Below are 71,934 nucleotides of genomic sequence, written 5' to 3' on the forward strand. Positions count from 1 at the left end.
GGTAAGAGGTTTTAGGATGATGGGTTAATGTTTTTAGGATAGGGGTAGCGTTAATATGAGAGGTTCAGATTAGAGTTTTTAGGGTAAGGTTAGGGGCTTACCCTGGTAGTGAAATGGGTGGCTGAGAGATGTGCCTGTGGCGAGGTGTGTGACAGCAAAACACCGGTAGAAACTTGGTCACAGGAAAACGTCCATGACCAAATGTGATAGATCGTTGCCAATAGCCACAGTAGGACAGGAGCCTTCAAATAGCACATTTCCAGTGCTTCAGGTTTCTCACCCTTGTCGCTACAGCTGACATTGGGTCACTTACCAGTCGATGTCGTCCACTGGTTTCCCGTGCCCGCCAATCCCGCAGTAACACCCGTAGGTGGTATAAGAAGGCACCGGTGGTTTGCCATTCACTTTCAGTATCATCTGCCCAAATTCCACAAGGCCGCCATGAGTTACAATCACCGCTGTCAGACACAGGGAGGGAAGCTCAGGTATAGGTTATTAGTGCTAGGGTCATCGACTGTAATTAGATTATAGGGTTTCTTATATTCAGGAAGTCAAGATGAGTCGTTCTAGCTTTCAAGAAACCTTTTATCATAAAAGAGCCGGGTGACACTTACCCCTGCGTGATTGAAATCAAGATTGTAAATCAACCTAAAGACAATGGGGTTTATGGGAAAATAACTGCACCAGATATATTAAAGGGAAAAAAAACCTATTGTTTTCAAAGGGATTTTTTTGCTATTATCGCCCTAGAATTGCAACAGTTTTACAGGAAGAAAACATTGATTTATAAAGTGTTTAAAATTAAAAGAGCAAGTTTTGATCTTAAAGGAGCAAACCAAGTAATATCCTACATGTGTTTTTTTAAAATAAATAAATCAGTTCTGTAGTATTAGATACTTACTAAAAATACAATTTTTAATTAAACTTCATGCAGGGGCGTGGCTGCAGTCCCGGGGTCCACACTCTTGGTGGGGAAATCCCTTCCTCTTCATGTGGGTGGGGCCTGGGTCAGAGGGGGGGGGGGGCTGAGATGCAATAGGAAGGCTTCTAGAGCTAAAGCGGATAACTGAACACACGTCCCAGCAACTCACAGCTATAAAAGAGGACAACCTCAAGCTGCAGAAAGAGCTGGAGAAGCAGAGAGCCTGTTCCATCGCCAAAAATCAGTACACCCAGGAGAAAAAGGCATGGAAAACAGAAGCAGCGGCAACCCTAGCGACAAAAACTACAGAGATCCAAAATCTGAAGGATGCACTGACACAAACCCAAAGCAAGCACTGGGAAGAGATGAAGGCCCTGAGAGGAATTGAATTGGCAGCTGCCTTGAGCCAGAAAAGAAGTATAAAAGGACAGCTTCAAGACCTGAGGAAGGACCTGGAGTCTGAGCGTGCTGGCTGCAAGAAGGCAGAGAAACAACAGCGTGACCCAAGCGAAGAGCTCGAAACTCTGAAGACTGAGTGGGACACTACGCTGGACTCTATTACTGCTCAGCAGGAGGTCTAATACAAAGAAAACCTTTAAGAAGAGGTCGATGTCAGACATGTCTGACAAAGAGGCTGGTGCACGGGAATAGGGCAAGGGCCGCTCACAGGACAATGTTTCGCTGGGGGGGGAGGGATATGTGATGCTGTCAATGCCCTCTAAGGGTTAGAATGGGGCAATTGTGGGACTTTACAGCGCTCATAGAGTTAATCCTCTTGGAAAGGTCTGTTCAGCTGATAGTTAATTAGTTAATTAGCCTAGCCTGTACAGTCAGGAAGTAATACAGAGATTCCCCCCCCCCCATGCTGCAAGACACAAACTGTTGAGAGTTATACAGAGAGGGTGAGAGACGCTGCTGCTAGACTGATCTGAAGACACACAGACAGCCCTGTGAGAGACTGAAAGGAGACCTGCTGCAGGTACACTGGGTACAGTGGGGAAAGAGTTTAGTTCTCCCACAATTAGTTAGGGACTAAGCAGTATTAGTCAGTACTCCTGGAAGGAGTTAGGTCTTTTGTTTCTGTTTTGTGTTATGAGTTGACCCTGAACCTGCTTTGTACCCTGTAAATAAACCCCTGATTAGAAAGTACAGTGTTTCCTGCCTTTGATCTGGACAAAAGATCCGACGCCGATTGTGTGCCTAACTGAATGACTGCCTTTCAGTGTCCATCAATCCTTCAGTCAGTGTAACACTGCAGCTACAATGTATTCTTGCATTACTAAGGTAACATTATCTATCGTTACAGTTTACAGCTCAAACTGCTGGGAACATTGGAAACAAATTATCCCACACAGGAAAGTGTTACACATACCTTGCACTGCTGGGGAAGTGGGCTAAAACTGCTATAGAAATCAAAGGATGCTTTAAAATGCATTAAAAATGGCATTAAGAGTTGAATAAAAACAAAAATCAGTCACTGTTAGCGAATACTACAGATCTGATTTATTAAAAAACAAACAAAAAAACAAAGATTTCACTTGTTTAGCCGCTTTAACTAAATGGTTGAAACAGCCGTGATCCATGCTTCCCCACTAGCCGTCAGGTTTTAGCCCCTATTTGCTGTTTTTTGGGTGTTCAGCAATCTCTAAATGACATGTAGTCCTGTCCATCACAATCTCTCAGATCCAGGACAGGTGCAAAACCCCTTTAGGGGGGTCAGAGATTTCCATCTTAGTAATGTTATGTGCAAGTACTAACAATGCATGTAATACTGCACAGGGTAACTGGAGCTTACCTATAAGGAGGAGAAGAGCCGGGGCCAGCAGTGAAGTCGCCATGCGCGCCCTGTAACAGGGATCAGAGCATTAACACACACATTTCTCTGAGAAGGTTAATAAAACCACCTGAGCATCGTGGGTCACTTCTCTGCTGTGCAAGAATGCAGACAGCCTGAGATACAGAGCCCTGTTACAGCACAGGGATACGCACAGGTAAGTCTTGTTTCACAGATGCATAAGAGTTAGCTGCAAAACTGGGGCAAAACCTCAGCATAGGAACCGCACCAGGTTTACTAAAGAACATTATTCCACAGTTTAGTAAATAACTCGCAGTCTAAGACAGGGGTGGACAACACCAGTCGTCAAGGGCCAGCGACAGGTCAGGTTTTCCAGATATCCGTGCTTCAGCACAGGTGGCTCAATCAGTGTTGCAAATATCTTGCACTGCTGGGGAGGTGGACTAAAGCCCGCTATGGAAATCAAAGGATGCTTTAAAACTCATTCAAAATGGCAAGAAAAGTTGACTTAAAAAAAAAAAAATCAATCGAAGACTGAGCCACCTGTGCTGAAGCTGGAATGTATTGAACTGATGGTGGCCCTTGAGGACTGGAGTTGGCCATCCCTGATACAGACCTTCATAGCACCAGCCTCTTACATTTAGCAGCTGTTTGATTAGACTTGGATGGGGCTCACCTCCTTGAGAACTGTCACTCCCAATTGGTTGAGAGTTATAAGCTGATTAAAGGCAGAAGGTGGCATTGAACCCACAAGCATTGCCCGGTCTATGCCAGAGGCAGCGTTCCTCACCTGAGCAGTGTAGGTGTGATGCCTCCTGTTCCCTCTGTGCTCTTAGATACAGTTACCTGTTCCCTCTGTGCTCTGTGATACACTATTACCTGTGCCTAATGCCAATTTATCTCATTATTCAGTGGGTGGAGTTGCCCTGAACAATTTCTCTGGTCTGTTACCAAATGAGGAACCGCTGCCAAGTCCCTCCCACGGGTACTTCGTGTTATACCGGCATCACCCCTTCCCTGGGCAAAACCCATATTATATCATATTCATTATTGATCTATTATTATCTAATATCCCGTAAACATCCTGTTTGCGTCTCTTACTGGGAAACCTCTGCTGGGATATCCAGAAAACCTGTGTAGCACCTGTTCCTCAACCCTAAGTGAGATCATCTTCCGGCTACCTGGTGTTGCTGGTGAGATGCTTACCTGTAAGGCTGGAACAGAGTGCTCAGCTCAGAGTGCTTCGCGGTGGTGAGGGGAGATATCAGGACAGGTTTTTAGGGTGGTTCATCTCTGGTTACTACGCTTCCAGCCACCGAGGATTAGTTCCTCAGTGCTTATATGGGTGGTAGCACAATCAGGCCCCACTGGCTTGGGCCAGAGATAGGAACCTGGCAGGCCACACATTGGTTCAGCATCCGCAAATCTTGTCCTGGGGAGTTACACGGAGGGGAGACCCCCAGCGGGAATGTATCATCATCGTCCGAGATCACCAGACCCCGCCGATCAGCTCATAGGTGTGAAGATTTGAGATAAGGTGTGTGGCTTAGGCTATATGAAGACAGACTATCATCACCTCCATTTTGGCTCAGCAGACATTTTGAGTGTTTGCTTGTATGTATGTGTATCTGTTTATTTGTGTATGAAAGCTGTGCTGCAGAGCATCACTCCTGGCAAAGACTAACCCTCATATAATTCCTACTAGTCATGAAATTGAGATCATTGCATCTGTCACAGTTTTTCCAACAAACTCATTCTTGCTGAGCTCCCGCTTCTCTTATCTTGCAGCTACACACAAAGGGCTAAGAGGTTTACTCCTTAAGGTCTGGGACATAGTGGTGTGAGCAAGGCTGAGCCGTGCTGAGCCGCGCTCACACTCGGCACTGAGCCCATGCAGCCGCTATGAGAGTGGCTTTAGCAGGGGCTCGCGCACGCGACGTCACTGGCTCGCGCCAAGAGCCGCCCCCGACACACCCACGGACGGCGCGCTGTGTAAGGCCAGGGAAAGCACCGCTTTCCCTGAGCCTCAGCGTGCCTCCGCACTGATTAAACCACTATGTCCCAGGCCTAAGTCAGGAGGTTATGAGGCCCAAATTACAGAGAGATATGTAGAATAAAGGTTAGCATGCGAAGCATATATTTGCATGAATAAGGATTTTGTATAAGTCATTATATTGTTTTTTTATCTCTAAGCCAGCCCCCGTAAGTGGCGTATTTTACTCATTTGAAATGTATAAAAGTGTGATGTCAAGCAATATGTGGTCAGAGGAAAGAGCTCATTTTTTTAATTCTCTCTTCTGCGTACCTTGGTGCAATAAACTCATTATGATATTTTGAACCCTAGACTTATTGATATTATTTCTACGCTTTTACAGATGGCGACCTGAATAGGGATCTCAACATCTCGGAATCAAGCACCCTGATGGAACAGCTGCTCAGTCACTCAAACGTGTGCACTTGGAATAAGGTGATGCTTTATCAACAACAAAAAAAAACCCATTAGATTAAATTGTTTGAGTGATCTGTAGACAGTTTGTTCTTTATGGGGGGCCCTTTCTGAGTGACGAGACCCTACAGTATCAAGTGAGTTTATCAATATTATACTGATCATGTATTGTTATTGTTGTTTTATATTATTGCCATAAAGTCAGGTTATACCGTGTGCCGCCAAACGGCAGGACCAGGTAAGGGTCCGGAAGGTATAATAATAAGGTAGTATCCTCACTTGGGAAGATAACTATTTTTAAGGGACAGCCGGGGGCTGTCACACTCGTGACTATTTTGTTAGTATCACGGGTCCTTAATTATATATTCTACTTATATTAAAACCAAGTGTCGATCATCTTATTGATGCACGATCAACTGATGTTGATCGGGGTAATATAGGAGAATTATGGGGAACCTACATTCTTGTTAGCTGGCAAAAGGGTTCCCCCCCTGGGGATTATGTGTAGATTATGTGTAGACTTTATGGTAATAAAATGGGAAAGAAATGGATATTATAGTGGCACAAAGTATATTGAAAAGACGAGCAAAGGCAAAGTTAAAAATTGCTGCAGAACTAGTAGCCCCCCGTCCCTCACCCTTTTTCACTGAAAGGTCACAGGAGTTGCATGTCTGTGAGACATGGAAGTTCATTATTAACCTAGGAAGAAATGGCTTGAATTAAAAAAACGTAAAAGTCGTTTTTTAAGAAATTCATGCATTAATACTGCCTGGAGTAATAAAAAGGGGACTATCATGGAACAAGATTTATATCTCTGTTCACCCCCCCCCCCCTTTTTTTGCAGCTTCTGCTTGTCAGTTCCTTAAAGTTCAGCTGCATGTGTTTTGCTCTACACACACTGTGCCTGTGTGATATATTACAATGTTGCCTTTCTCCTTCCAGTCTGCCAGTACTCTTGTTGCCCTGGCAACATCTCCAGTCCTCCTAGGTATTGGACTTTACCATTCCCCCCTGTCCCTGCTGGTTTAGCCTGCCCCTATTCCTGTGTCACAAGCAGGACCCTCTTTCTTTTACTTCCTGACCATTGGCTGAGTGAGTACCCCTCTCTGTTACTCACCTCCCGGCAAGGCCTTATCCTTTTCACCTGCCCTTAACGACAAGGCATCCACAGAGATATACTTTCCCAACACAAAATCACATCCACACGTGCCTGTATATACTGCTCCTTTCCTAATAAAGTGAAGAAAATATAACAGGACTTGGTGTGCTTTGGAAAGAGGGCTGAGTCCATTCATACCCTAGACATGACCCTGGGTCCAGAAAAGGGACATCCACTTTAAATGTTTTGTTTGTTTGTTTTTTTCTTAGAAAGATCATAGTAACTAGTTTGAGGGCATAATTATTACATGTCGTGGAGTGAAGTGTTTGTGTGTCACTCTCTGATAGTTAATGATTTAGAATGAAAGAATAATAAGGGTTAAAATAAACCTAGGCAGCATTGTATGTTAAAGTTTGTTAGTATAATGTTTTAAAAGAAAATGTGAAATTTGGCAAAAAGATTTCTTTACACACTGACTCAAGTATAGATTTGTATTTGCATTGTAGTAATTCCATAGCTCATTGACATATTTTTACAGTAGCTCATGTTTTGTTATTCCTGGGCGGGGGAGATAATGTGTTACAATATGTAAATGATCCATTGATATAAATAAAATATGAAGTCGGATATAAGGAAGTTTGAAATAAAAAAACATGATGTGCTGATTTAGAGGAGTCAGGACAGAAGCAAGGTATATATAGAATGCAAAGTTTAAAAAAAAAAGTAAATGTTTATTTTTAGGGTAATAATAATATTAGACAAAAGAAAGCGTCTAATCTAATAGTGGAAGCAAGCTTTATAGATTTTTACCCTGGCCCACAGAATTAAGAACATTTTGGAGTTTTTTTTTTTTTAGTTTTGTTAATTGCCTGTAGAAAGTAGAAAGAATTTTGATGGAAGGTATGAGAATAGTGACAATGGTAGGAAAGAGTTAGAGGCAGAGAAAGGTTGTGTAAAACAGAGACGGTTTTGTTTTTAGTTATCAAGGTTTCTCTGTTCAAACTTATAATAGGAAACTAACTGTTTGTTTTCTTAAATGAACTGGTCCTGTCTGATTTTTGAACAGCAGTAATTTTAAAAGAGTGAAGGTTAAAAGCAGCTTGGTAGTGGTGTGTGAGAAGAGAATGATATTTTTATTTTTTAGACTATGTTTGCAGGATTAAACTGTTCTGTTTTAGGTTTTTTCCTTATTATTTTTGTAAACTTGATTTTGCTCTGTATCAGAGAAGTGTGAAATTATGCTTGTTTATGGTGCTTTCTATTTCTGTATAACCAGTAAACACATTTCAATTCTATTTGTTCTAATTAGAAGATGTTTGGGAATTTTTAAGCTGTTGGTAAAAGCTTACAAGCACATGATATGTCAAGAGACAATCCCTGATTGTTTTATTTTTGAGAGACCATGAAAAATTAATTCTGTATAGGGCTGTATGAGAAGCTCCATTTTTTAGCTCTAAGCTGCCTCAATTTGTATAAAAGTCAGTATGTGCTTGAATCCAGCGATTTTTGACTGCTCCGTTCAATGGTTTTTGGCAGAACGCCAAGAAAATGTAGCTGGCTATACGCCAATATTAAGCAGCTGACGTTTGAAATTGTTTTTATTAATAATACAATAATATTGAATAGGTATTTCTGTATTTGAATAGTGTCAAAACTATACTCAGTTCTTCACAAAGCGTACAATATAAACGAGTAAGCATAAAGTCATATATGAAATAATTTTTCCTATAAAGTTAACTGCATATGTGATGTATTTTATAACTTTTAACCATTACCTCTCCTTTGGACACTGTTTATACCACTTATTCAAATAGTAATGCATCGGGGTCACCTGAACAAGGATACCTGTAGCCTTGATATAGAGATAAACATAGAAGGTATACCTGGTAACTTGGTCAGGTTAGCAGTAGTATAGAGATATACAGATAGTGTACCTGGTAACTTGGTCAGGGTAGCAGTAATATAGAGATATACAGATAGTATACCTGGTAACTTGGTCAGGGTAGCAGTAATATAGAGATATACAGATAGTATACCTGGTAACTTGGTCAGGGTAGCAGTAATATAGAGATATACAGATAGTATACCTGGTAACTTGGTCAGGGTAACAGTAATATAGGGATATACAGATAGTATACCAGGTAGCTCGGTCAGGGTAGCAGTAATATAGAGATATATAGATAGTATACCAGGTAGCTTGGTCAGGGTAGCAGTAATATAGGGATACACAGATAGTATACCTGGTAACTTGGTCAGGGTAGCAGTAATATAGGGATACACAGATAGTATACCTGGTAACTTGGTCAGGGTAGCAGTAATATAGAGATACACAGATAGTATACCAGGTAACTTGGTCAGGGTAGCAGTAATATAGTGATACACAGATAGTATACCTGGTAACTTGGTCAGGGTAGCAGTAATATAGGGATATACAGATAGTATACCTGGTAACTTGGTCAGGGTAGCAGTAATATAGAGATATACAGATAGTATACCTGGTAACTTGGTCAGGGTAGCAGTAATATAGAGATATACAGATAGTATACCAGGTAGCTTGGTCAGGGTAGCAGTAATATAGGGATACACAGATAGTATACCTGGTAACTTGGTCAGGGTAGCAGTAATATAGGGATATACAGATAGTATACCTGGTAACTTGGTCAGGGTAGCAGTAATATAGAGATACACAGATAGTATACCAGGTAACTTGGTCAGGGTTGCATTAATATAGAGATACACAGAAAGTATACCTGGTAACTTGGTCAGGGTAGCAGTAATATAGAGATACACAGATAGTATACCTGGTAACTTGGTCAGGGTAGCAGTAATATAGAGATACACAGATAGTATACCAGGTAACTTGGTCAGGGTAGCAGTAATATAGAGATACACAGATAGTATACCAGGTAACTTGGTCAGGGTAGCAGTAATATAGAGATATACAGATAGTATACCTGGTAACTTGGTCAGGGTAGCAGTAATATAGGGATATACAGATAGTATACCAGGTAACTTGGTCAGGGTAGCAGTAATATAGAGATATACAGATAGTATACCTGGTAACTTGGTCAGGGTAGCAGTAATATAGAGATGCACAGATAGTATACCAGGTAACTTGGTCAGGGTAGCAGTAATATAGAGATACACAGAAAGTATACCTGGTAACTTGGTCAGGGTAGCAGTAATATAGAGATGCACAGATAGTATACCAGGTAACTTGGTCAGGGTAGCAGTAATATAGAGATACACAGATAGTATACCTGGTAACTTGGTCAGGGTAGCAGTAATATAGAGATACACAGATAGTATACCAGGTAACTTGGTCAGGGTAGCAGTAATATAGAGATACACAGATAGTATACCAGGTAACTTGGTCAGGGTAGCAGTAATATAGAGATATACAGATAGTATACCTGGTAACTTGGTCAGGGTAGCAGTAATATAGGGATATACAGATAGTATACCAGGTAACTTGGTCAGGGTAGCAGTAATATAGAGATATACAGATAGTATACCTGGTAACTTGGTCAGGGTAGCAGTAATATAGAGATGCACAGATAGTATACCAGGTAACTTGGTCAGGGTAGCAGTAATATAGAGATACACAGAAAGTATACCTGGTAACTTGGTCAGGGTAGCAGTAATATAGAGATACACAGATAGTATACCAGGTAACTTGGTCAGGGTTGCATTAATATAGAGATACACAGAAAGTATACCTGGTAACTTGGTCAGGGTAGCAGTAATATAGAGATACACAGATAGTATACCTGGTAACTTGGTCAGGGTAGCAGTAATATAGAGATACACAGATAGTATACCAGGTAACTTGGTCAGGGTAGCAGTAATATAGAGATACACAGATAGTATACCAGGTAACTTGGTCAGGGTAGCAGTAATATAGAGATATACAGATAGTATACCTGGTAACTTGGTCAGGGTAGCAGTAATATAGGGATATACAGATAGTATACCAGGTAACTTGGTCAGGGTAGCAGTAATATAGAGATATACAGATAGTATACCTGGTAACTTGGTCAGGGTAGCAGTAATATAGAGATGCACAGATAGTATACCAGGTAACTTGGTCAGGGTAGCAGTAATATAGAGATACACAGAAAGTATACCTGGTAACTTGGTCAGGGTAGCAGTAATATAGAGATACACAGATAGTATACCAGGTAACTTGGTCAGGGTAGCAGTAATATAGAGATACACAGATAGTATACCTGGTAACTTGGTTAGGGTAGCAGTAATATAGATGTAACGGGTATTCCACCCCACCCAATCTCATATGTAGTGTGGGTGAGTAGAACATGTAGTGTTACCGGTGTGGTGCGTATACCTGCAGGCTCACAGGAGGTCTGAGCCTCCGCTAATGAGAGCCTGGGGTGACTCCTCGGGAACGGATCTTCGTTTGCAGCGCCTCCACCTATGTAGGATTCTATGGAAATGTAGAATGACCCTACATAGGAACCCACTCAGAAACCACATACACAGTATTATGTATAACAGGTTTACTGAATGAACAATGACAACACCTTACTTCAAAACACTATATCAATAACAGTGCATCAATACAACTGCGTACCATCCCCCCACCCACATGTCCATCATCACATTCCCCTCAGTCTCTGGAGTGTCCACAGCAATAAAGACCAGTGTGAGTGTGAGGGATAGCGCTTCCCTGTGTTGGGGCCCGGTGGTGCACTTAATATATACAGAGGTACCTTCCGAGCACTCCGATGCTCGGGACTGCAACTGTCTTCTAAAAGGGTCAGACGTCCGTCTGATCCTATCCAGGTACTTCTGCAGTGGACCCCCACGAGGGTCCCACCGCTTCACGGGAACACAACAGTCTCTTGGTACAGCAACCGAACCACAGGAACAGCCACGCCGCTATCCCTGTCTATCCTTAACTAATCCTAGCGTGACAGGAACCCTAACCTAGGGCCTGTCCCTGATGAACCGCAACCTGGGTGGCTTAGGGGAAATCTCCTAGGGCCTGCGGAGTAATACCCTGCCCCACTCCCCTAGCTACCCAGTCCCTAACTGTATCTACTACTACTACTAGATACTCCTAACAGCCTAACGCACCTGCAGCCGACACACAGCTCACACTGTCAGCCTGCAGGGATGCACACACGCTGCACACACTGCGCCCAGCACATGCAGCTCAACACACACAGAACGGTACACACCATTCACTGGAGAGGGAGAGTCTATCTGGGACCTAAGGGGTAATAGTATTCCTACTCCCCTAACGAGGCCCAGTCTTGACTCCCACTAACAACCGACTAACCTGAGTGACCCGCAGCAAACACACTGCACACACTGTGCCTATTTGCCAGTGCGCACAGCACTACCCGCTGTGGCACTGCCAAACCTGCACCTTACACACACCTAAGGGTGACCTCCCTATCTAGGGCCGTCCCTTATCAGTTACCCACTAACCTGGTGGGGAGTTGGGGCCTACCTGGAGGGTGAGGGTACCTATCAGGATGCAGGAGCTGCACTCACTCCCCGCATCCTTCCTTCCCCTTCAGCTCCTCTGCTCCAACTGACGTGACTCATGCAAAGCCCGGGAAAATGTATCTCTTTCCTCCAGGGCAGTCCTGCAGCCCTATTGGCTCCTATCAAGCACCTGGTGCCTGCCTCGCTATGCCTCATGGGAATTGTAGTCCCGAGGCCCCTACAATAACATTGAGGCCGCGTGCGTGCCTTCCCTCTGCCTACACAAACCTGTAATGGCCGCCGCAACCTCTCACTAACTTCCCTTACTCTCGCGCGACTCTCCTGCGCCTTCCCTGCCCTCACGCAACTGTTCCCTGGCTCTAGGGTTCTCCCTGCGCATGCGCGAGCTAACTGGGCCGCCGGGGACTCACTGCGCATGCGCGAGTTGAAGCGCAATGGCGGCGCCCTGTGCAAGAGCCGCCGGAGATCTCCTGCACTCCGGCGAGCTCCCTCCTCGGCCCCCACCCTCCTGAATGGCCGTCGGGTTTGCCGCTTGCCTCGGGCAGTACCCGACAGCGTCCGTGGCCACGGAGGCTCCCTGGGGGGTGAAGGAGGGAAAAAGGTGACCTGGCTACATAGAGATACACAGATAGTATACCTGGTAACTTGGTCAGGGTAGCAGTAATATAGAGATACACAGATTGTATACCTGGTAACTTGGTCAGGGTAACAGTAGTTGGATTTAGTTATATGAAGAAATAGAAGTCTGTTCTGGTAGATTGGGGCATATATAGAATAGGGACACCACTGGCATATAAATGAGTTTTTCTTAAATAAGATGGAACAGGGTATGTCCAGCTGTATCTTTTTCTCCCCACATCGTGTATCTGCTATGTAAGCCCTGTTAAGATCCAGGCATTAGCAGGTTAATCTGTGGGCTCTTGCCCCACCTTCCTGCTTCCCCAGAAAGTGAAGGAAGATAGGTGGTTGTCACTGTAACTTATGACAAGATATAACATACACCAAATAACTGGGTTGAACTGAACGAGGCTTAGATATAATAAAGTATATGTATTCCTTAAATAGGTGAACACAGCAATATAGTACAATTAACAGGCAAGAAGGTAACACTTACTTAGGGTGGGGGATGAAGAAGTATCAGATAGCAATTCTCCAGCAATCAGGTGACATTCAAGATGTAATCAGAAGAACAAAGACTGTAGGGTTGACCACAGTTTATATACTTTTGTAACCCTATTCTTAACATTGAATGCAGACTATTGGAGAACAATTATCTGTATCCAATCTCTAACGTGGGAACACAGTTTAACCCATGCCCCCCAGCTAGTTAGCCCATGCGTACTGGGACTCTGAGGGTCTCATTTCTGTTGCCCCACATTTAAATCAGGGACGCCGGCCAGTCTACCAAATGAAGTATCTGGCAGGATCTTCCTTGTTTGTAAGTGTAAGATATAACACTTATAAACCACTCCAGTTTGATGCTTCTCCACCCTCAGGTAAATAGTTAGAGTGGCAGATTCCTTTGATCAGCACTTGGTTCCTAGACATTGGGTCGCCCCCCTGACCATTTGCATTCCTTTGTGTAAAGGAATCTTCGCGGGTTTTTATCCCCGCTTTGGAATACCATATTAAAGTTAAAACACAAACATATTAAAATATCCGGTTCCGTTAGGTCCAGCGGGTCCAAACTTTCAGGAAAAGCACTCTGTATTAGAGATGTCACAGCCAAACTGCAAGCAGGCAAGTTCCCCTGAGTGGAAGATGCTATGGAGTGAGCCCATAACCATTTAAATGCAGAGTGCTTTTCCTGGTAATGTACAGGTTAATAAAAGCTTCAGTCAGACTCAGAACTTTGCAACTAATATTGACAGATTTACTATAAATCATTCTTCCTGTTATTACACAGGTTATTAAGAATTTATATTAGCGTTAGGGACCCCTGATATGTGGTCTGCCTTGGCGTTGGCTCAGGGGCTTACAACAATTTTGGCCAAAAATGTCAAACCAAAAGACCATTTTACTTATTAGATATTTATACATATATATTTAGGCACTGTACCGTGTATGAGTCTCACTGGATGTGCTAAAAACTGAGCTTTGTCTGTGTTTTATGTTGTGTCTCTGGTTTTAAAATATATATTGCCATGCTCAGTAGCACTCCTCTGTGACACTCATATGCTTATATATATGTTGTGGTCATTTTGGGGGTTCAATAGGAGCTTGTTAGGTGTCCAGTATGTTTTACAATTCTTGTCCAGCTAGTCATGGCTGATTGGAGGGTGGCAACCTCCTTCCTAATTTAAGCTCACCCCCTCCCACATTTAAATGGTTATGGGCTCACTCCATAGCATCTTCCACTCAGGGGAACTTGCCTGCTTGCAGTTTGGCTGTGACATCTCCAATACAGAGTGCTTTTCCTGGTAATGTACAGGTTAATAAAAGCTTCAGTCAGACTCAGAACTTTGCAACTAATATTGACAGATTTACTATAAATCATTCTTCCTGTTATTACACAGGTTATTAAGAATTTATATTAGCGTTAGGGACCCCTTATATGTGGTCTGCCTTTGCGTTGGCTCAGGGGCTTACAACAATTTTGGCCAAAAATGTCAAACTAAAAGACCATTTTACTTATTAGATATTTATACATATATATTTAGGCACTGTACCATGTATGAGTCTCACTGGATGTGCTAAAAACTGAGCTTTGTCTGTGTTTTATGTTGTGTCTCTGGTTTTAAAATATATATTGCCATGCTCAGTAGCACTCCTCTGTGACACTCATATGCTTATATATATGTTGTGGTCATTTTGGGGGTTCAATAGGAGCTTGTTAGGTGTCCAGTATGTTTTACAATTCTTGTCCAGCTAGTCATGGCTGATTGGAGGGTGGCAACCTCCTTCCTAATTTAAGCTCACCCCCTCCCACATTTAAATGGTTATGGGCTCACTCCATAGCATCTTCCACTCAGGGGAACTTGCCTGCTTGCAGTTTGGCTGTGACATCTCTAATACAGAGTGCTTTTCCTGGTAATGTACAGGTTAATAAAAGCTTCAGTCAGACTCAGAACTTTGCAACTAATATTGACAGATTTACTATAAATCATTCTTCCTGTTATTACACAGGTTATTAAGAATTTATATTAGCGTTAGGGACCCCTGATATGTGGTCTGCCTTGGCGGTGGCTCAGGGGCTTACAACAATTTTGGCCAAAAATGTCAAACCAAAAGACCATTTTACTTATTAGATATTTATACATATATATTTAGGCACTGTACCGTGTATGAGTCTCACTGGATGTGCTAAAAACTGAGCTTTGTCTGTGTTTTATGTTGTGTCTCTGGTTTTAAAATATATATTGCCATGCTCAGTAGCACTCCTCTGTGACACTCATATGCTTATATATATGTTGTGGTCATTTTGGGGGTTCAATAGGAGCTTGTTAGGTGTCCAGTATGTTTTACAATTCTTGTCCAGCTAGTCATGGCTGATTGGAGGGTGGCAACCTCCTTCCTAATTTAAGCTCACCCCCTCCCACATTTAAATGGTTATGGGCTCACTCCATAGCATCTTCCACTCAGGGGAACTTGCCTGCTTGCAGTTTGGCTGTGACATCTCTAATACAGAGTGCTTTTCCTGGTAATGTACAGGTTAATAAAAGCTTCAGTCAGACTCAGAACTTTGCAACTAATATTGACAGATTTACTATAAATCATTCTTCCTGTTATTACACAGGTTATTAAGAATTTATATTAGCGTTAGGGACCCCTGATATGTGGTCTGCCTTGGCGTTGGCTCAGGGGCTTACAACAATTTTGGCCAAAAATGTCAAACTAAAAGACCATTTTACTTATTAGATATTTATACATATATATTTAGGCACTGTACCGTGTATGAGTCTCACTGGATGTGCTAAAAACTGAGCTTTGTCTGTATTTTATGTTGTGTCTCTGGTTTTAAAATATATATTGCCATGCTCAGTAGCACTCCTCTGTGACACTCATATGCTTATATATATGTTGTGGTCATTTTGGGGGTTCAATAGGAGCTTGTTAGGTGTCCAGTATGTTTTACAATTCTTGTCCAGCTAGTCATGGCTGATTGGAGGGTGGCAACCTCCTTCCTAATTTAAGCTCACCCCCTCCCACATTTAAATGGTTATGGGCTCACTCCATAGCATCTTCCACTCAGGGGAACTTGCCTGCTTGCAGTTTGGCTGTGACATCTCTAATACAGAGTGCTTTTCCTGGTAATGTACAGGTTAATAAAAGCTTCAGTCAGACTCAGAACTTTGCAACTAATATTGACAGATTTACTATAAATCATTCTTCCTGTTATTACACAGGTTATTAAGAATTTATATTAGCGTTAGGGACCCCTGATATGTGGTCTGCCTTGGCGTTGGCTCAGGGGCTTACAACAATTTTGGCCAAAAATGTCAAACTAAAAGACCATTTTACTTATTAGATATTTATACATATATATTTAGGCACTGTACCGTGTATGAGTCTCACTGGATGTGCTAAAAACTGAGCTTTGTCTGTGTTTTATGTTGTGTCTCTGGTTTTAAAACACCAAATGGTACAGTACATGTGTCTTTACTAGCTCAACATTTTGAAATCCCAATGGAACCTTTCCCAAGTGCACTTGAATAATAGCTCCAAAGTCGAAATGTTGAGCTAGTAAAGACACATTTATTGTAGTATTTGATGTGCCTGCTTTTTTCACCTATCCAACTACAGTATGCCATTAATTCAGCAGCCACTGAGCGAATGTTTCTGGAATGCAAGGAAGAGGGGAGGAAAAGGGAGTGATGTCGATATCATGACCCAATTATAGGTGTGGTTAGTTTCATTAAGACACATTTGCATCCCATCCTTTAAATACTGAGCATAGTATAACAACCTCAAAAACAACATTTCATGGAAAGTCATTGGAAAAGCATGGAGACATTATCTGAACCCGAAGCCCACCCCCTTATTCTTCATTATTAAATATAATTCTATTTACATTTCATGGTTATATCAGAGAGCCATTTATGCCGTTACCTCTTGGTCGCATCTGTGATAAACCAAATATACAGTATGTATTGAAGTCACAATGTAAAATATGCTGGAATACTAAACACAAATGAATTTCAACTACAATAATGATCCCACCATGAAATGGGAAATTGTTGCAGAAACAACACATAAGGGTCTATTTACTAAATAAGAACAATCACTGTATGGTGTTTTTGTTCAACTCTAAACTCTGTTCTTGTAAACTCTCTCCCAAAAATAGCACTGTTCTACCAGCGCTTGCTAGAAAGTACAGAGACCCCAGGAAACATCTCTGCCATACAAACTATCCTTCCCATGCATTTCATTAGAGCAAATGTATCAATGCAAATTAAATGTCATTGGGATACACCACCATTTTCTGCTTGGCGCTGCTGCAAATGTAGTTATCCAGAGTGGGACTGGAGTGCTTTGGAACCAAGGAAATCCCCAGTGGGTCCAAGAGATCCAGTGTGCCAATATTCTGACAAGCAGACTGTCCCGGGGCCACCAGTTCATACTATTTTAATGTGACTATAGACATCGATCCTCTCCCAGGGCCGGCCTTTATGCAGCTGCTGCCAGCCTGGATGCAGCTGCAGCATTTCGGAGGAAAGCATCTACTTATCACATGATGCCGTCCGAGGAGAAACGGGCAACTATTACTAAATTCACTTTGCGGAATTTGTTTTAAAATGTCAAATTTATTTACCTTTCCAGAGAGAGGAGACGCACAGGTTATGGGGGACTTTATTAAAAATGAGAATATCATGTGACGTCATCTACTGTACACACTAAGAGTTACATTTCTGTAATCGTGGCACAGAGTGACATGGAATGAGACCACATTCAGCATGGTTAAGATGTGCCAAGGACAAACATCCATTTGTCACTCAAATTTAGGATCAAGATGGTCGTGATTAGTCTCGTTGTGTCCGTCATTACCACCTGATCTATTGATGTGGGGTGTTTTTCTCTGTAGTAAACCCATCAATCTCACAGCTGATTTACGACAGGGGTGGGCTTATGTTGTTTCAATGGGGAAAAACATAAGATTTAGCAAGGTATTATGAAAAAAATATTTCAACAGAGGTGTGTTTTGGACCAAACACGTGAAGTCTCATTTCTGTGCCAGTGACCTGTTTGGGAGAAAATCCTGACATATGGTAACGTAATGTATAGGGATTTGTGTTTAATGGTTTATCTTGTTATTTAAAAAACTGTCCTGCATTTACTGTAATTGTATGTTCTTGTAATCCTTTTCTGTAATCTAAGAACTATATAACTATATATATATATATATATATATATATATATATATATATATATATATATATATATATATATATATATATACAGTGTTCGACAAATCTATACATTTGCTCGCCCCGGGCGAGTGGATTTAACCCCCGGGCGAGTAAATATTGGCCCAAGCAGCACACGTTTGGTACTAGGTGGCGAGTAGATTTTTTTGTGTGGCGAGTAGATTTTTTGGTGATTTGTCAACCACTGTATATATATATATATATATATATATATAAACCATACGATACCGTTTGAAGCACGAGATCAGGAGACAGCACTCTGGTAAGTTTGATCACAAGTTTTTGTATTGAAAAAGACACAAACTGAAGTTTCGGTCCCCCAGTGTATTTATACACACACACACACACACACACACACACACACACACACACACACACACACACACACACACACACACACACACACACACACACACACGTAATAAGTGATGCTTTAGGGCTCTGAATGAACTGTTGTATGCTCTGCAGAGAGTATTTACATATTACCTATTTACAGCTTTAAAGTAGAAAACCTGCCCATTTAACCTATTGATTTAAAAATGTATTTATTTTTACAGAATTTCAACTAGGGGGTCCGTTTTGCTCACATATTTCCGTAGTCCATCTCCCCGCTCTGTGCTAAAAGAATACCACAGTTTGTTGTTTTCAAGGAAGTGATACTTTTGAGTAAATTACACGTGGACAAGTATTTCTGGCTACAAAACTGCAGTTCCTCTTGCTTGATAACTATTGAAACTGGACCTCAGGGAGTAGAGTGAGGAGCAGGAAAGGGAATACAAGTACCATTTCTGAGCACATTGACATCTCAGACAGGTTCCCCATAATCTCTCAGCATACACTGCTTGGGCTGCAGCCAGAGATTCTGAGTTATGACGTGCAGATAAGCAGGAAGGAGGAATTTCCAAAAGAGAGGAGGTGTTCGGGTACATGTATAATAATATAATCTACTTTTTCTTATAACTATGCCTGCAGTGCTACATCGTGAGAATCATTACAGCATTCTTCCCCTACCTATGCCAATACTGGACAGGGCAGATTGCACTAAATTCCATTGAGGTACAATGTGATAACCTAACATAACATAGTGACAAGACTAATTTATCTTCAAAGAACAATAACACAATAACTATTTTTCCCACCATAAAAAGCACAAGGTTTATTGTAATGGGTGTTAATGATAATGACATGAAAATGATATGCAAATAAAGCATTATCATACCATTGCCTGTCCCGTAAAGTCTGTTTAGGCACCTAAACTTAACATTTCTCACATCCACACCGGGAAATAGTCCTTTTACAGGGTCCAGGTGGGTGTAACACAACAGTTAGGTATCATTTAATTAACTTAGCGTTATTTCCCTCTCCTCAACTTGAGCTAAAGAACTATTTTCAGGGTCTTGATCAGAGTATCGTGGACATATTGAACGCCATGTAATTGTAAGGTAAAGCAAGGTTATTCTTCAATCATGTGATGTTCAGCCTATGCTAATGAGAAGTAGAGCGGTTGTTTTTGCATACAATTATTTTTGAGGATACGCGTTAACAAAACGTCCGTACTTGTTTGAGGTAATGTCACGTTATAAGCCCTGATTTAATGGAGCTTTGAGGATACAGCCCAAAGTATTCAGATGGTACAGCCTGTCTACACCTCGATGGCGCTTCCGTGTCGCACATAGGTAATGTGTCTATGGTCTCACTGAACAAAAGTTTCTTCATTTGCCATGGAAGTTAAAGAGATGGTCCTCATAAATCGGAATCGGACATTTGGTCACAGCCGTTTGGCCACAGAGGAACCCTTGACTGCAGCCGCTCTGCAGCTGGACACTCAACCGTCGGCCATTTCACCAATAAGGTAAGTACATTAAGGGGCTTTAGTGGTTAGCATAGCGGGCTAAGGGTAGGGGTTTTTGGGTAAGGGGTTCGGATTTTAGGGTAGGGAATTAGGATAACGGGTTTAGGGGAAGAAGTTTTAGGACGAGGGGTTGAGGTTTTTAGGGTATGGGGTAGCGTTAAAATTAGGGCTTCAGATTAAGGGGTTTTAGGCAAAATGGGCGGCATAGTAATGTGCCTGTGACGAGGTGTCGGGTGGCTAAACGTGGACAGAAACTTTGGTCACAGCAAAACGTCCATGACCAAATGTCCTAGACTGCTCCCAATAGCCAAAGTAGGACAGGAGCCTTCAACTAGCACCTTTCCAGCACTTCAGGTTTCTCACCATTGTCGCTGCAGCTGGCATTGGGTCACTCACCAGTCGATGTCATCCACCATTTTCCCTTGCCCGCCAATCCCACAGTAACAGCCGTTGAAGGTATAATATGGCATCAAGATTTTCCCGTCACTTTCTGTATCCTCTGCCCAAATTCCGTATCGCCGCCATATGTTGCAGTCACCGCTGTCAGATACAGTGAGAGACGCTCAGGTATAGGTTATTAGTGTTAAGGTCATCGACTGTAATGAGATTATAGGGTTTCTTATATTCAGGTAGTGTAGGAAGTCAAGATGAGTCGTTCTAGCTTTCAAGAAACCTTTTATCATAAGAGTCGGGTGACACTAACCCCTGCGTGATTGAAATCAAGATTGTAAATCAACCTAAAGACAATGGGGTTTATGGGAAATTAACTGCGCCAGATATATTAAAGAAAAAAACTTTTGTTTTTTTTGTTACTATCACCCTAGAATTGCAACAGTTTTACAGGAAGGAAACTTTGATATATAAAGTGTGTTTAAAATGAAAAGAAAGTGAGAATTGAATACATTCAAGAAAATCTGAAGAAGGGATTTATTAGGCACTCTTCCTCTCCAGACGGGGCTGGCTTCTTCTTTGTTAAAAAGAAAGACGGGTCTCTGCGCCCTTGTATAGACTACAGAGCGCTTAATAAGATCACTGTGAAGAACCGTTATCCTCTACCGCTCATCTCTGAGCTTTTTGATCGTTTACAAGGCTCCAATATATTTTCCAAATTGGATCTTCGCGGGGCATATAACCTTATTCGTATACGCAAAGGCGATGAATAAAAGACGGCCTTCAACACTCGTGACGGACACTACGAATATTTAGTCACGCCTTTGGTCTCTGTAATGTCTGGCAGTATTCCAAGAATTTGTTAACGAGATTTTTCGGGACCTCCTCCATCTTTTTGCCATTGTCTATCTTGACGACATTCTTATCTTTTCTAAATCTCTCTCTGAACACATTCACTATACCAAGCTGGTCTCGTCCCGTCTCCGGGAGAATCATTTACATGCGAAACTAGAAAAGTGCCTGTTTCACCAGACGTCCATTGCATTCCTGGGTTATATCATCTCCGACACTGGATTCTCCATGGACCCTGCCAAACTCAAGGCAGTACTCGAATGGCCACAACCCACCTCTTTAAAAGCAATTCAACGTTTTCTAGGATTTGCTCATTATTATTGCAAATACATAAAAAAAAAATTCTTCTACTATTGCCCCTATCACTGCTCTTACAAAGAGGGGAGCAAACACTTCCTCCTGGCCATCTGCGGCACTTCAAGCCTTCAAATCTCTCGAAGAAGCTTTTGGGTCTGCACCTATTCTATGTCACCCAGACCCTAAACTACCGTTTACTCTGGAGGTGGACGCATCTGACGTTGGGGCGGGCGCTATCCTGTCTCAGACGCAATGTCCTCAGTCCAAACTGCATCCCTGCGGTTTCTTTTCCAAGAAATTTTCCTCGGCGGAAAAGAATTATGACGTTGGTAACCGGGAGCTCCTTGCTATCAAACTTGCACTACAGGAATGGAGGCAGCTACTGGAAGGTACCGAAAACCCCATTTCAATTCTTACTGATCACAAGAATTTACTGTACATAGAAAACGCCCGTCGTCTTGGAGCTCGCCAGGCCCGCTGGTCACTCTTTTCTCTAGATTCAATTATCTTATTTCCTATATTCCTGGTTCAAAGAACCCGAAGGCTGATGCATTGTACCGCCAGTTCGTGGTTGAAGACAAATCTGAAGATATATCCGAGACTATCCTTCCTTCCATATACATCAGCTAGCTGGCACTGTGTGTTTTCCAAATACGTAATTTCCGCAAATTCAATTCAATTCCGAGTTCAGCTTTCTGTGGGAGCACCCAAGCCAGCCGCGGGGAAAGACCCGGGGAGTGCGTTTGAACAGCTGTGTTCATGGTGCCAGTCCGACACGTGTTGAAGCTACCCCCAATGCCCGCGTGGAGAAATGTAGGGATCTGTGACGAGCCGTCACACACAGAGTGCCAGATATTGTGCTGCGGGAACGCTGCGGTGTCAATGTGGAAAGCTGTGCAGGCTCCAAGTGTAGAGAAGCGTTGGATACAACTTTTGCGGCACCTAAGAGGCCACGCACCTAGGAGACAGGAGTTCTGAGATCTTTCCAGAAGATATGCCATATTTGGTAATAAATTTTTATGGAGGGTGGTAGTTCTTTTTCATATATGACATCAGTTATAAGCTGTAGGATCTTACCTGTTAATAGAATTAGTAGAAGCAAGGGCTGACTAAGGGATATTACCTGGATAAATACTAATAGTATGTAGCTAGTAGGAGGACAGAGGAATTACATCAGAAGGACGTGAGAGAAGAATTAACACCAGGAGAAAGGAGGAACCAGGTTTAACATCATGATAATCAAGATCAAACATAAGTATGTTTTCCAGGAACAGAATAATATGCAACCATCTTTGAAGATATTATAACTTATTTGAACGTCACCACCATTTTATACTATTTTTGAATGTGAGTATTTATCTTCAAAATAAATGTTTCTTTATATATGCTAAGACCAGAATGCTGAGTACTGTTATGCTGGGGTAAAATATAGAACAATATAAAGGACATTTTACAGTCCTCCAACTAAGGTATGACCTGTGTCACCACTGTATGGAATGCACCAGTAATCATTCAAGAACGTTTAGTTTTCTTTGAGGCTGACAGAATAGTGTCTGGTAATCGTTTATTGCCTTTGAAATAACACATATCACTTGAAGTGGGCCATCCGTGATAGCCCCCCGCAACCCAATTAAGTCCTTTTTGATGATCAGCACAGACCCAGGAAAAGTCTTGACCTTTTATAAACCCAACATATTGTATTTTTAAAATCAAACTGTAGCTACATTTACCCCTCAAGCACTAGATTGATTAAAATACATATTTCATGATATTATCATGACATGCACTATTAGAGAGGGTTGGGGTTCCTTACAATGCTTCTGATCTCAGACGTGCTATTAGAGAGGGTTGGGGTTCTACAGAATTTCACAATATAATTATAGTGTTTCTGAACCCCCCCAAAAAAAAGGTTTGAAAAAAACCCCCACTGCTCATTAGGCTGATAGGCCTGATCCCAAGGCGGCAACATTTTGGAGTGGCAGAATTTGCTGGCCCACGCGCCAATCGTGCTTGCGCGGCATCACGTTGCCATGACAACGGGACAGCACAGCACTGGAAGAGGACGGCGCACTAGGTTAGTGCCTAAGGGCAGCATTTCCTAAAACCTGACACTGGCTCTAGGCGATGAAGTGATGCAGCTTTCTGCAGTAACCTTTAGTAACCAGTAGTCCTGCTCTGTAGGTATCTTGGAAGTAATTATCCCCGCCACTGACAATGGTGCCATAAACACAATGCTGCCCCTCCCCCCCCCCCCCAGGCAGTGAACCGGTTAACAAAATGGCACCAATGTCGCTGTGCAATAAGATGGAGGCTTCACCAACGGCAAAACGGTTAAAGATTATTTTAATTCGGTCCCTTTTTGGGTGGGAAAAAAAGAACTCTTATTGTTACTGTGTAGTTAGGAGGATGTGATCTTAACATTGAAGGTTAATTAACATTTAATTAAGTTGCTGAACTCTGGTAGCAGAGACAACTGGAATAATTGGTTGGCATTTTCAGCATTCAAAGAGAGTACCCTTTTAAGGTCAGAAATGCTCATAAACAGGAACCGTGAGATGTTAATATCAGCACAATAAGTTAAAGAAAAGTATTTAATACGGTTCTTTATTGCTTTTTTTTTTACAGAGGATTATCCTGTATGTAATTATATTGCAAGATAATGAACAATATGAAATAATGAATGTCTGTTACATGTCCGATACGACAATCCTCCAACAGCAAAGGAGTGACACATTTCATCAATACCCTCAACTGTTCGCTAATAATTATGTTCAAATTCCCTGGTGTGGTGGGATTTTAATGCAGACAAAATAGAATATGTCTAGAAATGCTAAAAAGTGGTGCAAATGGCAAAAAATGCGTAAGATTTTGCTGACTTTTTTGCCCCCCAAAAGTCATTTACATCCTTTTGGACCAAATGTTGTAGTTCTGTACCAGCAACTTATTCATCTATATATATAAAATTGAAAGTTATTTGATTGTTAGTAGATGTGGGGATTCTCATTGGTCCGTCGGTCCGCCCGCCCATGGCCCGCTTCCCCCACGACTCTCAATGGCCAAGAGGTATGCTGACATCACAGACACACCTACTCCACTGTGACACACACAAACACATACTGCCACAGACTCTCACCCCTGCAGACTCACCATACCTCCTGAGACTGTCACCCCCCTGGGACTCACACACCGACCTTGGTAAGTGTAACCCACTTTCCAACCCCCTCACCCACAGCTCACCTCCCCACTGGCTCCCCCCCCCCCCCATCATACCCCCTCACCCACAGCTCACCTCCCCTCACCAACTTTCCCACAAGCGACACCAATGCGGTAGCTGCCGCCGGCTCCCCCCCCATCATCCCCCCTCACCCGCAGCTTACCTTCCCCCCTCAGCTCCACACTGAAAATTTCCCGCCCGCCCTCCACACTTCCTTCACGGACACAACAAACTCTGTTGACGCTCCACACTAGGCCGCTACACACTCCCTTCCCAGCCGCTCCGCACTCAAAATGTCCCGCCGAACACTCCCTTCCCGCCCGCTACAAACACCCCTGTCGCCGCTCCGCACTCTAAATCTCACACTAACACTCTGCACAAATATTTAAATCACACTCACTTCACGCCCGCTCCGCAACACAATTTTACACATTACCGTCACCATCGCACTGTCGCCCACACACCACTGGCAGAGCATGCGGCGGGGGTAGGGCTCCAGCGGGAGAGTGTATGCGGGAGGAGCGGGCCATGAGGCGCCACCTCCCGCCCCCCACATGCCGGCATGGCGCTGGGAGAGTGTGCGTGCTTACGAGCGCGGCTCCACTGTTCTCCTCCACACCCCGCGGGACCTGGGGGAGGAGGAAACATCCGCTGCCGACCGGGGTGAGCTGGCTGAAGGGCACACGCGCCGCAGGGAACATTTACTGGACCGGGGGGGGGGGGGGGCTGCACCCACAGTCACTGGCAACCCAGTCTCACCCCCCCCCACCACCCACCCAGTCTCTCCCCCCCCCACCACCCACCCAGTCTCTCCCCCCCAACCCAGTCTCTCTCCCCCATCCAGTCTCCCCCACACCCAGTCTCTCCCCCCACCCTCTCCCCATCCAGTCTCTCCCCTTCACCCACCCTCTCCCCACCCAGTCTCTCCCCTCCACCCACCCTCTTCCCACCCAGTCTCTCCCCTCCACCCACCCAATCTCCCCCCCCAGTCTCCCCCCACCCAGTCTCTCCCCCCACCCACCCTTTCTCCCCCTCCCTGTCTCTCCCTCACCCACCCACCCTGTCTGTCTCTCCCCCACCCACCCTGTCTGTCTCTCCCCCAATGTCTGTCTCTCCCCCACCCACCAACGCAGGAAAATCAAATCCCGGGCAACGCCGAGTATATCAGCTAGTTGCATATAAATGAAGAACAACTATTAAAGCAGCAATCCCCCCCAAGAAGCCTAAATGCGTTTAACTCATATTTTAGTATCTTATCTTCTGAGCATGTCCTGCTTTTTACCCCCGCCCCAGAATATAGGCTGAGTTTACCGTGATAGCCTTTAGACTATACTGGGCTCTGGGTAGAGCTCCATTTTAAGGGCTTCTTTTGCAATCGCGTTAGAACAAGACTCCAATTAATTACATTATCGGAGTTGTGATTGGATGCTGATAAGATTACTTCATAATCATTAACTTGAATAGTGCGTATTACACAAATCAGTGGTTGACATGCAATGTTAGTATTGCTACTTTCTGTTTATAAACCTACATTTTCTGTTTAAAAAAAAAAAAAAAAACTATTCTTTACTGATTTTCTGTGATTCTCTCTGATTTGAAGTCAGTCTCACGGATTGTTAGCATAAGCGTTTGATAAACTTTAGTTGAGCCTCACTTATAAAATCAGCACTTATGTTAAAAAAAAATTAAAAATATATGTTGTTTCACAGAATCTCAGTTATTGTGGCCCTTGCAAACGAACATGCCTGGAGCAGCTCACACCTTTACCGGACCCGCAAACATTGTGTCCATAAAATATTACACCTTTTTGTTCCTCTGTCAATGTGGGATAGAGGAGCTTACTAGCCATTAAGCTTTTCCAATGACAGTACCAGTACACATGCAAATTATTACAGGCAGCCCTCGGGTTACCCACTGGAATGCGTTCTGGAAGTTGGATAATGAAACCGTTGTAAAATGAGTTTCATGTTAATTAGTGGCGGTGAGCATTGGATAACGCATTCAGGCGTAGAAAAACGGCCCTTAGGGTTGCGTTGGATATGCCATTCGTTGTAAAGTGAAACACTGGACAGCGAGGACTGCCTGTATATGCAAAAATCAGTTTACCAATAAAACACATGTAATTCATTATTATATACATGTAGCATTGGTGCCCCTAGACCACCAGAGACCCCCCCTCCTTTGTGTCAGCGTGGTCGCGGGTGCCGTCGGAGGCAGCGACGGACCCGCAGGCTGTTCACAAAGGTGGGGGCCAGTGCAGGGAGCGCTCGGCGTCCCTGGAGCTCCGGCGGCACAACGCGAGGGTGGGGGCCAGTGCAGGGAGCGCTGAGAGTCCCGGCGGCGCACCCGGTTAGCGGGGGCCGCCATTGCCGCTACTCGCGCATGCGCAGTGATCGCGCATGCGCAGAAAGTACCCCAAAGCCAGAGAAAAGTCGCGCAAGTGCAGAAAAAGCCCAGGAGAGGTTGCGAGAGTCCCAGATAGATTGCGCATGCGCAGGGAAGTGCGAGGAAAGCCCGAAAAGCCCTAACCTACCAGGGAAGGCTCTAGGCAGGGACTACGAGTCCCAGGGGCCTCTGCGTGCCCCACGTGATGCCCGGGAGCCAATAGGGCTTAGGATTTCTCAGAAGGAAAAGAGATACATTTCGCGGGCTTGCCTCATGCTAGTTAGTTGGAGCTGGGGAGCTGAAGGGGAAGGAAGGGTGCAGGGAGCAAGTGAAGCTCCTGCACCGCGTAAGGTCCCCCCACATCCCAGGTAGGCCCCAACTCCCCACCAGGTTAGTGGGTAAGTGCTGAGGGACGGCCCAAGATAGGGACGCTGCCCTTAGTGCGTGTGTGTGCTGTCTTGTCAGGGTCACGGCTGGCAGTGCTGTGAGGCCTGACAAGAAGGCAAAGTATTTGTGCAGCACGCATCCAGTAGGTTGCAGCGCGTAGCTGCGAGTGCTAGTTGTTAGTGAGAGTCAGGACTGGGAAGAGTTAGGGGAGCGGAGCAGGCTATTAACCCCTTAGGTCCCAGATAGGTCCTCACTCCCCAGTTTGTGGTGCTACAGGGACAGGCCCTAGGTTAGGGATCCTGTCACAGTAGCGCTAGAGTTAGATAGGGACACAGCGGACGCTGCGTTTTCCTGGAAGAGGTTCGGGCTCAGTCGGGGCCCACAGAGACTATCTCCAGTTTGGGATCAGACGGAATCACCGAGCGACAGATCCTTTGCGAAGTGTTGCGGATCCGAGCACTGGAGTGCTCGGGCAGGTACTTTACAGCCACAAGTGCACCAACTGACCATTAGCTTTAATAGTGACTGCGCAGTCACCCATATCCTCTCTCTGCAAGAGTGTGGGACATTGGGTGGGGATCCTATGGACACGGGGTGGGATCATCCTGTGTTGGGGAAGCGTCCTGCGCGACGCCGTGGTCAGTGTTGCCTCTAGAGAGGGACACACGTCATTCTGTGCATGTTTATGGTGTGTTATGTTTCCTAAGTAAACGTTATTGGTTATCATACTTAAGGTGTGCGAGTATTTGTATGTGTCCTGCGAGGAACAATTCCTGCTCTGCTAGGAACCATCGCAGGTGGAGGCGCTGCACCGAGTACCGTGTTACTCTTAATATAATTGCCCCAGGTTCCCCGTGGCGGAAGCTCAGCCCTCCTGTGAGCCAAACAGGTAAAGCACCACACCTGGTAACACCGTATGTACTCCGCACCCCCACTGTATCTGCGATTGGGGGGGGGGATACCCGTTACATATGTAACCATGCTTTAAAATGGATTACAGTCATCTCTCCTGCTGACAGTAAGGCCTGGTAAGTTTGGGCATGCCAGCAGTAATTATGGAGGTTTGCCCTCACACTCTGGTGACGTGCCCTATGTATGGATGGGAGTGGTCACATGCTCTGAATCCATGATTAGTGATGTCAGAGTTGTGTCAGCCCCCAGAGGATACATAAGGCACAGCACTGCTCAAAAGTTAGTGTGTTCAGAAGTGGTTCAGAGGTTATGAGAAGAGTTCAGTTGGTTGGCTGTAGAAGGAGCAAGTCTGAGTACAGACTTGGGAGAATGCAGCTCATGATACTGTGACCAGGGACCTGGCACAGGGAAAATCTCTCTAAGGGGAGATAGGGAATCCACCAATTTGGGAAAGGACACCTTTCAAAGGGAAGTGCGGTGAACATGAGCGGCTTAGTACAATCGCTGTGAGGGGCAGCTGGCCCGCCGCAAATCAATAAAGATGATCTTGTTAAATCATACCCTCGTGTGTAAGTGTGGAGTGATTACACAGAGGAGTGCACCACAGAGGAGTTCCTCACCAGGACCATCCACAAGCGGACGCTGGGATCCTGATGAGGTGGAGGCGCTGAACTGGATCTAAGTAGGACTCATGCACACTACCTCAGCTGCCTGTCTGGGTTGGCAATCCCCACACACCATCATGCGGGAGACTCAGGAGTCCTGTTGCCAACAGGTGCACCACCAGACACTACACTGTAATGGGGACTGGTTAGACCACAGGGGCCAATGTGAGATTGGGTGGGTCCGGCTAGGCCAGAAAATCCGTTACATTTGGAGGCGCTACTGAGATACCTGTCAACAGGACAGGCTTTTGCTAGGTCACTTGGAAACAGGGAGTGTCTGCTGCCACTTTGTGCTGCGTTGGGACGGACCTAGGGGTAGTCAGGGGGCTGATGGAGTATAGTCAGCTTGCAGGGACGACCTAGGGGCCTGAAAGGAGTTGGAGGTTTGGAGAGGGGCTATAGCTGTTCTAGTCACCTTGAGGCAGTGCTAGTTGGTAGGATGCCTGAAGGGATAGCCTGTTAACGTGGTCAGGAATTCTGGAGAGGGTCTGCGCTAGGCTAGCCAACAGTAGGTAGACGCCCAAGTACTGCATGGAAGAGCCAGAGTACTCTAGCCCATTCCAGACCACTTACCGAAGGGAGCACAGACTGGGAGGAAGGAGACACAGGAGACACTGAGAGAGTGAGCCTAGCCTGAGATAGTGCAAACACGAGTCCAGCCTACATTAGGTACACAAGGTTGTGCATCAAGGTAATCTTTATTGTACCGGTGTGGTAGCTGCCCCGCAGAGAGGAGCTCCATGTACAATAATCCTAAGTACAGTGAAAGAATGGCGACCGCAAGAATGGAGGATCCATGCGGTTCGGAAGGTCCAAGATGGCGGACGGAGGATAATGGAGAGAGCGCACATGGCGTGTGTGCGGGTGAAGAGCATGCTATGGAAATGACTTTCACGAGCCTGCTGTGGAGTGGTGCTAAGGCTGTGGCCGCGCAGTTCTGGTCCTTCCTAGGGCCGCGGAGTATTACTCCAGATGATAGTGAGGAGGACATTGTAGTAATATGTGGGGAGAGTGGTGGATTTGCTTGCCAGTCAGCGTACAACACATCAGAAGCTACCTCAGTTACTCCTATGAATGTCAATGCAAGTCAAAATGGCGGCTCCCGCTTCCCTGGGAGACCGCGTGGGCTCGTTGCAGAGAATCCTGCAGTTGCAAAAGTTGCAGACAGTTGGCAGGGATTGGCGCCAAAGAAAGAACCCCACCCTGTTGGGGGTAATGGCGCGAAAGCTGAGGCCGCGCCCTCATGGACAGTGACTAACTCAGCCCCGGTGCTGAGCCAGCCGATCAACCTGTGGGACCTCCCCCTAATCTCAACCAGGGGGAGTGGTTTCCAATTGTGCCCAGTGGGAATGAAGCTTGCAGAACGAGGAGCTGGTGAGCCGGCCGCACCCTTACAGAATGTGATCACTGTAATTGGTGCTGCCTGTGAAAGAAAGGATAAAGAGGCTGAGAAAATTTGGCCGGGGATGGCGCCAAATAAGGAGTGGTGCTTGGGTGTTGGCGCGAAACCTGAAGCCGCGCCCCCCAGGACTGCGAAGAGTACAGCCCTAATTCCGGGACATTCTATAAGACTGTGGGACCCTCCCATAATTGCAACAAGTGGGGGTGGTTTCCAGCTTTGCCAGATGAGGGTGGAGCTAGTCAAGGGAGTGGTTGGCAATCCAACCCCTGCTCGTCAGTCACGAGGAGCCAGTACGCTGAACAGACCGTTACGGCGAGTGTCTCTTACCGTGACAATGGCCTGTCCACAAGAAGCGACTATGATGGTCTCCACTAAACCCTATTCAGCACCAGGAGGCTTACTGGTGATTCGGGTGGTGGGCACCGAGACTGTGGTGTGCCTCTGTCTACAATGCAGGCTACCCAGCGGTACCGTGGGCACGGCGGCGCGCTGTCCGCAATGTGGTACACAGTACTTGTGGCCTATGCCTACATTTGTGCCCATCCAGACTATCGAACCCGCGGGGGATATGGCTAGGCTGTCCGCCGGGTCCCCCGGTGCACTGTGGAAAGAAAGTGCGGATCCCGGAGAATGGGGATCGGGGCCGGTTGTTAAGGCCGAGCCCGAGGAGAAAGGAGCGGTCGGTCAGCGTACCGATCGAGAGACTAAAAGGCGGTCGCCACGAACGATGACCCCGAGCAGAGTGGAAGCGGATTCCTCCGATGAGGAACCCAGAGTGTCGTCCGGTGCAGTGATCTGGCCTGTGGCAGTATCCTGTGGAGAAAACGGGAGGAAACTACCACTTACCGGGAGTACCACTTGTCCTGGAAGAAGAGATCCCGCATGGGGATCCATCTCAAGACGGTGGAGTTTCCGGTTCCGGTGATGACGTCACTTCCGGCGGAGGTAGCGGAACGACCGGAGAGATGACAACAACGACTCGGCGATCGGGCAGTGCTTCCCGATCACCTGTGACAACAAAGAGCTGGTAAGCTGTGAGGAGAGTCAAGAAGGGTGAGGCTCAACCAGCGGAGAGTCCTCGCAGTGATCCTGGACAATCTAAGGGTAGAGAGCGGGTCGGAACCCCGCGGATACCATTTGCCCGTCCATACGCCCAAACCCATGCCCTAGATAAAGCCCCTGTCCCAGTCACCTTTTCCCGGGGGTCCACGTCCAGTTTGGGAATGTCGAGAGGGTCCCAGGGAACCGGTGAGGAACGGACTGGGGAGAGACTGGCGAGTTATACGTCCGATGATGGGTCGGTGGGTGGAGGCTATTCGGGGGAGGCATCTACGTCTAGTTGGAGCCCTAGCGTGGCTATCGTGAAGTTAGAGGAGAGGCCAAAGCGAGTGGGGTGGCCTAAGTCCCGATCTACTGGGACAGCGGGAGTGTCTTCCTGGGGGGACACAGAGGAGGGAGATTCCCTAGAGTCAGAGCCCGAGAAGGTTAGGGAGACCTGGTGGTGGGCCCCATTATTCGAGGGTTATGTGGGATGGATGGACCGGACTCGGTTCCCACTACAAAGGGAGGATGTAGTAGATTACTGGTGGGCTAAGGGGGAATTTACGCCGGAGAAACGGCAAAAGGAGATGCAGGAGCGGTGGTTTCAAATCTGTCACGGCAGTATAGAGCCCAAGGGTCCCAGTATACTGACAGACCCCGTGGACCCAGACGAGCCCCTGTCCTGGGTGTTGCCAGGGAGGGCAGGGAATGCTAATTTGACTCGGTGCAGCCGGGCTGAGAGGGCTATTACCGCCAAGTACTAGTATTCCCATGGCTTGGAATATCCCTACGTTCCAGAACCCCTCATGCAGGAGATCTAGGACAATAGGGACAGATGGTTGCGAGAGACCATAGAGGAGTATATGGTCAATAAGGGGGGTGCCATTAAGGGCAGCAGAGCTGAGGAGAGGATAGCGCACCTTATGCGGGTGTGGAGTATAGGCAGGAGTGTCTATAAGCATAAAGTGGTGTATCGGCCTGAAAGGGGGTCGTCACGTAATTATAGTGTGACCGTCCTGGACATGGGGGGTCGGGAAGTTAAGAAACCCGATCCTCGTCACTATTATTAGGGGGAACAGGATGGCTGTTGCGTAAGCTAGTGGCTGCTGGTGAGGGCTTGCTTGGCGCAATATGTTTTGTGAATCTATCAATGTTGTGACTAATTATGTGTGTCATTCATTTTACAGTGCTTCCTGAAGAAAGGTACTTCAAATTTAGGTCCCAGCCGGGGACGGTGGGATTCACCAGGGGGAGAATGTAACCATGCTGTAAAATGGATTACAGTCATCTCTCCTGCTGACAGTAAGGCCTGGTAAGTTTGGGCATGCCAGCAGTAATTATGGAGGTTTGCCCTCACACTCTGGTGAGGTGCCCTATATATGGATGGGAGTGGTCACATGCTCCGAATCCATGATTAGTGATGTCAGAGTTGTGTCAGCCCCCAGAGGATACATAAGGCACAGCACTGCTCAAAAGTTAGTGTGTTCAGAAGTGGTTCAGAGGTTATGAGAAGAGTTCAGTTGGTTGGCTGTAGAAGGAGCAAGTCTGAGTACAGACTTGGGAGAATGCAGCTCATGATACTGTGACCAGGGACATGGCACAGGGAAAATCTCTCTAAGGGGAGATAGGGAATCCACCAATTTGGGAAAGGACACCTTTCAAAGGGAAGTGCGGTGAACATGAGCGGCTTAGTACAATCGCTGTGAGGGGCAGCTGGCCCGCCGCAAATCAATAAAGATGATCTTGTTAAATCATACCCTCGTGTGTTAAGTGTGGAGTGATTACACAGAGGAGTGCACCACAGAGGAGTTCCTCACCAGGACCATCCACAAGCGGACGCTGGGATCCTGATGAGGTGGAGGCGCTGCACTGGATCTAGGTAGGACTCATGCACATGTAACGGGTTTCCCCCCCCCCCCCCCAATCGCAGATTCTACTGTGTGGGTGCAGGAAACATATTGTTACTCGGTGTGGTGCATAACCTGTTGGCTCACAGGAGGGCTGAGCTTCCGCCACGGGGAACCTGGGGCAATTACACTAGGGATAATACTTACAATGATGCAGCGCCTCCACCTGCGATGGCTCCCACCAGAGGGGGAGTGGTTCCTCGCAGGACAATCAATAAACACATACACAGTGATTATATTAACTAATACCTTTACTAACAAGCAGTATAACATATCACGCAATACCTTTATATAACCTGTGTCCCTCTCTAGAGGAGACACCTACTGCGTCGCGCAGGACGCTTCCCCAACACCAAGTGAGCCCACCCAGTGTCCAAAGAAACCCCACCCAATGTCCCGCACTCTTGCAGAGTCAATGGGTGACTGCGCAGTCACAGTTAAGCTAAGGGCCCGGTGGTGCACTTATGTATCAGATACCTGCCGAGCACTCCGGTACTCGGATCAGCAACTGGCTTCGCAAAGGGTCAGACATGTGATCAATCCGTCTGATCCTCCAACCGAACTCCTGGCACGCGTGGACCGTCAGGGCGGTCCCACTCCGGAATAGTCTCTGCGGACCCCAACGTGGGTCCGAACCGCTTCAACAGGAACAGCAGCAGCCGCTGTGTCCCTATCTAGTCTAAGTAGCACGTGCTACACTATAGGCCGTCCCTATAGTACAGCAACCTGTAGTGGCTTGGGGAACTCCTATGGGCCTAAAGGGGTTAAGGACCTGTCCCACTCCCCTAACTACCCAAGTCCCTTCAGCCTCACTAAATGCTGACAGCCAACGTGCTGCGCAACAAGGTGCCTGCCTGTCAGACCTCACAGCACTGACCGCTGTGACTCTGACAAGGCAGCACTCTAATACTAAGGGCAGCGTCCCTATCTGGGGCCTCCCTCAGAAATTACCCACTACCCTAGTGTGGAGTTGGGGCCTAACTGGGGTGCGGGTACCTATAGGGCCGCAGGAGCTGTACTCGCTCCCCGCGCCCTGTCTTCCCTCACAGCTCCCCTGCTCCAATGGATTAACTTGAGTGACAGGGTCCCTCTCACTAGAGCAGTCCCTGGCAACACTCTCTCTCTCAGAGTACTTAGCTACCTCAGACCCAGGGGGTGCTGGCCTAGTACAGCGAGTCCTGGACTCCTGTACCCTACCTCCTTCCTTGGGCTGCTCCGGTCTCTGACTGCTAGCTAACGTGCTGTAAGCCCGCCAAATGTATCTCTTCTCTAGAGGCTTCTTAAGCCCTATTGGCTCCCTGGTGTCACGTGGGGCATACAGAGGCTCATGGGATCTGTAGTCCCAGCTCAGAGCCTTCCCTGAATGGCTAGGGGTTCGCGGGCTTTTCCTACCCTGCACTGCGCTTGCGCAAGCTTCCTGATGCTGCCTGTACCTTCTCTCGGCTGTCCCTACGCTCGCGCAACTTTGCCCTGACTCTGGGGCTCTCCCTGCGCATGCGCGACCACTGCGCATGCGCGAACTAAGGGACAATGGCGGCGCCCTTACCGCCCGGCTCCGGGAGCGCCTGGAGCCTTGAGACGCGCGTGCGGCCTTGGCAACCGGCCGCACACGTCCCCGGCAACCCCCGAGCCGGGACCTCTCCCCTGCCATCGCCGGACGGAGCCGCCATTGGACGCGGCGGCCCCCGCGATCGACAGCCAGGTGAGGGGGGTGCTGAAGTGCTGGGGAGACCTGGCTACACACACTACCTCAGCTGCCTGTCTGGGTTGGCAATCCCCACACATCATCATGCGGGAGACTCAGGAGTCCTGTTGCCAACAGGTGCACCACCAGACACTACACTGTAATGGGGACTGGTTAGACCACAGGGGCCAATGTGAGATTGGGTGGGTCCGGCTAGGCCAGAAAATCCGTTACACATACATAATAGAAGTAGTGATACCTTTCCTATATTACACTGATCATATATCTAAGCCATCGTCGATCTTCTAGCTGTTGTAATTAGCTGAACGTTTTGAGCTTCGGCCAATGGGGGACAGCTCCTTGCCTCTCACAATACGAGCATGACATAACAAATAGGTATAGTGCCAACTAAATAGGTACAATGGGAGCCTGCTGTACCCTACATCTGCTTTAACCTAATTAAAGTGGGAGCCTTTTAATACATAGTTATCATTATTAGTACAGGAGTACAACACCAGCAAATAAAAATAAAGGCTCCCAGTTATAATAAGTGGCAATATGAATAAACATAATAATGGGATTCATTTGCATGGGAAAAGCCCGATGCATTTCTTGGCTTCTACCAACCCATATCGTCATGACGTCACTCAGAGAGGGGACACTGCGCCCTATCCTCCCACGTGACCAGCTGCCAGACGTAATGACGTACATGCGCGACGTCCTACGCGCCGGTTGCCTGGGGAACGCGCAGTTGTTTACGAGCGGGAGCTGCGGGGTCGATGGCGGCAGCAGCTGCTGGCGGGGGTGAGGGACCGGGCACCGGGGAGGTAAGGAGAAGGAGGTGGGGAAATGAATGTAAGAGGCGGGGTAGATCCCGGGTGTGTGTATGACCGGTGTCCGATCCCTGCAGGTGCAGTGAGAGGTGATGGCCTCGGCCCCCTCTGCAGGCCTCACTATCCCCTGGACCGGAGACTCCCTGCACAGCATGCACGTCACCAGGCCCAAATCCGCCAAAGGCCGCACCAGGACCAACCCGCAGACCTTCTCCCGGAACCACCCGGAGGCCTACTCCTGCCGGGCCTCGCCTCCCCCCACGCGGCTCTCCCTGGCAGGGCGGGCTCCCCGGATCGGACAAGAGGATGTCCCCGAGATCAGGCAGCAGCTCCCGTCCAGGCCCCCGTCCTCCTCCCTGAACCGGTATAAAGTGCTCCCATCCATTGGGACAGCGGGTGGTGGGGACCGCGCCGAGGAGTTGGTCCGGGAGACCGCCTCGATGAGGCTGGCCACCGAACAGTATGAGCGGCCGGTAAAAGCGCTGTACCGAGGGCAGACCAGAACGGGGGAGGCGGCAGGAAACCATAGGCCCTCAGTGGGAGAGGACTCCCAGGGGCTTGTGAACATGCATGAGCCCTCGGATCAAGAGCCCCGGCTGCTCCTAGCTATCAGATCCGCCTCCGGCCAGAGGTTTGAACTGTACTTCCGTCCCTCAGACACCCTCCATGCTGTCCTGGCTGCAGCTGAAGCGAAGACCGGCGTGTCGTGTAACAACTGCAGCGTTGAGTCAATGGAGGTCCCCAGGAGGAGATTCCCTGACCTCAGCCGGACCCTACAGGAGTGTGGGATCCCTAACAAATCTGTTCTGTGCATCCAGCAAATGGAGAGAGACTAAGAAGACAGGGTAAGGGCACAGGGGGACTCCAGGAGACATGCTGAGTGGCAAGCACGTCAGATTGCACTCCCTGACATAGAGACCCAGCCGGTGTCAGTCAGGAGTCATTGGAACAGCCCACACTCCTTGACGAACAGGGCAGCCAAGACTGCTGCCCCCTGGAAGCCATAGTGTTAAATATTCATTACTACTGAACAATTCCAAAGTGTAATCATTAAAAGGTATGCACACACACCACCCCCCTTCCCCCCCAAAGAAACACCATTCCCCTTTTATTCTACATTGCTATATATTACCATGTTAAAACAAGTGATCCGCCAAGCAGGGCCACTGACCAGCTCTGTATATACTATGTCTCTTTCCTGTTGTGGTTTATGTACAAGTACAACAACTGAGCTATTGCCAGGAGAGGGAGTCAGACAGTCATGAAAGAACCAGCTTGAATTTTACAGGGGGGGGGGGGGGGAGAAATGTATTTTGCTTTTGAAAGCGGTTTCATCACACTTAAATGCACCACAATTAATCCGACTGGCCTGCAGTTTTCCAGCAGTCTCAATATATCTTGCATCCTGCATAACTCTTCATATTGCCTGTGTTAAATGCTAGTTGCATGGATTCACAGAACTTGGTTCTTTACCGGTTTGATATTAAAAAGGAACACATGTTGCATGCAAGGTTTTAATACCCATATTACTTCTGTACAACCACAGCATAAGCTTAGCCAACAAATCAGTTTTACATCCCCGTTATAACATCTTTACTCTGAGCAGTATGACTGAGGCTGCTATATTGCAGGCTGTTTGGGGTTTGCTGCATCAGAATGAATGTAGCTCCTTACTGGAAAAGGTGCACTGTTTTCAATCTAGATTGAACATACTGAGTGTTACACCACAAATCTGCTAGGCAACATCAAAGCAAATGCACTTAAGTCAATATACTTTGAAAATACATGGGTGTGTCACATCTTGCCAAATATTTCAGTGACATTTTAGGCCGTTAAGTGATTATGACCAAAAGGGACGCATTAAAGGTCACCTGTTTTCCCTACACTTGGAGTTGGGCATGCTCGATACCAACAAATGTAAGACACCTGCTCAGTGTTCACTTTTTGAAGGTAACTTGAGGTGCCTATAAACTCCATGCATACAGGTGTTACTAGGGGGCAGGAAGTAGAAAAAGGCAGTTCACCACCACTGACCCAGTTGTAGGTGGCCAGATGGTTGATTTTCCCCTCATCATGCAGAATTGTTGTGCAGTGTACTCATTTTCGTGCCTGGTTTGTAAGATTGCACTTAAGTGTTATAATAAACACCTATCGGAAGCCTTTGTTATAAACCTCATCTTAAAATATTTAGCAGCTGCTCCATATCATGCATATTCAATCAGGATTGCCCAGGACCCAGTTGACTGTAGTTGCTACTTTTGAAAAATCTGCCTACATCGCATTTGCAATCAACTGTCCTGCACCATGTTCACTTCCAGTCAAACAAGTAAAGTTACATATTTCATGAAAAGGTGAAACACCAGAAAGATAACAGGTTAACTGTAGGAAGACAGGTGAAAGAACTCCACGTAAGGGGGGCAATATGTGCATAGTGTGAATATAACCTTTTAATGTTTACATGGCTAACCAGCTGTTATCCCCACAGAAACATCACAGGCCTTCATTCCTTTTTACAGAGAAACTTAACAGTAGTGCATTACCCCTATTCACTTTTACAAGAAGGGGGGGAGGGGGAGGAGCAGAAAACCATTAACTAAAAATGGAACTGTTGCTTCAAGTATTGCAATCCTGAAACATGTTTATGGGACAGACTACACAGGCAGGACAAAAAGATGAAGCAGTGTAAAAAATGCAAAAATCACCCAGTTCTTTGTATGGTGTCACAGTATCATGCATTAAAAGCACCAACGACTGGATTGGTGGCAGATTGTAGTCATATTCTCCCCCCCCCTCCCACAAAGGCATACATGTTTAAAAAAAAAAAAAAGTCTGAGACTCTCGCCAAGTCAAAATAAATGGTATAGGTGCAAATGGGTAATTAATGGCAGACAAGAGAAAACCCTGTAGTGTGCAACGCTTACAGGGTTCCCCCTTGTCCACTTCAGAAATCCAAGTAGATGATTATATGTAAAGTAAAGCAAGGCAACAATAGCATAGTAGTTCTAGCACAGTCTTTATTCAAACTCGAGCAAATAAAGCACAAGAGCAGCAGGAATCCATTCCCCACCCCCTCCCCACTACAATTCCCTGCTACCCTGCAAGGCGCCTCCTACCTGTTGTATTCCTACTGTGCCCTGTTAAACAGAAACAGGCACAGAAAATGCAAATTTAATAATTTCCCTATTTCACAAACTAATTAAAAGTGTCATGTTTCCTAAAATTTTAGGTACAGCTTAAATGAATCTTTTATTTTTACTTGGTAAAAGGATCTGTGCTTCTGTCCTGAAGCAGAATAGTTAAACGAAATTTCTAAAAAGCAAACATCCAAGACCTTTTTTTCCCCTAGTCTTGGTGTAGATTAAAGATAAGAGATTAGCAATGTGGAGGACAGCACCTCACAGGCATTCCTGGACCTGCCCCCCCCCCCCCCCTCCCCTTTGCTCAACAGTAACAGAGGATAACAGCCACTTGTTGCTCTACAACAAATCAATTGATAAAACTCCTGTTCATCAGCCCCAGCACACTGCAATGCTTGCTTCAAAACCCAAAACAGGGAATAAGTCTCACTTTGCAGAATTTCTAGAGTCCCAATGACTTTTACAAAGCCAAACAGCATTCCTCAAAAAAATTAAAGACCCTCGAAGGCAGCAGGTTGGCTTGGCTACTAAGGCCCCTATTTAATGTGCAGAGAGACGCCATCTTCCGATAAGCAGAGACGGTTCAACTCCATTCCAATGGATTTTTGCCAGAACTACTGCATATTACATACGGGCCTATGAGTTTGTTGATGTAATGGGGACACACAAAAAAAAAAAAAACAACACATTTCTATAGTTTGTTTCAGAACTGAAAATTACTGAAGTCAGGGATCCAACTTTCATAGACCAGAAACAAATTGCAGAAGAAATAAAATAGGCAAAATACACAAAGCTGTAGCAAACAAATGAAATCACAATATTTCAGTTGGAATAAAGAAGTTCATCTTAAAAACCTATTCAGAGCAAAGATTTCCATCAGTGACAGTAGCAATCTCCAGCACCCTGTGATATACCTGCACCCCTCGTACTGCTAGCAGTGACCCATTCCCAACCCAAGGGCAGAATACATCCACTCAAAAGCATGGCATCAAAAAGGTGCACGGTCCTATATTCTGATTGAATTCGTTCGTATTGATAATCCTCATTTGAAATTGAGGTTTAGTTTTTGCACTTCAAACTTTGAATTATGGCTGGAGTAGCGATATACGTTGTAGGTTATAATAACTTTTAATGGATCATCGCCACCATGCAAGGTTTTTGTTCATAAGCTTGAGACGTATCTGATTAAGAGATCTCTGCAGTCTCGAAAGCGCTACACAAAAATCTTAGACTAGTATATTGGGTCCATTAAAAAGATATCAACCTACAAAGCATCTTCCTGTTTCTGGGACCAATACAGCTACTAGAACCCGGTTAGGGCTACACCTGCAGCCATTAAACAGGCTGCCTGCCCACTGCAGTCAATTCAAGCAGACTATTGAAACGTTTGCCCAATTGACTATACATTTAACCCATTTCCTTAAAAGGGATTGCAAATCGCTTTATCAAAAGGGGTCAGTGGTTCACCCTGGCCTAGCAGATGTTTTGGCAAGGTAAGAAGGTTGAAAGTTTAAAAATTATTTCCTTTAAGGCTAGACTAAAAACATCACAAGTCTTAAATCTTCATCCAGGCCCTCCATTGGGAGCTCACGCAAGAGAATGAGGTAATTGCTGTGTGCCTTTGTGGTTGGTATTCAGCTGCAAAATACTGCCTCAGACCATTGGTAAGGAGATACTGGTGAAGAAAGAGGGAGGCGACCTCAGAGACTGCTTCAATTGGCTATTTTCTCAATCTCGTCCATGTCATCCGTGTCAAGTTGCTCTATCTTTTTATCTGCAGAGAACAGAAGGATGAAAACATTGGGACACAGAACTGGGGGACAGGTAGAGCATGTAAAGCAAAGCAGATAATGGTAGAGTTTATATTGGTAACTAGTTTTTATTGTGGAACATTTAGGAAACTAGGTGTCCAATTCAGCCACTAAGATTAGTCCAGTGGTAGCTTTCAGGCACATTAACGATACCCAAGTTACATTGTCAAGCACATTTCTTGCAGGATGCAATGCACCTACAGAGGCCAAAATACCACAAGACAACTTAGGGTCCCTCATCCTGCACATCTGTAGACCACTCAATAATGAGGTCAGGTGAAGCAGATCAAGACCAATACAACTTCAGGGCAGATGTGAACGTGTGATTTTTCATACATCTACTACTTTATTCTAAGATTAAGTTCATGTTTTTTTGAAAATATACAAGAGCACTTGGAGAAAAAAAAGTGTGCAAGGAGCTTTGCCTCTTAAACACTGCACTCCTTCAGTCAAGTGTTGTACAACTAGTATTTTTCCCTCCACCCTGAACATACGGCATTTTATAAATACTCCAAATTGCTTTGCCATCTCTTGTATTACTGCAATTTCTAAATGACTTTCATTCTTGCTCAGTCACATCCAGCCCCATTAATCCATCATTGTAAAAGGTGTGAAGGTAGGTGTAGGTGTGAAGGTAGGTGTAGGAGTGAAGGTAGGTGTAGGAGTGAAGGTAGGTGTAGGTGTGAAGGTAGGTGTAGGTGTGAAGGTAGGTGTAGGTGTGAAGGTAGGTGTAGGTGTGAAGGTAGGTGTAGGTGTGAAGGTAGGTGTAGGTGTGAAGGTAGGTGTAGGTGTGAAGGTAGGTGTAGGTGTGAGTGTAGGTGTGTGTGTGTGTGTGTGTGTGTGTTAAGTAGCAAGGCAATAAAGACAATTTAGAAAGCCATTCTTAATTGTGAAACCGACCACCACGGTAGGTGCGTTACATGGCTCGGTGCTTTTACTTTGTTGCAAGTACAATATAATTTAGCAAAATACAGCTCCACCGTGGAGAAACATGGGAGTTATGAGTAAACTAAACCACATAAAAAAAAAAAAAAAAAAACGCTACAAAACCACTATCATCCCAGTTTTAATCAAGGAAATCCCAGTTAAAATAATTCAAGGCCTTGAAGAAATGTTTAGTGCTGTATAAACCTAACAGGCAAAGTACCAAGTTTGAACTTCAGCACATTTGACAGGCTGACTACCACAAGGTTTAAACAAGTGAGAAAAGCGCGAGGTTTAGAACTGGAATACATACTGAAATGCTCCTGAATTTGTCGCAGAATGTTCATGCTATGCCTGCTGTCAACCATATTGATGGCCAGTCCTCTCTTGCCAAAGCGCCCGGTGCGGCCGATTCGATGCAGATAGGTCTCATTATCTGGGTTACCATCCCTGTCCACTGGAAGGTCAAAGTTTATTACCACAGAAACTTGTTCTACATCAATACCTGGAGAGGGGGATAAACAGAACCATGATTTGTACTGGACATGCAAGAGAAGAGGGGAAAAAAAAAAAACAAACAAAACATACCAATGCCCTTCTTTAGAATTAAGTGCTGTCATGTTGACAAAAAAACATTTACATTGCTCTAGTTCCAAGTTATTTCTCATAAAGTCCATGTACGCTTCCATGTAGGTGTCACACTTTCAGTTTTAAATACAGTACCAAATAAACTTTTTTTTAAAATTGATTTTTGTGCATGTCAAGTTGTAAAAAAACCAAAAAAAAAACCACCCCTGTAGATTTTATACAGCTGAATATTACCAGATCTGTTCCATGGACAACTCTAGCACAGAGTAGTCTGTAAGATATAATGTTCGGTGCTCACCTCTGGCGCATACATTGGTTGTCACTAGCACTTTCTCTTTGCCCTCTCTGAAACGCTCAATCACAGCCGCTCTCTGCTCCACCATCATCTCGCCACTGAGGAGTGCCACTTGATGCCCTTCCTTAGACAGCTCGCCTGCCAGCCAGGATGCAGTCTTACGAGTCTGCCGAGGAGAAGAATGGCCATGATAGACGTTGCAGACACCAGAGTTAAAGGAAGGGCTGGGTTTTCCTGCCACAGCTCACCTTGGCCCCAATGTAATATGCTGTGAAGCAGTCTCCCGTGTGCTGGAAAATATTTTAGCCCCATTTCAAATGAATAGGACTGAAGCCATCTTCCACATGCATTCAAATGAAAATGATTAATCTCCAGCATGTGGAAGATGGCTTCACAGTATATTGAATTGGGGTCTTTGGCACAAGACCATCCTAATTCCCCAACTCACATGGCAGAAGATCATGGCTTGTGCAATGGTTATGGCACCATAGATGTTGCAGAGAGCCTGGAACTTCTCCTCCCGATTGTTGCAAAGCACATAGTACTGTTTAATCGTGTCCAAGGTCTCCTCTTCCCGTTTCAGTTTGATAATGTTGGGATCAGGAACCACTTTCTGGGCAAATTTCCAAACAGAGTCCTCAAACGTCGCAGAGAACAGAAGCATCTGGCAGTCACCGGGCAACATCCTGCAATGAGAGAATATTTATTACTTTGCCCGTGCTAAATCTCTACACTTACAGATGCAGGAGAGAGATGTCTTGCAGCCGCACCAATGACTCACACGGAAAGATCTGAGGGTGTCAACCTCTACATTTTGTCGAGGCAGAAACAAAGGGAAAGCAAGAAGACCAGCCAGCGCTCACCTCTGGATCCGGATGCTTTGATCCTGGTGTCCCTGAGTTGCTATCATCACATCAGCTTCATCAAGCACAAAGACCTTCATCTTCTTGGGATCAATGAATTTCAGTTTGGAGCACCAGTCCAGGACAGTGCCTGGCGTACCGATGACAACCTGCTCGGAAATCTTGTGCCCACGTTCCACTGAGGAAGCATTAAAGAGGGTTAGAAGCAGGTCCTTCCATAAAACATGTCAGGCACCAAAAGCATAGATTGTAAACTCATCTGGGCAGGGACCGTGCCTGTAAATATCCATGTGCTGTGCACCGCTATACTATACTGCAATTGTGAAGCGCTTTGATTCCCATTGGGAGAAAAGCACTGTGACGTTAGAAAGCTTATTCTAAAGCTATAAAAAAAAAGAGAAAATTCTAAAAAAAATAACCAATGAATACCAAACCACAATTAATACCAATATATAAACAAACACGTGGCTAGTGAATAGCTAGAAAGACTAATACATTTAATATATATTGGTATTAATTGTGGTTTATTATTCATTGGTTATTTTTTAGTATTAATATTCATTCATATTTATTTTATATCCATTTTCTATTATTGTGGTTATTATTGGTGTATTTGTGTTTTTCTTGTTGCATGGTGTTGCACTATGATATTCTTTATTTTCATGTGCTGTGAGACCACTTTCAAGAGACCCATTGGAGGTTTGCTACATCTTGCCATTGTACTATTTATGGTTGGATTCTTAGTTCACAGATTTTCTATGTTCACTTAGTATTATTAGGCACCGAATTTTCTCTTTTTTTATGTCATTGGTTAGATTTTTATCAATCTTTTTTTCAGACTGCCTATCTTTCACATTTTAAAGTATTCCTTTTGTAAGCACTTAATTATATTTTAAGCATTAGCACTGTTAAGCACATTTGTCTTTTTTTGCACGTTATTCTAAAGCTAGACGGACTGATTAGCAAGGACTGAGAACACAAGTATGAGCCGATAAGCATTCATGCGATTACACTTTAAAGCCTGTATGGTCAATGCTACAAGAACACACACTAAAAGATTAAAGGGGGAAAATGCATTCAACTACAGGGTCTTGCACAGATCCCAGAAAAATTCATGAAACCTAATGTGTCTAACTCTTGCAGGCATCACTTATTATACAAGATGGCTGTGGGAAGAGATTATTAATGTAGCCCGGTTTATAGACTTCTTTCTTCAGCGCAACATCAAAGATTGAATATCACTGAAACAGCAATATTTCACAAGGCAGAAAGGGCACAGATTCTCAGTGGAAAAACTCAGAACTCACATTTGTTTCCTCGTACTGCATATGCCAGCTTAAGCGCCGGATAAAATTTCCCCATCTGCTCAATAACCTTTCCAGTTTGTAGGGCCAGCTCATAGGTAGGGGAGAGGCATAAGCACTGCAATGAAAGGGGGAGATCAGAGACGTGAAACAAAATCACATCACAGCAAAACTACACAAAAGCATTTGTATATTTTCAGTTTCTGTACCAAATCTTGCTCTGTAACAATGTCCCTGGTGCCAAAATGTAATTAATATCTCCCCAACATTAAAGGGGCTGAAATAAACCAGAAGGCAGGAGTGTAAGTCCCTGCACAGCTCTACACATTGAATTGCTGATTTTCACCGTCTCAAGGCTTCCACATCTACAATACTGAGGAGTACACCTTGTGATTGAGACAGGACTGATCTATTTTTACTCCAGAGCAAATGCTCTCTCTCCATGGTGCATAAGGTATTATAAAGGTTAGAATACTGAAAGCTTTAGAAGACCGAGAATTACTGTATACACTGGGAGTGAACTCTATAGATAAATATCGCCGTATGTGAAATAGCTCCGTTTCACTAACACCCTGTCAATGCTAAAGGTCTCTGCATGAACAATTTAGTCAACACCCAAGGCTTTTTTTTACAGCAGATCTAGAATCTGTGAGCCCTGTGATATCTCTTGTTACCACAGGAGGACGCTCTAAGCTTGGCTCCTCACCTGTGGGTATCTGTTTGCAGCATTCACGCGACTGAGCATGGCAAGAACGAAGGCGGCTGTTTTACCCGTGCCGGACTGGGACTGTGCAATGAGATTCTGAGGCCTGGAAAAGGGGGAGGGGGGAGAGAGTTTGGCAATAAATAAAACAGGAGAGAAGTGTTTACAGTGCTAGGAAGCAGTTATATTTATGGGCTTGTTGCTAAGCAACTGGTATATTCAGACCTGCCGCTAACATGTTAGGTCACAAACTGAGAAACAAACTGCGAGGGGCCGCTCTGGGAGTGGGGATCTGTCATCGCCGTACATGACAGATCTGGATGATATGTTCCTCCGTGTAGATGTCCAGGGAATTGAAAGTTTGTAATGTAACATCCAGCGTCAGAATTAGAGAGCGGCATACAGCATGCAGCACGCAGCGCATCAGATACATACGGCTCAGCCAGCATCATGGGCAGCGCGTTCTCCTGGATTTTGGAGGGCCGGTTGAATCCCATGTCGTAGACTCCCTGCAGAAGCTCTGGCTTCCTGGGGAGACATCAGGTGTGAGAAGCTGCGCACGTGGGATAGAAGCAGAGGTAGTACAGGCAAATACAGCACAAACCCGGTACAATGGCAACCCAGTCAGGGTAAACACAAACAGTTACATAACCAGGCAAATTGTCTTTTACAGCCCTTGATTGAGTTTCAGATGCCCTTGTAGAAGGGTACAAGGGTTAATCTCAGCTAGTCTTACAGCAGATGGTGTATACACCTATTTCTCCAAATAATGAAGAATATAAACTTATCGAGTGCGTGCTGCTCTATAATGTCATTTCTAGACTCAAAATCTGCAGTTAAATTTAACATAGCAGCATGAAATACTAATACAATAAGTAAAGGTGACCGATCAAAGTAGCATCAAAACATATGACATGCTGGGAACACTGGCTGTCAGAGAGACTATACCGGGATTATGCAGTGTACACAAATGGAAAGCAAACATGTATGCACTAACCCACAATCATTTGTCCCCAATGGATGGGGCCAACAATACACTGTGGGCACAATGCACTTTGTGTTGAAGAACTTGCAATGCGATTGTTAGAAATAGATAAACTGCTCCCCGCAATCAAAAATATGAACATAACGAGGAAAAAACACCGCCTGAAACCTGAAATACAAAGCCTCAGAGAAGTCACACACACTGATGGAGAACCTCTGTGCAGAGCAGGCTGCTCCTTGGATGCAGTTGCCGTGGAGACGCAGACAGGGGATTTGGCACGGAAATGTAATTAGTGGTTGGTTCTCGGAGCGCTCGCACATTACTGGGTGAGGGAGGGTGCCACTGTTGTGCACAGAATGAGGAACGGGTGTATATATGCACAAGCTGCTCGCAAACACAGTTAGTGAAGAGCATTTCTGCCTTTAGGCGGTACACAAAGGGAGCAGCGTAATTAAGACGGGCGGGGACGATTTCTGTGCTCCAGGGCCACCAACAGGTCAGGTTTTCAGGATATCCCTGCTTCAGCACAGGTGGTGCAGTGATCGCCAGCCACTGATTGAACCACCAGTGCTGAAGCAGGGATAGCCTGAAAACCTGACGGTGACCCTCAAGGGCAGAAGTTGCCCGCCCCTCAGTTAAGATGTCAGTGAATTTGCAGAACACGTCCAACAAAACAGAACATTGTAAATGTCACATTTTAAGTCTTCTACAAATCTGAAACCGCCCACGAGAGGTAAAAAGGCAGCGAAGCAATGTGACGGAACAGGTTTCCATGTCTCATTAAGGCAGTATTGAAACAAGTTTGAGAGGTTTTTCATTTTCCAAAAAAGGTCTCAAACCCTCCCCACCGCTGTCTCTTCCCAACCACAAGGGCCCACGGTGCACACGCCAGAACTCACAGTCTCAGCTCTTCGAAGGATTTCACGGAGTACAGCGGCGAGTTCGGGTCCCGTTGAAGCACCTCAACTTGGTGCGTGGAGTTAACTAAGTTATTGCGAATCAGCTTGTTCAGCAGAGACTGTGCAGCTTTGTCCTCTGAAGAGAGAGATGAAACAAAATCCATCAGGCAGGGGAAGCATTAGTGATCAAACGGGCGACTTTACATAGCAGTCTGAGTTCTCAAACCCACGTGGGTTATTGTACCATATGCAAATATGGGCGTCAGGAGGCAGGCTTTAACTTGGGGAACACTATAAAACATTGAGTTATGACCGTGTTAAACAATAGATAGAACCCCAATGCGACATCCAACATGACGAGTCATAGTCAAGTACTTATCTGCTCTTTTCTCATAAGTGAGGGTCATTTAGTTAAATTCTTTGGCCAACTCCTTTTGACATAGAAATACATGATGAGGTGTGTTTGGGTTTGAACTTACAGGGGTTGTCTGTGTAGATTTCAATTGGAGATCTGTGACTCCGTTTCCAAGCTTGCCCTGCCCACCTTTAAATAGCGAGTCCTGAGAAGCAGCTGTGAATGACCAGTTCTATTAAGACTTCGTCCTCATATTAGAGAGGTAAAGAGTACGTTCGCAGAGATGGTGTTAGGACTTGCACACAGAGGGCACACCGTGATATGGTCTGCACGCTTACACGTGCTTAGTCCAAAGAATTTAACCAAGTGACCCCCACTTATGAGAAAGGAACAGATAACCATTTGCTTTGTAACTCTTTTCTCTGTACACACTCTCTCTAGGTGACCTAATAACATCTTTTGGGTTTAAATATCACCTCTATGCCGACGACACACAAATATACTTTTCAACACCTGTCCTTACACCTGCTATACAGACCAAAGTTTCTGAATGTCTCTCTGCTATATCATCCTGGATGGCCCTCCGCCGCCTTAAACTCAACATGGCTAAAACAGAGCTCCTCATACTTCCTCCCAAACCTGGCCCTACTACCTCCTTCCACATTACTGTTGGAACTACAATCATTCACCCAGTAGCCCAAGCACGCTGCCTAGGGGTCACACTCGACTCCTCTCTCACATTCGCCCCTCACATTCAAAACATTTCTAAAACTTGTTGCTTTTTCCTCCGCAATATAACAAAGATACGCCCTTTCCTCTGTTGCTCGACTGCTAAAACTCTGACTCAGGCCCTCATTCTCTCCCGTCTTGATTACTGTAACCTCCTGCTTTCCGGCCTTCCTTCCTCTCACCTGTCTCCCCTACAATCTATCCTAAACGCTGCTGCCAGAATCACTCTACTCTTTCCTAGATCTGTCTCAGCATCTCCCCTCATGAAAACCCTCTCCTGGCTTCCGATCAAATCCCGCATCTCACATTCCATTCTTCTCCTCACTTTTAAAGCTTTACACTCTTCTGCCCCTCCTTACATCTCATCCCTAATTTCTCGCTATGCACCAACCCGACTCTTGTGTTCTGCTCAAGGATGTCTTCTTTCTACCCGCTTTGTATCTAAAGCCCTCTCCCGCCTTAAACCTTTCTGACTTTCTGCCCCACACCTCTGGAATGCCCTTCCCCTCAGTACCCGACTAGCACCCTCTCTATCCACCTTTAAGACCCACCTTAAGACCCACTTGCTTAAAGAAGCATATGAATAGCACTGTGGATATTCTGAACACGATACATAAAGCTTGGCCCCCTGCAGACGCACTTACCAGAACTCCCTCCTACTGTCTCTGTACGTTCTACCTACCAATTAGACTGTAAGCTCCTCGTGGCAGGGACTCCTCTTCCGAAATGTTACTTTTATGTCTAAAGCACTTATTCCCATGATCTGTTATTTATATTATCTGTTATTTATTTGATTACCCCATGTATTACTACTGTGAAGCGCTATGTACATTAATGGCGCTATATAAATAAAGACATACAATACAATGGTTGATGTTGCATTGGGGTTCTCCGTCTTTTGTTTATAGATTGTCCCATACCCAGTAGCACTTTTGACATTAAAAATATATGGTGATGTGGTTCAAGGTTTGAGCTTACAGGGGTTAGGAGCGTGTTAGAAAAAAACCTCAAACTCTAGGGAGTGACTTTAATACGTGTTAAACAACTGGTGCCTACCAGATTTAAATCAGCTTCTACGAAAACCCTTTGAAAAAGAAAACTTTAGGTTAAGGAATGTCAGACACATTGATGGGACTTCACACCAGACTCCTGTTTGCTTTGCATTAACCTATATAGTGTACAGCAGTGTTGGGCATTCAGCCCAATATCAGATGAGTTCACATTGCCTTCAGCTTTGGGTACTGATCACCCCTTTTATTCAATACCTTAAAGATTCACTTTGTTTCCTGAGAGGTTTTTTATTTTCATTGTGTTCTGTGAAAATAATTCTTACCAAATACTTGTTCTCCGCTTAACTAATTGGCTTAAGACAGTACAAATTGATTTGCACAAGAGAAGAGAACCCAATGATGTTTAGCATCACGTTTACCATTTTAGTAGTATTTTCATTTGTCATTTCCGCTACAAATTCAATTTGTGTGCGAGCATTTTTATTTTTACAGCGCCAGTTACCACATTGTTCTCTAACCTGGTGCAGACTAAAATGCCCGCGTAAAGATAGATTGATTTCAAGCACCTCCACAAAGACCACCATGTAATGCGCCATCCGTGGCACAGGACGCTTCTGTCCATCAGTCTGACTCGGGCATGATACGCCATTGATTTTTTTCCCTTCAATCTTACAGTGAATGGAACAACCCTTTGCATATACCCCATTAACCCCTTCAGAGCTGTAGGGCATGGGGTGTGCAAACTGGAAGATACGGCACTTAAGAGAAAAAGTTTGCACACCCCTGCTGTAGGGGATAGCTCCACAATGCTTTGCAGGCTGTTAAACACTGAAAGAGTTAAACAAGCAAGAAAACTCACCTTTATCATCGTCTTCCGTCTTCGCTGTAGTTGCCCCACTGTCAGGCTTGTCTGTAGTTGCCCCACCGTCAGGCTTGTCTGGAGTTGCCCCACCGTCAGGCTTGTCTGTGGTTTCCCCGTTGTTCACTTTGTCTGCGCGGTCCCCGCTGTTCGCTTTGTCTGCACTTTCCCCGTTGGCCGTGTCCGTACTTCCCCCGTTGTCAGCCGTGTCTGTACCTGGTGGAATCCGTATGAGGTTGTTAGGGAGAGCAGAGCATGCGGAAGAGTGGTCCAGTGTGTAAGTCTCTGTATCTTGATGTGGGAAATCCGAAGGGGGAAAAAAAAAAAAAGCATACTGCAAATTATGTGACCAGTTCCTTCATCGCCATGAACACAAGACACTACACTAAGTTAGTTTTGCCAGCTCTTGGAAAAAGAACAAAGCCCCGACTATAGAAATGGTTTAAGTTTAGACTATGGGAAATTATGTTAATTGAAAAGCTTACCAGCTACCCACAGAACTCCCACCGGAGACGTCCAAGAGTATAAGAACCTGGGTTGCACTATAATGGATAGGCGCTGAGAAGAGTATAATGGACAGTCGAATGAACTATACACCCTGCCATCCAGGGATTTTGATGGATTAACCTCCCATCTGAAGAGGTGCTCCTGCTGGATATACCAGAATCTTGTGAATGCTGAAATACTATGTGAAACATCCACACCCCTTCCCACCCCCCGTTTTTTTCCTTCTTTTCTGTATCCCAAACACCTTCAATAAAATACAAATGTAAAAAGAATTACAGTTTAAGCCCCACATGTGGTATTATGACTGCATTAGAATGTTATGTTCCCAAGTAAATGAGCAGTCAATGTCCTTATCCAGAACATTAGGAACACGACAGTGAGGCTCGGGAGGAAAAGCAGACAAGATAAGCCCTATAGACAAGACCATGCTAGAGCACATTACATCTTTGAAACACCAAAGGCCAAGGACAGACATATTTAGTCCGTATTTTTAACCAGCAACCGGTATTTCAGAAATTGATTGCTCGGTTCCCAACACAAGCAGCATGGCATTTAATCCCGACCTGTCTTCAGTGAAAAAACAGAACTGGTTATAACTTTATGGTGCAAAATGTAGGTATACATCTGCCTCCCGATTACGCAAACACTCATGCAAAAGAGAATACAAAACAGGGATGGTAAAAGCAAGGATTGCTTCCCTTTCACATAGGAGAAAAGTGGGTTGACCCCATAGATACTCCAGCCAGTTAAATTTGTCATTGGCTGTCTTTATGATGATCAGAAGTTAACAAACTAAGCACATAAGAACACTATTCAACTCACCGTTGCTCTCTGGCTTGGGCGTCTCATCCTTCTCATCTTTCAGCTGCAACTTGTTGAACTACAGAGACAAAAACAAGGGAAGTTATAGCTGGGAATAGAACCAACAAGCATTCGCACAAGAGCCAAAAATGAACCAGACAGACAGAGCCAGCCAGACAGAGCCAGACAGACAGACAGACAGAGCGAGCCAGACAGCCAGACAGACAGAGCGAGCCAGACAGCCAGACAGACAGAGCAAGCCAGACAGACAGACAGACAGAGCGAGCCAGACAGAGCGAGCCAGACAGACAGAGCGAGCCAGACAGACAGAGCGAGCCAGACAGACAGAGCGAGCCAGACAGACAGAGCGAGCCAGACAGACAGAGCGAGCCAGACAGACAGAGCGAGCCAGACAGACAGAGCGAGCCAGACAGACAGAGCGAGCCAGACAGACAGAGCGAGCCAGACAGACAGACAGAGCGAGCCAGACAGACAGACAGACAGACAGACAGAGCCAGCCAGACAGACAGGCAGAGCCAGCCAGACAGACAGACAGAGCCAGCCAGACAGACAGACAGAGCCAGCCAGACAGACAGAGCCAGCCAGCCAGACAGACAGAGCCAGACAGACAGACAGACAGAGCCAGACAGACAGACAGACAGACAGACAGACAGAGCCAGACAGACAGACAGACAGACAGAGCCAGCCAGACAGACAGAGCCAGCCAGACAGACAGAGCCAGCCAGACAGAGCCAGCCAGACAGACAGAGCCAGCCAGCCAGCCAGCCAGCCAGCCAGCCAGACAGACAGACAGACAGAGCCAGCCAGACAGACAGACAGAGCCAGACAGAAAGACAGACAGACAGAGCGAGCCAGACAGACAGAGCGAGCCAGACAGACAGAGCGAGCCAGACAGACAGAGCGAGCCAGACAGACAGAGCGAGCCAGACAGACAGAGCGAGCCAGACAGACAGAGCGAGCCAGACAGACAGAGCGAGCCAGACAGACAGAGCGAGCCAGACAGACAGAGCGAGCCAGACAGACAGACAGACAGACAGAGCCAGCCAGACAGACAGACAGAGCCAGCCAGACAGACAGACAGAGCCAGCCAGACAGACAGACAGAGCCAGCCAGACAGACAGACAGAGCCAGACAGACAGAGCCAGCCAGCCAGAGCCAGCCAGACAGACAGACAGACAGACAGAGCCAGACAGACAGACAGAGCCAGACAGACAGACAGAGCCAGACAGACAGACAGACAGAGCCAGACAGACAGACAGAGCCAGCCAGCCAGCCAGCCAGCCAGCCAGACAGAGCCAGCCAGACAGACAGACAGACAGACAGAGCCAGCCAGACAGACAGACAGAGCCAGACAGACAGACAGAGCCAGACAGACAGACAGCCAGCCAGACAGACAGACAGACAGACAGAGCCAGCCAGACAGACAGACAGCCAGCCAGACAGACAGACAGAGCCAGCCAGACAGACAGACAGAGCCAGACAGAAAGACAGAGCCAGACAGACAGAGCCAGCCAGACAGACAGACAGAGCCAGCCAGCCAGCCAGACAGAGCCAGCCAGCCAGACAGACAGAGCCAGCCAGCCAGAGCCAGCCAGCCAGACAGACAGAGCCAGCCAGCCAGACAGACAGAGCCAGCCAGCCAGACAGAGCCAGCCAGCCAGACAGAGCCAGCCAGCCAGCCAGACAGAGCCAGCCAGCCAGCCAGACAGACAGAGCCAGACAGACAGAGCCAGACAGACAGAGCCAGACAGACAGAGCCAGGCAGACAGACAGAGCCAGGCAGACAGACAGAGCCAGGCAGACAGACAGAGCCAGGCAGACAGACAGAGCCAGGCAGACAGACAGAGCCAGGCAGACAGACAGAGCCAGGCAGACAGACAGAGCCAGGCAGACAGACAGAGCCAGGCAGACAGACAGAGCCAGGCAGACAGACAGAGCCAGGCAGACAGACAGAGCCAGGCAGACAGACAGAGCCAGGCAGACAGACAGAGCCAGGCAGACAGACAGAGCCAGGCAGACAGACAGAGCCAGGCAGACAGACAGCCAGAGCCAGACAGACAGACAGACAGAGCCAGACAGACAGACAGAGCCAGACAGACAGACAGAGCCAGACAGACAGAGCCAGACAGACAGAGCCAGACAGACAGAGCCAGACAGACAGAGCCAGACAGACAGAGCCAGACAGACAGAGCCAGACAGACAGAGCCAGACAGACAGATAGACAGAGCCAGACAGAGAGCCACCCCAGTGACATATCATCCAATGATATCTCATAAGGGGAAAAATAAATTCCTTCCTGACTCCAAGAATTGGCAAATCGGATTACTCTCTGTATCAACATCCTTCCCATGTTAACTTATTTGGTATATCCCTGTATATCTTTCCCTTCTAAAAAGATGCCCAACTTTTTTTTTTAACAAATCTATTGTATTTGCCATCATAGTTGTAAAGAACCCTTTACTTTGTTGCTGGTGAAATATCCTTCCCTCCAACCTTAAGGGATGGCCCCGAGTCCTTTGTACTGTCCTTGGGATAAATAGTTATTTTGAAAGCTCCTTGTATTGTCCCCGAATATATTTGTATATAGTTATATCCCCTCCTAGATGTCTCTTTCTAATGTAAATAAATCTAATTTAGCTCGCCTCTCCTAATAAATTACATTGTCCATCCCCTTTATTAATTTGGTGGCTCTTCTCTGCACTCTTTCTAGTTCCATAATGTCTTTTCTAAGGAGTGGTGCCTAAAATTGTACTCCATATTCAAGGTGTGGTCTTACTAATGCTTTGTAAAGGGGCATAATTATGTTTACGTCCCTTCCATCCATTGTCTGATTATTGCAAGAGAAGAGTGTGTTTGCCTTTGCAGCTGCTGCATGACTTTATTGCTAAGCATGCTGTCTACAAGCACTCCTAAATCCTTCTCCATCAAGGATTCCCCCAATTTAATTTGTAAGTCGTCTGTTTACTCTTGCTTCCCAAATGCATAACCTTACATTTATCTGTATTAAACCTCTTCTGCCATTTACCTGCCCAAGTTTCCAGTCTCTACAAGTCCTACTAGATAAATTACATCCTGCTCTGATTCTATTACCTTACACAATTTAGTGTCATCAGCAAAGATGGAGGCTTTGCTCTTGATGCCAACCTCGTGGTCATTAATAAAAATGTAACAAAAAAAAAACCTTATTAAATTCTTTACACAAATGCGTTCTTCAGTCGGCTACATGGGAAGTTTGTGAGTAGATTGTAGTGGGACTGGGCAGTTGGAGAGCCCTGTGGTGGTCTATCGTGGGATAGAGGGATAGGAGCCAGACTGCACCCCCCCCCCCCCCCGGGGAATGTGGAAGAAGCCTTTGAGTGGCCCCAAGAGGAGAGGGGGGGTGCTGGGAAGAGGGGGAGAAGAGAGAGGTGGAAGCCAGCCGAGTGGCCCCAGTAGGAGGGGGAGAAGAGAGAGGTGGAAGCCGGGCGAGTGGCCCCAGGGGGAGAAGAGAGAGGTGGAAGCCGGGCGAGTGGCCCCAGGAGGAGGGGGAGAAGAAAGAGGTGGAAGCCGGGCGAGTGGCCCCAGGAGGAGGGGGAAAAGAGAGAGGTGGAAGCCGGGCGAGTGGCCCCAGGAGGAGGGGGAGAAGAGAGGTGGAAGCCGGGCGAGTGGCCCCAGGAGGAAGTGGAAGAAACCAGGGTTTGCCAGTTTGAGGAGAAGTGAAAGGCTATAAAGGCAGACCACATGCGAAGGGAAGGGGGAGGCTGCGGAATCACAGAAGAGGGAGAGGCCGGGTCCCGGGCTGCGGAGTCAAAGAGGAGGGAGAGGCAGGGTCCTGGGCGTCGCGGATGGGAGAGGATGAGGCTGTGGAGTCAGAGAAGAGGGAGTGGCCGGGTCCCGGGGTGCGAGAGGCTGTGGAGTTGAGAGGAGGGAGAGGCCGGATCCTGGGCTGCAGGCCGGGGGAGAAGGAGGCTGTGAAGTCAGAGAGGAGGGAGGCTGGGTCCGGGGCTTCGGGGCCGGGGGAGGCTGAGGAGTCAGACAGGAGGGAAGGGCCGGGTCCCGGGCTGCAGGAGGCTGTGGAGTCAGGGAATAGGAAGAGGCCAGGTCCCGGGCTGCAGGCCGGAGGCTGGATCCCGGGTTGCGGGGGAACCTGTGGAGTCAGAGAGGCCGGGTTCCGGGCTGCAGGAGGCTGTGGAGTCAGAGAGGAGGGAAGGGCCGGGCTGTAGGGCCGGGGGAGTCTCCCTGTACCGTCTCCCAGCACAGGCCCTGCACCGCTCATGTCTCACCGTCTCGGCCGCCGCTTCCTGCTCGTCCACCGCCAGCGCCCAGGAGTCAGTCGCCATCGTGCTACGGGTCCTCAAAACCGGAACCTGCCCAAAGCCTGGCAAAGAAGCCACTTCCGCCTCCACCAATCAGTACTGAGAGCTGCGGAAAAGCGTGGGGCGCAGTGTGCGCACTCTATAACAGTCCGGGGGGAGGAGGTGCTGCAGGGAACAGCTGAGCTTGGGTTCCGGCCTGCTCAAGTTCCGGTCCGCTGTTTACCACTGTCCCACTCCCACAGTGTGGCAGACAGGAGTGTGACTGTGTGAGGTGACACCTGATGCAGGGTGAAGCCAGTGACCACCCTTCTAACTATGTCCTATCTTGAAAGCTTATCAGGGGGTGCTCAGCTCCAGTCCTCAAGCTCTCCCAACAGGTCAGGTTTTCAGGATATCCCAGCTTCAGCACAGGTGGCTCAATCAGATTAAGCCACCTGTGTTGAAGCAGGGGCGGACTGAGCCAGGGATATCCTGAAAACCTGACCTGTTGGAGGGGCATGAGGACTGGCGCTGAGCCCCCCTGTCTCTATATGATGCCCTTAATAGCAGATCACCATTCTTATTTAATTCCCTAGCTGTTTGTTTGTTTTTTTAAATGCATTTAACCATTTAGGTGCTGGACGGACTGCGGAACATATCATGGTCATCTGATCCCTCCAGATTGCGTTCATTGCCGAACGTCATCGCCCCTAGCAAACGGGGGGGGGGGGGGGCAGAAAGCGACGTAATGAGACTCAAGGGGTCCCAATATAATGTATCATATTTGAAGTAAAATAAACACTTTTGGTGATTTGTAACCATTTTTTTCTGCTGTCTACAGTTACAGGTATCTCTGATCTATTCATGGTTTGTTGCAGACCTGGTTTTGGGCAACACTGTTTTTGTTGCAGAAATCTTACTTATGTTTCTTTCTGGAAAACAAAGAACAATTCCTGCGCTTCTATCAATAATGGGCTAGAATATTCTAGTGACATTTTAACATTTAAAACCTGAGTCTGTTTCTTTATAAAGGAATAAGAAAATCCAGATAGTAATGATAAATAATTGGGCAGAGTGCTAAGGGCTGCCTGACAGGGGCCCTATGCTTCCCCCACCCCTCCCCCACCTCCACTTAAATGAATTGTTTACACATTTCCTTATATAAAACTAGATGATTTATTGTAGTTAAAAATTTAAAAAAAATTTAAAATATATATAGTAAATAAAGGCAGACGGCACTCCACTAGCATAAATGTATAGGCAGGTGCATGTCCCATATAAATTGTATAAAATAACTATACCGTGTAGCACGAAATCACGAGATATGCCCCCCCTGCCCCCCCCCCCCCCCGTTCAGAAGGAACGAGCTTCACCAGGTAATGTGCAGAACCACTACTTTTCATGGCAGGTTTTAGTGTATTGGAACAGGAGAGATTAGACCGAGGAGTGCATGTATTTGTGCATGTATTTGTGCAAGACAGGAAACTGTTCCAGCCTCCTACACATTGCATGGCGTGCACACGTGATGTGTTTTGTTTTATTGGACTTGTACACCCTCACAAGTAATAATAGGTGGGGAGAGGGGAGTGGAGGAGAGCTCTTGCTACAGTCTGTACTGAATCGGTGGTGCCAGGGGTATAGGTAAATAAGGAACAGAACAGCTTGCCAAGGCAAGTAAAACGATCCCATATAGTATAGTATTAAATAGATACTCTCACCTTTGTATAGGATAGGATTAAGCATATGATAGGCTTATATCCAAAAGTGGGGTAGGTGGGTAATGTAGTAGCTCAGCGTTTGCTTCAGGGATATTTTATATATTCTACCTACTGTCCCCTGGCTTTAGTTGCAAGCTGTTACTTATACACTCTCTAATGTTTTCTGTACGATGCAGGGGGTTTTGTAACGTTGTTTACCCAACATAACCTTATTCTGTATCTGGTTTGTATCTTGGAACACGACAACATACTTTGTTGGTTGTGGTATCTTTTGATGGACCAGCATACTGGATCAATCGTATATGGTTTTCCTGTTCATAAGCTTTCAAGACTGCAGAGATCTCATCACTTGTGTATCAGGAACATGAAAGAGACTCCTAATGTCTCCACGTAGCTTAGTCAAGCCATAGAGAGAATTGTTTGAAAACTATATGTAACCCTGTTTCCCCTACCCAATCTCACATAGGGTCTCCTAAGGAAAATAGCTCTCTGATTACCTTGGTCTTGTTGGTGCATACCTGCTGGTAACAGGGGGCCCTGGGTCTCCTGCGGTGACATGGGGAATAACAGGACAGTCTTCTGGGGTTGTGCCCGAATTCTTCTTGCTGATGCAGCGCCTCCATCTTGTGCAGCTCCCAGGGGTATGGGGTGAAGTATCTGCAAAAGAGTTATGTTCCCCTCCTCCCAATATACTCCACTCTCAGGCAGGAGGTATAGGTAAAATGCATATGGTTTTTATTATATCTTCTCTGTTCAGCAGCAGTCTCACACACAGCAGATAGAAGGTGTTCACCCTCAGGATGTCCCTGAACTCACTCCTGATCAAGGGCCTCAAGAGTGGTTCCTGCTCTTCCCTTACCCTCTTTTAGGGTAGGAGTTTTGGGATTACCCCAGACTCCCCTAGGGGAGGCCTCAAGCCTACCAGAGCCCTGGCAGCTTATCACGGGTACCCAGTCTCTCTCAAGGGTAGAGACCAACTGACTAAATGGAAGGAGCAGCACAGTAAGCAGCTCCAACAGACACCATCCCCTGTGTCTTCTAATTGGACACAGGGCCTGATGACATTGCCTTCACTGACTCACTGCACTGCATGAAGTGGGGAAAACCCATAATTACTCCTGGCAAACCTGCCCTTACCAGGCATTATTGCACAGGAGGACAGAATAATAGCCCAAACCTACCAGGGCTATATATATATATTATGACAAAGTTTCGGACAAATGTGAAAGCCAGAATCTATCTATAACCTTATAGGCGCAGTGAGAGATCGATATCTGTCGTAAATCCTAGAGTGAGTAGTTATTTTTCCTTCCTGGTCATTTCTAACACTGGTACTGTCCTCTCACAACTCCTTGCTGGTATTTTCAACTCTTGGGATCCTTGTTTACATCCTGCAAACCTTTTACTTCCAAATTTTCTGCCATCCATCCTCCTCAGAGCTGAAATCTGTTTTCCGCCTAGTAATGGCATCTCTCACGGGAAAGACTGTTGACTGAATCCTTTTTGCTGCCAGATGGGCTTGCTCTGGATTTGTTTGCTGTGTGATGCTGTCACCTCTGGTATGCAGAGGTTTAAAGCAGCAAAACTTTGTGTGTGTGTGTTTTTTTTTTAAAATCAGTTGTGTAGTATTAGAATGGATAATACTTGCTGTATTTTTTTTTTAAATATTTTATTTCCCAACTATTAATGCGCCTTTTTTAATGAGTATTAATGATGTACTGAACAACTTTTGGCTGCTTAGCAACCACTTAGAAAGTTACATCCACTTCCTCTTTTGAAACAGGCTCTGACACACCTTGTTGACCTCTGCTCTTTGGCAACAAAGTATCACCAACAAATTAGTTGCCGTGTTCTGACGTCATCAAGTTATGAGATACGCAGATCAGCAAAAAATTACTAGACAAAGGGGTGGGGTGCGGATTATAGGAGGGACTTGCGGACATAGTATTGTCCCCTATATTTCGGTCATATTAGCCTTAGTAATAAAGCGCCCACCTGATTACGTGCAAAAAGGATGATAGGTGCAAACCTGTGTGACTCAAAATAAAGTCATATAAACATAATGCCTTGGAGATAAGCGCGCAAAATGCTTCTATGGCGCAATGAAAGAGATGTTGTCAAATATAAATAAAAGGAGTTAAAAATGCCAACTCACAATCTTCTTCATAGAAAATTAGCAGGTAAAGAAAGGTATAGTTGGCATTTTTAACTCCTTTTATTTAGATTTGAATACATCTCTTTGATAGCGCCATAGAAGCATTTTCCGCTTTTATCTCCTAGGCAAACTCACCAAATGATCACGAAAACCCTTGTGATCACAAGAGCAGCAGCACTTGGTTGTCTCTCATCTCTCGGAGTTGAAAGGCCGTCGCTAAGTATTGTCCGTATTTATTCAGCAATTTGAAGAGCATATCCATAATGAATCTGGTGGGAATGATGGGAAAAAAGCGTATGTCAGTAAGAGTATAAGTATAATAGTATGTCAGTAAGAGTATAAGTATAAGAGTATGTCAGTAAGAGTATAAGTATAAGAGTATGTCAGTAAGAGTATAAGTATAAGAGTATGTCAGTAAGAGTATGAGTATGTCAGTAAGAGTATGTTAGTAAGAGTATAAGTATAAGAGTATGTCAGTAAGAGTATGAGTATGTCAGTAAGTGTATAAGTATAAGAGTGTGTCAGTAAGAGTATAAGTATAAGAGTATGTCAGTAAGTGTATAAGAGTATGTCAGTAAGAGTATAAGTATGAGTATGTCAGTAAGTATAAGAGTATGTCAGTAAGAGTATAAGTATAAGAGTATACAGTAAGTATAAGAGTATGTCAGTAAGAGTATAAGTATAATAGTATGTCAGTAAGAGTATAAGTATAATAGTATGTCAGTAAGTGTATAAGTATAATAGTATGTCAGTAAGAGTATGAGTATGTCAGTAAGTATAAGAGTATGTCAGTAAGAGTATAAGTATAAGAGTATGTCAGTAAGAGTATAAGTATAATAGTATGTCAGTAAGTGTATAAGTATAATAGTATATCAGTAAGTGTATAAGTATAATAGTATATCAGTAAGTGTATAAGTATAATAGTATATCAGTAAGTGTATAAGTATAATAGTATGTCAGTAAGTGTATAAGAGTATGTCAGTAAGAGTATAAGTATAATAGTATATCAGTAAGTGTATAAGTATAATAGTATGTCAGTAAGAGTATAAGTATAATAGTATGTCAGTAAGTGTATAAGAGTATGTCAGTAAGAGTATAAGTATAATAGTATGTCACTAAGTGTATAAGTATAATAGTATATCAGTAAGTGTATAAGTATAATAGTATGTCAGTAAGAGTATAAGTATAATAGTATGTCAGTAAGTGTATAAGTATAATAGTATATCAGTAAGTGTATAAGTATAAGAGTATGTCAGTAAGAGTATACGTATAAGGCCTCGGCCATGTTGCCTGCTTGCTGGCGGAAGCGTGCTAACGCGCGCTCCCGCTCAGCACTGAGCCCCTACAGCCGCAATTAGAGAGGCTTTAGTAGGGGCTCACCTGCGCTTCCGCGCGCTTGCGGAAGCGCAGGTCTTAGGGGAATTTAAAATTCTCCCGCTTGCCGGCGCGACAGGCCGGTCACGTGAGCGGTTCGCCCAATGAGGGCGAACCAGCTCCGTGACGTCACTGGCCCGCCCCCGGCCAGTGACGCGCCCGCCCCCGGCCCACCCCCTTACGGCGAGCAGGACAAGCAACCGCAAGGCCAGGGAAAGCACCCAGCGGTAAGCATGTCCGAGGACGAAGAGTATGTCAGTAAGAGTATTAATATAAGAGTATGTCAGTAAGAGTATAAGTATAATAGTATGTCAGTAAGAGTATAAGTATAATAGTATGTCAGTAAGAGTATAAGAGTATGTCAGTAAGAGTATAAGAGTATGTCAGTAAGAGTATAAGTATAATAGTATGTCAGTAAGAGTATAAGTATAATAGTATGTCAGTAAGTGTATAAGTATAAGAGTATGTCAGTAAGTGTATAAGTATAAGAGTATGTCAGTAAGAGTATAAGAGTATGTCAGTAAGTACTACAATAAGCTACACATAATAAAACAATAGCAAAGTGGCACTTATCAAGCTTGAAGTAAAAAATACCTACATTGATTCATGGGATATTATATCTTGCTCAATGTAGACAGTTTGTGTTGAATTTATAAGATGTCCTAGTGTGGTCTCTGGTTTTTGTTTTGACGTGAGAGCAAAATCAACAGCTTGTAGTAGAAACACTGCAGCAGTCACTGTAGCACTATATTAGCCCACTGAGCTTGTCACTGGGGGTAATAGGAGATCTCCCCTTGTGCCAACCTGTTTATGGCTCCTATTCAATATATCAGAGAAGATGAAAATCCCATCCATTTGAATATCTTCTGACCATCTCACCACCTGCTGGACTTGCTCATAGGCGAGCTAGTCCCTAATGCATTTTACATGTGAATCCTGACCCAGATAGGAACCTGAAGGAGTGTGTAAGAAGGTGTTAGGCTTTTAGGCCTACGGGCAGGTTTGTATACAATACATTTGATTAGACAGATGCTGCAAGTGCAATGTAACAAATCTGCTCGGCGTCTGAAACAAAAAGGTACCAATACACCAGATCTCCGAACAGTAGTGTAACCCCTCTGTACTTCCCTGTTTGTAATAGGCTGCATACACTAGGGCGGGGGCCTGAGTCCACATCCCCTGCAATTGAGGGAGAATATTCAGCCTGATGAGAATCAGAGGGGCTAGAGCAGGTTCCCCTTTTCATTGTCTAGTTTTGCAAATTATGGGGCTGCTTGAATAATTTACGTTGGTTTCTTTCCATGACGTTTTGGCATCTAGAATAGGTCCCATTGTCTCTTGGGGATTATTTCTGCTCACACTCTTTCAGTCACGAGCCAGCGTGGGTTACATAATTACTTTTAATAATGCTCATAAGGTCGATTGCTTTCTGCTCCCGTAGGTGATTTCTCTCCAGGTAAAATGTCTGGTCCTTCTTTTGTTCTTTTATAACTTGCCTTATTCCACATTTACCATGCCTGCAGACGTGCTAATCAACTTTATGATTGTAACGCTTCTATTCTTTGTACCCAAGACACAAAGCAGTTTCTGTATGTCTAATACCTTCTCTGCAATAGACTTCACTGATAAGGATAATTGGGTACAATAATTGGGTCTTATGAGTTTAGAAATTGTTGCTTGCCATCCCCACCTAACTGCCAACTAACCGCCAGCCAACAGTTTGATAATGATGCAGTCCTGACTTTGTATTCACATTTTCTTATGTGACAAGCCAGGATCATTAGTCATTAGTGCAGTACACTGTTGATCTGGGGTTGGTTGGTGGGTATTCATCCTTCCTAGCACTGTAACACCCTTAAAAAAATAATTATTATTATATGTGTGTGTACAAGGTGGATATGAAGGACGTAACCTTCCGTACTAATTACAGTAAACAAACACACAGATATCCAGCAAGCTCTCAGAACCGCCCCCCCCCCCAAATTACCAATATGTATGTATGTATGTGTAGCCCTTTTTGTGAATCCCTGCTTTAAAGGAACTACTGGTGTTGTGTATACCTGTGGCTTCAGGAGCTCTGAGCCTCCGCTGTTGGGGAGCCTGGGGTCATACCCTTACTTATCATGGTGCAGCGCCTCCACTTACCCAGGATCCCCATATTAGAGAATCTACCCTGAGCAAGAAACATAACAACGGTATTGTGCAACAGGCAACCTTTTACTATTGAGATTAACTAACGAAATCTTGCAGAGTATACATGACATGTATAAGACCCTTATACTCTACAAAACATAACGTAACACAGTGGCTCGGCCACACCTTGCTAGGAATAATGTTCTGTACACAGGTGGCTCTGCCACTCTCCCAAGGAGTATGTCCTGTAACTAGTATCGGTATAGAATAGTATGATGGCACACTGGTGCCCCCAATTAGTTAGTGGGAGGCGGGATCAGCGCCTGATGACCGGTGTAGGTGCACTTGTTGACTAACGATACCTTCCGGTCACTACGGTGACCACACCACTTCACACAGGGTCCCTAGTGTTGCTCCAGCCTTGCGCCGACACTCCGCTATGCTGTGCGGTCTGTTCTCCAGACCAAGATGGCGTCCGCAACTCCGCAGCTGAACCCGCACTAAAGGGATACGTCCCTAACTGCTACGGCCGTCCCTACAAAAGCGGCACCCTACGATGACAGGGGTAATGCTCCTTGGGGCTGGGGAATGTCTCTCACCTAAGCGGAAGGGTCACTGACCCTCCGCTCACGCACATGAGGTTCCGCCACCTTCCTCCTTCACCTCTCACTCGTGTCTCCCACCGCCCACACGCATCCTGTCTCTTATCCAGAGTCTCGCACCCTATTGGTCCTCAGCCTCAGGTGACTCTCCCACAGTTCAGAGTTCAGAGTGCAACCCCCAAAGTCCCTCCAGATTGGTTGCCTTTCGCGCGCTTCCCTCGCGCATGCGCAGCCTGACTATTCACACAGTGACCTTACTGGCAAAAGAACAGTATGGCGCTTCCTTTATTAGTGACAGCGCGGAACCCTCATATATATGTATACACATCCTTACATTCTCCCCTCTCCAGAATCCAACGTCCCCACTGGACTACCTAAACAACATAGCTGAACTTATTTACACAGCCCTCTCTTTTCCTAGATTAGGTTACACATTTCATTGAACAGTACCACCATAGCTTGCATTCTATGCTGAGCCCACTGCTGAGCCTCATAATGGGGTGCCCCAAATTGATCATATGCCATTCGCATGGGAGGCTGACTGGTTCTTTGACTTCGCCGAGGTTGATTCTCCTCTGCTTCCTCTGCAGAGTATCCAGTCTCAACTGGTGTTTCCATCTCTACCCTTGAGGGGTTTTCAGCATTAGTAAAGTCTCTCTGGGGTGTGAAACATGGGCTTTGTGGATCTAGGGACTGACTCACGGGAGTCAGATTGTCGATGTTCGGGCCAAGAGGCTCTTTATCCGTAGCTCCTTCGGGAGATGCCCCCGCGGCCGGAAGGCCCCTTTGAGAGGTTCCTTCCATTGGATCCTCAGAGGTGGCAAATTTTACAGTCTCTAGGCCATCCTCTGGGTTTTCAACTTCTCCATCTATTGGTGTAGCGGGTAATTCCAACTCGTCGTTCCCTACTTGAGGTATGCGAAGTAGGTGATTCCTATGCCACACTTTTATGCGGCCTTCGGAGTCCTTGATCCGATACACAGGAAGGCCAGGCATCTGTGATTCCACCTCGTACACACCTTCTCGCCACCGGTCCGCCAATTTATGTTTCCCAGGAACACCTAAGTTGCGTAAGAGGACCGCGTCCCCGGGGTGAATCTCCTTGTGACGTACTTTGTGATCGTAGCGTCTTTTATTTCCCGCATTCAATTGTGCTGCCGTTCGCTCAGCCAATTTATAAGCCTGCTGCAAACTGTCCCTTAGACGCTGTACATATCGAAAATGCGTTCTGTTGGATACCCCATCGGTAGATATCCGCAGTCGCACATCCACCGGTAACCGGGCTTCTCTTCCGAACATCAAAAAGTACGGGGTGTACCCGGTGGACTCATGCCGGGTACAATTATACGCATGTACCAACGCCTCGACGTGCTTACTCCACTCCGTCTTTTGTGGGCTTGTCAGAGTTCCTAACATATCTAACAAGGTGCGATTGAACCGTTCGGGCAAAGCATCCCCTTCGGGGTGGTACGGGGTAGTACGTGACTTGGCAATGTTCAGTAGTGTGAACAATTCCTTTATCAGTGTACTCTCAAAGTCCCTGCCCTGATCAGAGTGAAGACGATTTGGTAATCCATAATGAATGAAATACTTCTCCCACAGGACTCGGGCCACCGTTACGGCCTTCTGATCTTTCGTAGGGAACGCTTGGGCGTACCTGGTGTAGTGGTCAGTGATCACGAGAACATTACTAACGCCCCGACTGTCGGGCTCGATACAGAGAAAGTCCATACACACCAGATCCATGGGGCCCGAACTTTTCAAGTGTGCCATGGGGGCCGCCCTGGTGGGCAGTGTCTTCCTTTGTAAGCAGCGATTACACCTTCGACAGTGCTGCTCCACAGACTCCCTCATTCTAGGCCAGTAGAACCTATCCTGTAGTAGCCCAAATGTCTTATCAATGCCCAGGTGCCCATGGTCATCGTGAAGGGCCCGAAGGACTAGGGTCCTCAAGCGTTCCGGTAGAAACAGCTGACGCCGATCGGGATGGTTATGATATGGTATCACCCGATATAACAAACAATTGTCCATTTCGAACTTCCCAAACTCATTCAACAGGAGTTTCACCAAGTTTTTGGGGGCTTGCTTCAGTATAGAAGGGTTATCTTGTTGTACCGCTTGACGGGCCAGCTCCACTATGGGGTCTTGAGTTTGGTAATGCACTAGATCCCTCCACGAGATGATATTATCTTCCGTGATATTCATCCCTTCTCGACCTTGATAGGCCCGAGGGATGGCTCGCGAGTGGCATCCCAAAGAGTCAGCAACCCGTAATTCCGAGAATGCAACCTGATTGTCGACTACCGCAGCCACGGAGCAGAGAGCACGAATCCCGGGACCCGGTATTTCTTCCCATACTTCCTCATCAGGGGTAGATTGAAGGCCAGGTCGACGAGACAGGGCGTCAGCACCTATATTGGTGGGTCCGGGTTTGTATTTAAGGTTGAACCTATAGTTGGCCAGGGCAGCTAACCAACGGTGTCCCGTGGCGTCCAATTTGGCGGACGTATTTATATATGTCATGGGGTTGTTGTCCGTGCGTACTTCGAACTGTACCCCATACAGGTAGTCGTGCAGCTTGTCCACCATTGCCCATTTTAGGGCCAAGAATTCCAGTTTATGGACCGGATAGTTCTGCTCACTAAGTGTCAAGCTTCGGCTCGCATAGGCCACCGGACGTAGCCCTGTCTCATACTTCTGATGCAATACCGCTCCCAGCCCGCTAAGGCTAGCATCGACATGTAGGACATATTCCCGTTCTGGATCCGCATAGGCCAAGACCGGGGCCTGAGTGAGGCTAGTCTTTAAGTTCAGGAATGCCTGTTCACATTCTGGGGTCCATTTCTCCCCAAAGGGCGTCTGCGCCGTGACTCCCTTTCTCTCGGTCTCTCCTGGATATACCTTTAGAAGATCGTTCAACAGCTTGGCTTTGCTGGAGTAGCCTTCCACGAACCGCCGGTAATAGCCACAAAATCCCAAGAACGACCGCAACTCCTGAATATTCTGAGGCCTAGGCCAGTTCACTACCGCTTCTATCTTCCCGGGATCGGTGGACACCCCTTCGGCCGATACGATGTGGCCCACATACGTCACGGAGGACCGACAGAATTTACATTTGTCCAGAGACAGTTTGAGGCCCTCCTCCTGAAGTCTATCCAGTACCTTCATTAGTCTCTCGGAGTGTTCTTCTAGAGTTCGCCCGAACACTATAATGTCATCCAGGTACACTAAGCATTCTTGCGGGTTCAGGTCTCCGAGAGTCTTTTCCATTAATCGCTGGAACGTGGCGGGTGCCCCACAGATCCCTTGCGGCATGCGGGTGAACTGATAAAACCCAAATGGGCAGGTGAAGGCCGTCTTTTCTTGGTCCTCCTGGCCCATGGGTACCTGGTAATACCCTGACCTGAGATCGAGTACGCTGAACCATGTACTTCCCGTCAGAGCATTCAGTAGATCTTCGATTCGGGGCAGCGTGTATTGATCGGGAATGGTGCGGGTATTTAGGGTTCTGTAGTCCACGCATAGGCGTACGGTCCCGTTCTTTTTGCGGACTACCACGATGGGCGATGCGTAAGGACTTCGGGATCCTTGCACGATCCCAGCCCTCTCCATTTCGGCGAGCAACCTTCTCACTTCGTCTACGTCCCGTGGTGCGAGCCATCGAGAACGTTCCCGGAAGGGAGTAGCATCACTCATTCGGATGGTGTGGCGGGCACTGCGGCTGCACCCCACATCCATGTCACTGGTGGAGAACACATGTTGGCGCTTTTGTAACTCGATCCGCAGCCTTTCCCTCCATTCCTCGGGGAGCGGAGAATCCCCAAAGTCGAATTCTAGCCGGGATCCGGAGGTATGACCATAGTTACGGGGACGCCCCGTTACGCCCTTCTCTTCGGGGGTCACAGGGTATATTCTGCCCAGCGGCTGGCGCCGATCAATGCTCATGGGATATGGGGAGATATTCTGCACGTATACCCAGGTGCGCTCAGGGATTTTTCCAGGCCACTTCTTGACGGAGGCCAACACCTCGTAGCCCAGCCGGTGCTCATCCTGGGCCACACTTTCTAGGGAGAAGAGCTGATCCTCCGGGCGTCGGCCCGGGTAGTGACATGCGGCGACCATCATTCTTCCTTCCCCCGGGGGAATTTGAGTCAGTCCCCACTCTTGACTATAGAGCATTCCATGCTCTTCTTCAGTCGCGATTTTGCCGCAGACCTCTTGGAGGGCGGGGCAGGCGGCTAGGGCCAGCAGCGGGGCTTCTCCCGCCTCTTGCAAATACATGCGGAACACCGCGCGTACAATGTCAGCGTTAGTACCCAAGATGATCGGAGCGCTGGGGTGATCCTGAGGTTCAGGGCACACTAAGGCCCAGGGCATGGTTACTGCTTGCTTGCTCTCGCTTGCTCTCGCTTGCTGCTGCTTGCCACTGAGCCCCTACAGTCGCAATTAAAGCGGCTTTAGTAGGGGCTCGCGCATGCTTTCCGTTGCTTGCTGAGGCGCGCTTGAACAGAGCCGACAGTGAAATTTTAAATTCACGCGCTGAGTCCGCTCACGTGACGCCTCAGCAACCAATGGAAGGAGAGCAGGGAAATGTGAACGGGGTCTGGCGCCAGCGGAGTGAGTGTACCTTCTGCCCGATCCCTGTGGCTGTCAGCCTGCGGGAGATGGAGGGGGCTTGCGCCGCCGGGGGGGAGCGGGTGATGTTCCTCCATCTGCCCGATCCCTGTGGCTGTCAGCCTGCGGGAGATGGAGGGGGCTTGCGCTGACGGGGGTGAGCGGGTGATGTGCCTCCATCTGCCCGATCCCTGTGGCTGTCAGCCTGCGGGAGATGGAGGGGGCTTGCGCTGCCGGGGGTGAGCGGGTGATGTGCCTCCATCTGCCCGATCCCTGTGGCTGTCAGCCTGCGGGAGATGGAGGGGGCTTGCGCTGCCGGGGGGGAGCGGGTGATGTGCCCCCTTCTGCCCCGTGTGTCTGTGTGTGTGTGCATGTATGTGTGTGTGTGCATGTATGTGTGTGTGTGTGTGTGTGCATGTGCATGTGCATGCATGTGTGTTTATGTGTGTGTGTACCAGTGTGTATGTGTATGTGTGGTGTGTGATGTGTGTGCGCGAATATATTTATCAAAGTTGCACAATGTTAATAAATAATTTACTCTCACATGTCTTTTTTAAAATTTTTTAAATATTATATAATATACACACACACACACACACACACACACACACACGTTCCCCAGTGACACACAAACACACAGATCACTTCAAAGTGACACACACACACACACAGTGATACCCGCCTCCCAAGCGCTTGCTGTCTTCTCTGCAAGGACAGCAAAAAGCTCCTGGTAGAGCGAGCGGCAGCAAGCGAGAGCGAGCAGCAGCACCTAAGCGCTTACTATGTCCAAGGCCTAAGGCCTCCACTTCCATGGGATGATGTTTACCAGTGTTCAGTTGGGGAATGTCTAACTGCACCTTTACTACGCCGTCTATGGGGTAATCCTCATGACTCAATCCCCTCAGTCGCAAGGCATCCGCAGAGAGTAACGGTAATCGATGTAGGTGTTGATCGTAGAAGGGCCGGTATACGATGGTCACCTGAGATCCCGTGTCCAGCAATGCGGCGGCGTAGATGCCTTCGATAACTACCCGAATAATGGCGGCAGGGCCGATTCGGCTGCTTGGGGATGGCGGCGACGCCTCTCCATCCTCCAGGGTCTTGCACGGCATCGACTGCGCGGGCCGGGACGCCGTTTTCCGTAAGGTGGGGCAACGGGCACGCAGATGTCCCATCTTTCCACACGCGTAGCACTGAATTTGGCTGAGGTAACTCTCGCTTCTCCCGGTTGGTGAACTTCGCCCGGTCGGGAGACGAGGCCGGGGCGTCACTGGTGCGCTGGCATCCTCGGGGTCGGGGTCCCCAGGCTCGGGCACGTCGGCCTTGGGTTCCACTTTCTTGACTTCCTTACGATTGACTTGGCAATGTTCAGTAGTGTGAACAATTCCTTTATCAGTGTACTCTCAAAGTCCCTGCCCTGATCAGAGTGAAGACGATTTGGTAATCCATAATGAATGAAATACTTCTCCCACAGGACTCGGGCCACCGTTACGGCCTTCTGATCTTTCGTAGGGAACGCTTGGGCGTACCTGGTGTAGTGGTCAGTGATCACGAGAACATTACTAACGCCCCGACTGTCGGGCTCGATACAGAGAAAGTCCATACACACCAGATCCATGGGGCCCGAACTTTTCAAGTGTGCCATGGGGGCCGCCCTGGTGGGCAGTGTCTTCCTTTGTAAGCAGCGATTACACCTTCGACAGTGCTGCTCCACAGACTCCCTCATTCTAGGCCAGTAGAACCTATCCTGTAGTAGCCCAAATGTCTTATCAATGCCCAGGTGCCCATGGTCATCGTGAAGGGCCCGAAGGACTAGGGTCCTCAAGCGTTCCGGTAGAAACAGCTGACGCCGATCGGGATGGTTATGATATGGTATCACCCGATATAACAAACAATTGTCCATTTCGAACTTCCCAAACTCATTCAACAGGAGTTTCACCAAGTTTTTGGGGGCTTGCTTCAGTATAGAAGGGTTATCTTGTTGTACCGCTTGACGGGCCAGCTCCACTATGGGGTCTTGAGTTTGGTAATGCACTAGATCCCTCCACGAGATGATATTATCTTCCGTGATATTCATCCCTTCTCGACCTTGATAGGCCCGAGGGATGGCTCGCGAGTGGCATCCCAAAGAGTCAGCAACCCGTAATTCCGAGAATGCAACCTGATTGTCGACTACCGCAGCCACGGAGCAGAGAGCACGAATCCCGGGACCCGGTATTTCTTCCCATACTTCCTCATCAGGGGTAGATTGAAGGCCAGGTCGACGAGACAGGGCGTCAGCACCTATATTGGTGGGTCCGGGTTTGTATTTAAGGTTGAACCTATAGTTGGCCAGGGCAGCTAACCAACGGTGTCCCGTGGCGTCCAATTTGGCGGACGTATTTATATATGTCATGGGGTTGTTGTCCGTGCGTACTTCGAACTGTACCCCATACAGGTAGTCGTGCAGCTTGTCCACCATTGCCCATTTTAGGGCCAAGAATTCCAGTTTATGGACCGGATAGTTCTGCTCACTAAGTGTCAAGCTTCGGCTCGCATAGGCCACCGGACGTAGCCCTGTCTCATACTTCTGATGCAATACCGCTCCCAGCCCGCTAAGGCTAGCATCGACATGTAGGACATATTCCCGTTCTGGATCCGCATAGGCCAAGACCGGGGCCTGAGTGAGGCTAGTCTTTAAGTTCAGGAATGCCTGTTCACATTCTGGGGTCCATTTCTCCCCAAAGGGCGTCTGCGCCGTGACTCCCTTTCTCTCGGTCTCTCCTGGATATACCTTTAGAAGATCGTTCAACAGCTTGGCTTTGCTGGAGTAGCCTTCCACGAACCGCCGGTAATAGCCACAAAATCCCAAGAACGACTGCAACTCCTGAATATTCTGAGGCCTAGGCCAGTTCACTACCGCTTCTATCTTCCCGGGATCGGTGGACACCCCTTCGGCCGATACGATGTGGCCCACATACGTCACGGAGGACCGACAGAATTTACATTTGTCCAGAGACAGTTTGAGGCCCTCCTCCTGAAGTCTATCCAGTACCTTCATTAGTCTCTCGGAGTGTTCTTCTAGAGTTCGCCCGAACACTATAATGTCATCCAGGTACACTAAGCATTCTTGCGGGTTCAGGTCTCCGAGAGTCTTTTCCATTAATCGCTGGAACGTGGCGGGTGCCCCACAGATCCCTTGCGGCATGCGGGTGAACTGATAAAACCCAAATGGGCAGGTGAAGGCCGTCTTTTCTTGGTCCTCCTGGCCCATGGGTACCTGGTAATACCCTGACCTGAGATCGAGTACGCTGAACCATGTACTTCCCGTCAGAGCATTCAGTAGATCTTCGATTCGGGGCAGCCTGTAT

The 71,934-nt window shown here is 46.5% G+C and overlaps 3 protein-coding genes across 4 annotated transcripts in view; 1 reads left to right on the plus strand and 2 right to left on the minus strand.

Moving 5' to 3' along the window:
• LOC142497763 (basic phospholipase A2-like) overlaps positions 1-3,597 on the minus strand; it is a 13,213-nt gene extending 9,616 nt beyond the window's left edge. Inside the window, exons 1-4 of the mRNA XM_075606045.1 lie at positions 3,564-3,597; positions 3,508-3,532; positions 2,718-2,767; positions 314-458 (exon numbers count right to left, since the gene is read on the minus strand). Of these exons, the coding sequence (XP_075462160.1) occupies positions 314-458; positions 2,718-2,760 (188 nt within the window). The 5' untranslated portion in view covers positions 2,761-2,767; positions 3,508-3,532; positions 3,564-3,597. The remainder of the gene's footprint in view (positions 1-313; positions 459-2,717; positions 2,768-3,507; positions 3,533-3,563) is intronic.
• A 32,186-nt stretch (positions 3,598-35,783) lies between these two features.
• Positions 35,784-40,299, plus strand: UBXN10 (UBX domain protein 10). The gene is made up of 2 exons (XM_075606049.1): positions 35,784-35,917; positions 36,001-40,299. Exon 2 carries the CDS (start codon positions 36,016-36,018, stop codon positions 36,757-36,759), a length of 744 nt encoding a protein of 247 aa, XP_075462164.1. The 5' UTR covers positions 35,784-35,917; positions 36,001-36,015; the 3' UTR covers positions 36,760-40,299.
• On the minus strand, positions 39,704-56,135 carry LOC142497765 (ATP-dependent RNA helicase DDX19A). Of its 2 annotated transcripts, none has more exons than XM_075606046.1 (12): positions 55,977-56,135; positions 51,715-51,772; positions 50,386-50,676; positions 47,433-47,568; positions 45,984-46,076; positions 45,552-45,654; positions 44,849-44,963; positions 43,542-43,719; positions 43,127-43,364; positions 42,682-42,844; positions 42,109-42,300; positions 39,704-40,834 (listed from the first exon to the last, which is right to left on the minus strand). In XM_075606046.1, the coding sequence occupies exons 1-12, from the start codon at positions 56,031-56,033 to the stop codon at positions 40,773-40,775; spliced, it is 1,686 nt and encodes a 561-aa protein (XP_075462161.1). In that variant the 5' UTR covers positions 56,034-56,135; the 3' UTR covers positions 39,704-40,772. The 2 variants fall into 2 exon arrangements, with proteins under 2 accessions (XP_075462161.1, XP_075462162.1); XM_075606047.1 differs by having other exon boundaries at positions 50,386-50,601; positions 55,977-56,134.
• Between the last annotated feature and the right edge of the window lie 15,799 nt (positions 56,136-71,934).

This window comes from Ascaphus truei, chromosome 6 (genome assembly GCF_040206685.1).
Source record: "Ascaphus truei isolate aAscTru1 chromosome 6, aAscTru1.hap1, whole genome shotgun sequence".
Taxonomy (NCBI): domain Eukaryota; kingdom Metazoa; phylum Chordata; class Amphibia; order Anura; family Ascaphidae; genus Ascaphus; species Ascaphus truei.

Excerpts from the sequence above, each read along its gene's own strand:
- UBXN10 (XM_075606049.1), top strand. The coding sequence starts at position 36,016 with ATGGCCTCGGCCCCCTCTGCAGGCCTCACTATCCCCTGGACCGGAGAC.
- LOC142497765 (XM_075606046.1), bottom strand. The coding sequence starts at position 56,033 with ATGGCGACTGACTCCTGGGCGCTGGCGGTGGACGAGCAGGAAGCGGCG. Across the intron at positions 45,655-45,983 it reads CCCATGATGCTGGCTGAGCC|GCCTCAGAATCTCATTGCAC; the intron begins GTATGTATCTGA and ends CCCCTTTTCCAG. Across the intron at positions 43,720-44,848 it reads TGCAGTACGAGGAAACAAAT|TGGAACGTGGGCACAAGATT; the intron begins GTGAGTTCTGAG and ends ATGCTTCCTCAG.